Consider the following 50,606-nt stretch of genomic DNA (forward strand, 5'->3'; position numbering starts at 1 on the left):
ATGCAAACATTGGCATAATATGATAGACTTTTCTGGATCTGTCTCTTCCCACCTCTGCCACCCCTATCTTTCAGTCCTTAGCTTGGGGCCTTTGTTCAGTCATGTCCAGTCACTTAACTACCTGGAATTCTCAGAACCAGCCATAAACTTTTCTCATCACTCTGGATTTTACACTTTCTGTTCCCTTTACTTGGGGCTGATACCTTTTTCCATTCTCTACCCCCTCCACCACACACACACACACACACACACACACACACACACACACACACACACACACACACACACACACACACACACACACACACACACACACACACACACACACACACACACACACACCCCCCCCCACACCCCCCCCCCCCTTTTCCTCCTTGCCTGGCTGATTCTGTCTTGTCCTTTGGGCCTCCCTTCATCTGGGAAACATTCCCTGATGTCTTCCCTGTAGTGCGTTTCTGACTTCCTGTGTTCTTATAATATTCTGTGCTTTTCTCTACCATCGCTGTTATTGCCCTGTATTATAATAGCACAGAAAGTATCCAGTAACAATTTATGGAATAATCTAACAAGTGTAAAATCTGAAAATCTATTTGAATTCACAGGTGAATGAATCATCTCACAGTAATCTTCTACTGTGCTCTTGTAGGTGAAGATGCTGGAAGCAGATCTGGTTTCAAAAATGCTACGAGCTGTTCTGCAGTCTCATAAGAACGGAATAGCATTGCCTCGGCTCCAAGGAGAGTACAAATCCTTGACTGGAGACTGGATCCCCTTCAAGCAGTTAGGCTACCCTACATTAGAGGCCTATCTGAGAAGTGTGCCAGCAGTTGTCAGGATAGAGACCAGTAGATCTGGTGAGGTAAGGGGGTAATCGTACGTGTCAGAAAAGTTGAACCAATTCATAATTGCCTGTCTGGCCCGTTCAGTCTCATAACTGTGATAAAAGTAAAAATGAAAAGTGCTAGCCAAGCCCTGGCTGGGTGGCTGGAATGTCGTATCATACACCAAAAGGCTGCAGGTTCGATCCCCAGTTGTAGAGCTTTCAGAAGGCAACCAATCGATGTTTCTCTCTCACATTGATGTTTTTCTTTCTCCCTCCCTCCTCACTCCCTTCCTCTCTCTAAAAACCAATTAAAAAAATATCTTTGGATAAGGATTAAAAACTCCTGCTAACTAAGTGGTTTGGGATTGGTAGTGATAGAACAACATCCAAACACAGCCTAGATTCTGATTATTGTAAAAATTCCTTCTATTGTAAAAATAAGATTTTAGCCATATTAAATAATAAATTTTAAAATTAAACATCCAACAAAATTAAACGTCCAACAAAATTAAACATCCAAACCAGTCTCAACATCCAAACAAAATAACTGTACTGGAGACCTTAACTGCCTAAATGTCACACCCACCCATTATAAACCTGCTACAGCTGTTTCCCCAGGTCACGACCTCCTGACTACCAAACTAACAGACACTTTTAAATTCTTATTATCTGACCTCATGTCTATTCCTACTATCTGAACCCTAGTTCAATCCCTAATTATTCATTTAGCATTTGATTATTGCAGGGCCCTCCCTGTCGTACTCCCTGACGTTAGGCCTTTCTCTCTATAGCCTGGTCTTGCCTTCACACCAATATGATCGTATTATTCCGTAAGTTCAAATCCTTTAGTTTCTCTAGAATAATATTATATATTCATATTTATGTTCTCTGGAAGAATATTTTGTGTATAACATGGACAATTTGTTGGTAGCAAGTAAATTTTATATTGCACATACCCTGTGACCCAAGTTTCACTTCTTGGTATCTGCCCAATGTACAGTATGAAAGATAATGGACAAACCATCACCCAAAAGGCAAGCAAAAACACCCACCCCCCCGAACAGTACATATTTCTGGGTACATTTCTATATATGCAAATACACAGAACAGATATGAAGTATTTCTCACCCAAACTTGCCATAGTTATTCCTCTGTTTGCAGTATGTATGGGAGGCAGTGTGTGGAGGAGGGAAAAGGGGCCCAGGATCGGGAGAGTGGTCAAAGGGGAGGTTCACCTAATCTGTAAGAATTTCTATAAGGAGCAGGTATAAATTAATTAAATATTATATTAATAATAAAAATTTCTTCAGCGTCCCTGATTGTCCCAGAGAGATCTAAGCTGTCCACTTGGTACCGTGTAATACATCCATCGTACTACTTGACACAGTGTTTTCTGTTTAGTCTCTTGGTCTCTCTCTTTCCTTCATAAGTTTCTTGAGGATAAGAGAGTGTTTTTCATCCTCAGTAGTTGGTGCTTAATAAATGTGCTGAATGTATGAATGATAAAATGTTGGAATGAATTAGTAAATTAGTTATGCTACATATAGTTACTGAGCTACAATTTACTCTTTATTTCCCCATTTTCAACATTTTTAATGTTTCCAGGTTTTGACTGTTAGAATAGCCCCTGTTGCACATATTTGGATATGTAACTTTTTCTTCTTTTTAATTATAGTATTGTAACATATTAACAGGAATAGAAATACTGGGCCAAAGAGTAGGAACATGTTTTGACTTGTTTTTGCTTTCCTGTTATTGATTTCAACTTAGAATCAAAGACTTACATACTAGATGGGGCTTTAGAGATGATCTAGTCCTAATGGTCTGCATACTTTTGTCAAATATATTTTTCAAATATCCTGTATGTCACATCAATTTTTTTTAAAGATAAAAAGCTCACCTGCTGTGTTTTAAGCAGGAGTAGAGGGTCCCCGCCCTCTGCCCTGCCTAACCTTCACACTCTTACCACTGTGAGGCCCCTGAGGCACCTCCATGGAATCCTATGGCTCCATTGAACACTTTGAAGACCCCAGATCGAAGCCCTGTAAAACCCTATTTTACAGCTGCAAATACTGACATTAGGGAGGTAAACTGATTAGCCCTAAATCACCCAGCTAATCTGTGCAGTGGCAAGACTAGGATTTAGTGGTCTTTGAAAGGTAATGCAGCATAGCAGTTACGAGTACCTACATTGGATTCAGAGATAGCCTAGCTGTGTAACTTGGGAGGGTTGCTAACTTTACTGAGCTTCTGTTTTCCCATTATATAAAATGAAATAAAAATATCTCAGATTATATGAGACAATATATACAGGCTGGGGCAAAAGTAGGTTTACAGTTCATACGGAAAGTAATACAATAATAAATATAAGAATAAACTGTTTTACATACTCACAACTGTAAACCTACTTTTGCCGCAACGTGTATGTGTAGATCACAGATTTCTTTTGGTTCACTTGTTAATCCCATAGTACCTAGCACATTGTAGATTCTTCATAAATACTTGTTTAAGGAATAAATGAAATTTCAATTTAAGCAGATGATTATTCAGTGTGCTAGATTATACTTGATTTCTCTGTAGAGAATATAATTCTCCTCTAACATCAAAGAGACATGAATTTTGCATACAGCTTGATTTAGGACATGTAAACTCATTAAGATCCACTTTTAAAAATTGGCCTCTAGGCACCAGTGTGTCTGAGAGATGTCTCTCTTCTCACTCTACCTCTCATGAATAGACTACCTGTTACGCTGTGGCCTGCACAGAAACTGCAAGAATTGCTCAGCTTGTGGCTCGTCAGAGGAGCTCTAAAAGGAAAACCGGGCGGCAAGTTAATTGTCAGATGAGAGTAAAGAAAACCATGCCATTTTTTCTAGAAGGTAAGGTCTTTTCACATGCTAAAAATTTTAAGCCTATTAATGAATACACTGACACCTGGGGTTATGGAAATATTACTTGTATTCATGATAAACACATATTTGTTAACATTCTATATGTCAAGGATGAAATCCTGAAGCTGTTATTTCCATTTGAAATTAAGTGAATATGATGAGCGTGACATACTAAATGAAGTAATTACTCAGTATGAGATAGCTCAGAGTAGATTTTAATTAAGCTTATGGCAAAATGTGGTCTTACTCTTTCAGATCATTTGAGGGACAGCCTCATCAGAGTGTTGGATGAACCAAGAATCTATGATTTAATGTCTTATTATCAAATCATGCCTTTTAGTATAAATCCTCTATTAAAAAACATGAATTATATAGTAGACAGAGTGTTATATAAGCAACTCAGCCTGTGTTTACTGAACACTCATCTCAATGAGCTTTTAATCAATGCTAAAATTAAATTCTCAAGAAATAGTTCAGTGGTAATAGAAAAGAGTAGATGAAAGAAGGTGAAGAGATTAAACAACAACAACAACAAAAACCTATATACCTATATAACATATAGACACTGACAACAGTGTGGTGATAGCCAGAGGGAAAGGGGGTGGGAGGTAGGTGGAGGTGGGCAAAGGGGATTGAAAGAGACTTTGCTTGGGGCAGTAGGCACAAGACGCTGTATGCAGATGATGTTTTGTTGAGTTCTACACTTGAAACTTATATGGTTTTGTGAACCAATGTCACCCCAATAAATTCAATTTTTAAAAAAGACTGGATGCCTGAATGCCAGAGTGAGCATTTTATGTGAGTGAGAATGGCAATGGAGGGCTTTATATTGAGACTTGAACTCAGACCTCAAATGATGGGAAGAGTTTGAATTGATGGAGAAGAGGTGGAGGACTGAGATATGGGGGAGTGTACTGCCTTTGTAAGAATATGAGGTGGCTACCACTGAAGTGTTCGTTGGTAGGTAGAGGGAAAGTAACTGGCTAGTCTAGTAGGTAAAACCACATTTTGAAGAACCTCCTCTGCTAACTACCAGCCTACTCTTCCCCTCCTGACCAATCCTCAAGTGGCAACTTGTTCAAGTTCTCACTTACTGCTCTGAGAATAGAGACCCACAGAAAACACCTGGACAGGGGCATGACATAATGAAGCTAGGGTTTTGGGATGCCAGTTGATTCCATTCTGTGTATCTAACTTCATAGGAAAACCAAAAGCAACTCTCAGACAACCAGGATTTTCTTCAGATTTTTCTATCAGCAAAAAACCTAATGCAACACTGTCAAGAGACAGAGGAAGCTCTCTTGGAGTTAAGTCTGAGACTGAATTGCCGCCTTACACACTACACACACATGCTGGAAGTGAAGTATTCAGAGGTGTTCCCATGCAGAGGCATGTGACCATGCCTTCCAACAACAGGTATTTGCGCTTTGTCTGCCTAAAAGAAGTTTAGTGAGCCTAGGATAAGAAATGTTAAACATGCATGTTCACAGTAAGAAGGAAATACTTTGTCTAATGTAAGTTCATATATAGTAGAGAAATTCATCCTTACTAGTAAGTCCACTTTTCTGGCTGCATGAATGTATTTCTCTGAATCTCTCCATTTTATATTTTCTCCACATTTTTTGGTACTCTTTCCTTGTGAAATTCATTTTAAAAGCTCTCACAAATTGTTCTAAGATTTTATTTCAGTATAACTTACAACTTTTTGAGAACCTTTCTTGTAATACATTTTGTTAAGTTTTAAATAAAATCTGATTGATTTGCACACTCCACTGTGCTCCAGAAATTGATCCATAATTATACAGTCACATAATATATCCATGCATCAGAATTCTGGACTGGCAATAATAACATGACCTTAAAGCCTGAGTTTGGATGCTGTTTTTCACAAGCCAGGAGAAGTAAGTGAAATTATTTCACCTTTTGGAGCTATGGTGTCCTCATTTGTACAGTGAAAATGTTAACTAGACGATCTCAAATTTCCTTTCTGTCTCTGAATTTTAAGGTTTTATAAGGTCACTCAGGTCAGCAGACTATGACCCATAGGCCAAATCCAGCCATTGCCTGTTTTCTGTAAATAAAGTTCTACAGAAACACAGCTACATCCCATTGTTTATGTATTGTCTGGGGTTGCTTTTGCACAATTGCAGAGTTGGGTAATACCGCAGAGACAGTGGCCTGGAAAGCCTAAAATATATACCATAGGACCTTTTACAGAATAAGTTTGCCAACTCCTGATACAGATGAATCAGTATTACCTTCTTCCATCTATTTGTGCCTTTATAAAACAAATTTTATTGTATCAAATTCCTTTAATTCAGTGTTCAAAAATTCTGTTTTGTGTAAAAGATAGTTTCCCCCTACACAGGCACTCTCCCACCCCAATACTAGAATATTTAGAAAGAATTTTTTTAAGTTAAGTAAAAGGCTTTTAATTTAAGTAACCCTTAAATATTTGCCATGGTAGTATATATTTATGGTTAATGGTTAATATAATATTGATAAGGTCTAGAAAATACTTGGATCTTGACCCAAAGCTTTAGTTGGGTTCAGTATGTGACTGAGGTATGATTGTCTCCTCTGGTTGCATGCCTAATTTCAAAGTCCCATTTTTTAATTGAATCTATAAAATGAGAGCAAAATCAGGCATCCTGGATTGTGGGGTCATGGGAGCATTCTCCACCCCATGATCTGGTGTCTCCTCCTGTCCCTCACCTAGTGGCACTGGGTGGCCCAGGTAAGTGTCTTCCATCCCTGCAGGTAGCACCAGCAGTGATTGAGTGGGGACCCCCACCAGCAGCCTAAATAGTGGACCCAAGTTGATGCTCTCTGACCTGCAGCCTATTGTGTTTCTACCCCTCCCACCTAGCAGCACCAGGCCCAAGGAAGTGCATTTTGCTCCCAGGAGCAGCACCTGTAGAGATCAAGCAGGAGCCCCTGCAGCAACAGGTGAATGTACCAGACCAGAATAGTACCATAAGGGCTCTGAAAACTAAATTATCAGTGGAACCACAGCCTGCAAAAGTGGACTCAGAGCTATGTGCTAAACCTAAACAGGCTAACTACCTGCTAAAATAGGATATTTAAATAGGATCCACAGTTTCCTAACATGTGTCCTGATGTCCAGGATACAAAATAAAAGCTTTAAAAAATCACTTGTTTTACTAAGAACAAGGCAAATTACAACTTGAATGAGAACAGATAATCAACATACACCCACACAGAGATGAATCAGATGTTAGAATTGTATGACAGGGATTTTAAGACAGCTGTCTTAAAAATGTTTCCATGAGCAATTGCAAGTATTTTTGGGGAAAAAAGAAAAAATTGAAAAATTCACCCAAGAAATAGAACATAGAAAAAAGAACCAAATGGAAACTATAGTTTTGAAAAATGCAGCATCAAAATAAAAAATGCACCAGATGAGCTCAGAATGAATATGACAGAGGAAAGAATTTGTAAACTTGAAGATAGAACAATAGAAATTTCCCAGTCTAACACCAGAGTAAACAGACTTCAAAAAATCAAACCAAAACCAAAAACAGCCAACAAAGTCTGAGAGCCATATGCGGGGGAGGTGGGTGGGGACGACTAGCAGAGCCTATGTCTAGGGAAAATGAGAAAGATCTAATGTTTGTATTATCAGTCTCACAGAAGGAAAAGAGAATGGAGCTTGAATGAGTATTTGAATGCGTAATGGCTGAAAATGTCTCAAGTTAGGCTGAGGACATAAACCTACAGATTTAAGAAGCTTAGAGAATTACAAATAGGACAGATTTAAAGAAACCCACACCAAGACACCTCATAATTAAACTTCTGAAACTGAAGCAAAGAAAAAGTCTTGAAAACAGCTAGAGAGAAATGATGCATCACCTCTAGGGGAATACCAGTTTTAATGACAGTGGGTTTCTTATCCACAGCCATGGAGGAGAAAATGGCATATTTCTATAGTGCTGAAAGAAAAAAAAACTGTCAACCACAAATTCTATATCATTCTATTCATTCCTACAACATTCACTCTTCCTTGCATGTACCAAGCACTGCCCTAGGCAGTAGGAACACAGGTAATTAAGACACTTGGAGTCTAGTGAGGGAGACAGACATGAACACAAATTATTTCTGTCTGTGTGTGTGGTTTATTTCTTTGTCCTCATATTTGGAGAAATCTTGCTGCATATATCCAGTATAATTCATATAAAAATTACTTTGGTGAGCGAATGAGGTGGGGAATCTTTAAGTACTTATTTGAGCAATCCCCTTTCTGGTTCGAAATGCCACTTTTATCATGTGCTAAGATATAATGTAAATTGAGTGTTTCTAAGCTCTCTACAGTTTTACTTCTCCAACTATTTTAAATGTTGTAACTTTATAATACATTTCAATATCTGGTGCTGCAAGTCTTTCATTTTTTAGTTATATTCCAAAATAGTCTTTATGTTCAACTGTTTATTCTTTGCATGTTTTTTTTTTTAATTGCTTGTTCCTTGAAGGTGATTAATTGGAACTCTGAGTTGCAAGTTCTTTTATAGTCCTAGTTTAAATTTAGCTTTTAATACATTTTCTCTGGGTGAATATAAAACTTGAAAGCTGAAATCAGGTATATTTTCATTTCAGCTCATTTTGGAATATTTTAATGACTTGCTTTACTCTTCAATGCCAGAGACTTTAATGAAAAGTATAGTGTTTAAAACTTGGTATTAACTTTGCTATTTTAATTTTAATTTGCTTTTTTTAATACCTTAGGTTTAACCCAAAATCATCCCTTCCACCACCTTTGCAGATGCATCTCTCAAGAACCTGTACTAAGGAAATGAGTGGTATGTTTTCTAAATATTAGCTTTATGATACATTTTGGCTTCTGGAGCCTCAGAGTCCCAAGAAAACGATCTGGTGGTGGCTTTTGACATTTGTTCTCACCTTCTCCTGCTTGGAATGTATCTTTCCTCCCCTCTTTCCTAATTTCTTTAAGTTATGAATTTAAGTGCTCTAAAGAGAAAATAATACCTCCAAGGATATCATTTTTGTTCTGACTTGAGACCTTCCTCACACCAGACCTATTCTGTTTCAATTCCAAGTGTCACCTGCAGAGATAGTTGTGTCTCTTGTCACCTTCTCTTGTCACCTTCTCACTCATTAAGGGTAAGATTTAATAAACATAAATATGGGACCTAAACTCATAAAATCATTTCAGCTACTCTGCCATTCAAAAGCTGGGACCCTAAACTGTGTGCAGTGACTACTAAGCATTTAAATGAATATAAATGATTCTCTGGGTTATAAACTCCAGAGGGGGCTGTTAAGAAAACAGTTGAAGACAAAATGGAAAGTCAAAGAATCTGAAGATTAGAAATGTACCCACTTGTCATCTTGTCTCCTCCAACCCAGATGTAAATCCCCTGCTTATAGCCCCACCTGAGAGACACACAGTTTTCAGAATTAGCACTTAATGTTGCATGAAATTTAAATGTGATTTTAAAGGATTTGCTGCTTTAAGTGTAATTCTTACTGAGTTGAAATCATTTTTCCCATAAGAACACATCTCCAGTATTTCTTAAAGAAATTAATTGAACAATATGATTTTTGTTTATGTCAATTACTTTTACATATGCATTTTCTGAAACATGACTACTGTATTCAGTAAAGTGGTATACCCTTTCAGAGGTAAATCCTTTTAAATTAGAATAAACTTTCCCTGCAGAACCAAGGACTTATTCAGTAGGATTGCAATTTACCTAGCAGCTGGTATGCATCTTTTATTTTAACAGGCCTTTTGGACTTTATAACCTGAGGAATCATTTATATTTGTATTTAGATGCTTAGTGGTCATTGCCCACAGTTTAGGGTCCCAGCTTTTAAATGGTGGAGTATCTGAAACTATTTTATGAGTTTAAGTTTCATATTTATGTGTATTAAATCTTACCCTCTAATGAGTGAGAGGGTATCACGGGACACAGGTATCTTGTGTGCACACTTATACACAACCCCTCATGCCTGCTGACAGCCTAGGCTACTTCCTTGATTTGTCTAACAAAAGGTACAGAAGCTAAGTGACTCCGGAGGCCTCACAGAGCAGGTGCATTTGCAAAGACTCCCAACTGTGCATATCTGCTGCTGACACTCTCTAAGCAGAGTCTGGCCAGTTCTGAGAAACTCATCTTTTTTTATGGTATTTTTATGTTATTATCTGGGAAGAACTTAAATAAATTATCTCTGCCTTTAATAGGAAACTTAGATGGGCATCCTGGGCCCTTCTGTTCTCTGAGTCAAACTAAGACTCAGCGAGGCTAGGTCTTGCTCCCTGTGGTGGGTGAAGCAGTCAGCAACCAGCTATCCTCGAGGAACAGCTCACCCTTTTGCTTTCTGGCCTCCTCAGAGGCTAGTGTCCCCAAACCAGCCAGTGTATCTATACCAGGCAGTTTAAAATAAAATTAAAAATTGTTGAATCCCAGCAGAAATCCTATATGATTAAAATATGAACATACTTTGCTTATAGTTGGTAATTTAAAAAATACTCTGATCTGTATTCCAGTAAAATTTAAATATGATTTGTAATGAATTTCACATTCTTAACAGAACTATCAGCTATCGAGAACACTCCAATTTCTTTATTGTCTTAGGATGTTAACTCAGGCACTCTAAATTTTAAATAAAAAATAAATGAGTAAGAGAGCTAGTGAACACTTTATAAATGTTCACTTATGAAAGATAAATGATATAAACTGGGGAAATAACAAATCGTTAAGCTATCTGTGGGCTTCAAACCTTTTATTTACATTTATAAACTGAGGCTAGGATGATTATTGTAAGTGGATCATTTTTTTGAACTTCTGTGTATTGCCAAATTATTTTTCTCATTAATAAAGGGGAAAATTGATCACATCTTAAACCTGGACAATTTATTATTTTTTATAAAATGTTCTTTGATCTTACTGTTAAGGCGTGTAACATGCCTTGTGGAATATAGCTTTAAATTCAGCTTTGCATATAAACCATTATTGGCTAAAATTTAACCTTCCTTAGTTGTAGTTAGAAAATAATTGGTTACATAATGTTTCATTATTCTTTATGAAGCAAGATTATTTTGATGTTTAAATTAAATGAAGTACCCTTGCAAAATAAAGGGTCTAGGATCCCTCTGTGGATGGCTGTGGACCCTGCTGGTTATTTCATGGTTAAAACTCAGAATGAAGTTGCCCTGGTCCTGCTTTGTCTCATACAGCTCCCTTCTAATCCCTTCGCCCCCACAAACCTGAAGTAAAACAGAGCCTAAAGACAGTTATGAGGTAATGGGAATAATCTAAATTAAGCATTTTGGTTAATTCTATATTTTTTTGATTTAAAGATAATTTAAATCAGACTGTTGGAAAACCAAATGCCACGCCTCCTGCCTCTTACCCTTGTAAAATGGACGAGGTGCAAAACCGCATAAAGGACATGCTGGCCAAGCACAGCAATGGCATTTGGATGTCTAAGCTTCCGCATTTTTACAGAGACTTATATAAAGAAGAGCTTAACCAAGGAGTTTTACAACAATGTGAGCACTGGCCTCACATCTGCACGGTATGTTTCTCCTTTCTCCTCTCCCGATGCCTCCTCCATTTCCCGATTTGGGTTATTAGTCGTATCACCTTTTATCCAGGGAGCGTGAAGCACTTTACATAATACTGCTTCATTCATTTTGATCTCCAAGATTAACGCATATTTGTTCTTATTTATAGGAGAAGTATGTCAGGGGTTAAGGACTGTGTGTGTTATGATTGCTGTTTTTATATTTTGTCTTAAATTATTTTTTTACCTATTTAATGTGTGATAAAAGGTATACCATTTTGTATTGAGCTGCTACCAATAGATACTTATAGCTTTGCCATTTTAATAATGAACTTACTGGTAATAAAACTCTTTATTAGCCTCACATTTTATATGCCTGTTCTTGCCCATTTTTAAAGACATTCAGCTGAACAATTCTAGTTATTTTGTTATATGATATATTACTAATATAACCAATATAACTATATTAGTATATATAATGACATCAAGATATATTATATAACTGTACTAATATAGCTAATATATAACTAAATGTATAATATATTTAATCTTTTTAGTTATTTTTATTATTTATAAAATACTTTATTTTTATTTTAAAATTAATATATAGGGTTCAGATTTAAAATTTTTACAACTTGGAGGAAAAAAATTGAGAAGTGAGTTAGCATCAATTTCCATACACATTCCTACTGAGAATCTATTATTATAAAGTGATGGATCAGAATAGTTTACTAGAAATCTTAGTTCAGCCAGAGATAGAGATGACTAGATTCTTAAACCAAAGTAACTTTTAGATGATTCTTAATGCTTTATACAGAATAGGGTCAACAACATAACTATTTTACATAAGTATTTTAAGCTTCTAGAATTAAATATGCATGATGATTAGTATTTGATGGAAGGCTTTCATTTAAGTTAATATATATTTTGGCCCCAAACCCTGTTGGGCAAACTGTAGGCCACTCCCTCTTTCTAAGCACCTGGACTAAAGACAGCATATATTTTTGTAACCACTTTTTCCTCCAGGCCACTGGCACCCATTCTAGTCCCAAATGCTTTCCAGGCAAGATTCATTCTCTCATCCATCCATCCTGTTTGTTCATACACCACTTACTGTGCACCTGCAGGTACCAGCCAGTGCCTTAGGTGCTACGGAACTATAGGGCAGTGCGATGTGTTAGGCTCTATAGTGTGAAAGGTCAAACTCTGGAAATACGGCTGTCTCCCTACTTCTAAAGACGGGCATGCTTAATGATCACAAGTTACCCCTGACTTATGTGGAATGTGGAGTTTATGATGGGAATTCCCAAGTTTGCTATTCACTTCATTTCATTTTTACTTTATTTCATTTTTACTCTCTTCCTGGGAAGGATTTTCTCACTGGATGCAGGTTTAGCAATGTTGATGTACCCCCTCAGACTTCCCTAATCTTGATGAGGACTTTCAAGATTTTACCAGTGATGCTCAATTTGAAGGTTCAGGGCCAAAAGCTCCTCTTTGGAATGTATGTGGTTTCATTTTTAAAATGCATAGACAATCATGTTCTTATAGCATGTCTTCAACAAACTTAGAGCCTTTTTTTTTATCATCAAGATATTCATATAACTCATTACTAAGCTTTCATAAAGAAAGCATCTTCAGAATAAAAATTTTTTAAATTAACTTCTTAGGTTCTTCTTAATGTATTATGTTTCTGGTTACCCTGTTTTATACTCTGTGATAATTACTTTTGGTGTGGCTTAATTTATGGCTTTTGAGGGAAATTTTTCATCCTTGCTACTCTACATGTCTGCAAAGCCCCAGAATTTCTCTTGCTAGGATTGGAAGTGAAAGAGTATCTCTTTGATGTTAAAACTTTGCTCAAAATGAATGGTTTCCTACTAAATTTCAGGTGCTGAAAGAACCGACTTTTTTTTTGGTTGCTTTTTTCAGCACTAAAGTCATCTTTGTTGCATGATAATTTTCTGTGCAGCAGTGAGGGTGGAATATAAAGTAGAAATATAATACACCTTTTAGTATGTATTCTGTGTCTCTCAACTTTGAGTAGGACTGTTGAGATGCAGTCACTGTCAATCATTAGGTATGAGCATTTCCATCTAGGATGCAGAAAACTGTCCATCTTACTGATATTTTTCAGAGCTTTTTAAAAAATCTCTGAATATTTGTTTAATAGCCTACTGGTAAACACTTTTAAACAGTTACACCATGGTTATTTTCCTTTGTTCTGACTTCTTGCTTTTCACCTTGCTGAAAAGGAGAAACACTGATAGGATGCCCAAACTGATCTACTATACCCAGGGTCAGGACAGCCTCAAACACATACAGAAAATTTAGGGCAAGAAAAGAGCAACTTGGTAATGTGTATCTCTCTAAATAGCTTGCTGTGTAACTGAAGAAGAAGTCCAAGTGTAGTGTATTTCTTTCTTTAAAAAAAACAAAACTATTCCCCCCCCATCATATAAAACATCCTATATTAAAGAGGTTGAAAAATAGAGTTATAAAAAAATAAGACACCCATTGTGCTACCACCCAGAGATAACTACTTGCAGGGACTTCCATTTGAATATCAGAACAGGCAGCATCAGCTTCAGGGACTAAATGGCAGCTCTGAAATCTTAACTTCACGGAGGTTCTAATCAGCTACATGCTGTGAGACTCTTCACAAGGATGCCAGATGCTGTTTGGATGCAAGCAGCAGGTTGCTTTGAATCTGTTGTTCTTACCTTTCAGAGCTCTCTGGCAACAAAATGTGGGCTGAGAGTTTTGAAAGCTAAAGAGAATATAAAGTCATATTAACAATGATGCACCAGTTTCATGGTGTCCTTAGGCAGCTTGTGAGGGAAATGCAGAGTGTGCAGAATCTGTCTTGGAAGTGCAAAGAGCCCGAGATGGTAAGCCTACAGGCCATGGATACTGGAATCTGAGTTCCCGTTGCATTCTAGAAGGACAGCAACACTTCTTGGTGTTGGATTTCTAAGGAAGTGAAAATAAACAGCAGTGATGTATCCTCAGGCTTAATGGTGTGGAAACAATCCATGTAGCAATGCCAGCAGAAATAGCAGTGGAAGTAAACTGACGACTTGAAAGTATAGCCACAATACCTAATTGGAGTCTAATTTATCTTTTTATTTATTTCACCATAAAAAAATATGCAACGAACACATTGAAACAGTTTTTAAATGTAATTTCAGTGACCATCTGAATAGGAGAAAGAAGGGCATGGTGGCAAAATCAGAATAGTGGAGTTGAGGAGTAATGTGATGCTGCTCTTCTGGAACTTGAAATAGAGCAAATTCCCAGAGGGCCCCATAGTGCAGAAGGAGTTTTAGCCTTGGTTAGATTTTTGCCTTGCCCTTTCTTAGCTGTATTACTTTCAGCACATAAATCATCCTGCTCTAAAATGGGGCTATTTCTAACCATCTCCTAGGGTTGTTAGAACTAAATGAGATCAACTAAAAGCAGCTGCCAATGCAGTATCAGAAACATAAGTTATTTAGGAAAAGGCAGCTGTTATTTTTGAGGGACAGCCCAGCTTGAATTGAAGCAGGTTAAAACCCACTGGTAAACCAGAGACATGCCCAGCAAGTCTGAGAGGAGCCTATCTCAGCGAAAACAGGAAAAGCTGGAGGGAAGAGAACAAAAGTTTAAAAGGGGAAAAAAGCAGCAGTGAGTGACTGAAGTCACAGGAATCAAAACTCCAAGATGACATGAGCTTCTGCCATCTTAGAGGAAGAGATCACCCCCGCCCACTGCCCTGCAAAGGTAACGAGAGTGTAATGCCTAGAGTACCTGCTCAGCCAAGATCATCCCAAAGCTCTGCACACATCTAACCAGGAGAAGACGCCACTGTTTTCCTGGAGGGACCTGTGAGCAAGGGCCTAACCTTGGGCCTTGCTATAAGAAACTGTCTTGAAGTTTAACCTAATCCGAATAGCTGCAGTCAGCATCAGTGAGAAGTCCTTCCTAGGCAAAGGGTTGGGAGTGAAAAAGAGTATGAGCCTTGAAATATGTGGAGCATATAAAACAACTCATCTGTGTGGTGGAGAAAGAGTTTCTCTGGGGAGGTGATTTGTACACAGGAGTTGCCCTCTACAAGGAACCTTTACCTTTACCTTTACCTTTGATTAAATCTCTGTGGACTATGCCACAAGCAGTCATACTTAAATAGGAACAGCTAAAAATGTCTAACCCTTTGTGAGTATCTAGGGCTTAGTGTCACTAGCATCAGTAAACTCCTGCAGAGAGAGAGGCTACACTGTCTTGGGTCGTGACCATATAAAATGAAATTTAAAACTTAATTTAGAGCTTCAACACAAAGCACTCCTACCCAACGGAAATGAAACTGTGCCTTGATAGACCCATACAACTGTTTTGGAAAACTTTCTGATTTGATTGGACAATACCAATTCTGTCTTAGAATTGCAAAGGAAATTCTAATTCCATAAGAGACAGGAAGTTTACCTGAGCTGTGGGGCAGAGTTAGCAGGTGAGCCTTCATGGACTCATAGGAGTTTGACTTCAAGAACTTTAAGTTGGCAACACAGGTAAATTAGAAAGGAAGACGTTTAGACCTCAGAATTAGGGAGAAGAAAGTTGCTAGGTATATAGGATGAAGACCTATTTGTGTGAGCATACAGGGTTCCAAAGAAGTTGATGTCCTTAAGTCTCACATCTATCAAATCTAATCTGTCTACTCTAGACTTTCAGAAACCCAGAGAGGTCTGAGAAGTATCTCATTGAAGCTGTGATTCCAAATGAGGCAGGAATCAAGCTTAATATAATGAAGTTGTGGGGACAGGAAGTGTAAGGCATATTACGTACCAGAATCTTCTGACCACCAAAGGATTTGGCTTGAACTCCATGGTGTAGGGAGTTAATCTTTTATGTTACCTACCTGTGTCTCCTGCTGGGAGGTGGAGGTGAGGGTGAGGGTCCACAGACAAATAAATTGACCCATTGAAATTGAGAAGAGATTGCTAGGTGAAGACTGAAGAAGGGTTTTAAGATGGGCCCAGAAGGCTCAGCTGGCTTTGAATATGGAGTACTGCCTTGTCTAAATCTAAAATTAATTGGAATTTTATATGACAAGTGGATAACTCACCTAGAATTATTTTATTTTTTCATTTGCTCCAAAAGTATGTTTCTTAAACCTTCTCTGGATACCCAATCAGTATTCTTGTATTTATTAGGTGTCTTAAAGCACAGTGAAGATTGGCATTTGAAGATTTCAGATTAAAAGCATGAGTCTCTAGAGAGGTGGACTAACCATTGAGAGCAAAACATGTTTTAAATATTTGTGTCCCTAAGGCTTAAAACTAGAGACATAAATTGTGACTGTCATTTAACCCAACACCCAGAGTGTCACAGGGCATTGGCAGGAGTCCACCAATGACAATGGGGAGTGCTACAGATGCTAAACACGGCCTACCTTACCTGCGCTGTAGGTAGTTACCTCTGCTCTTATTGATGCCTTAGGGTTTTCAGGCAAGGACTTTTTCTTTAGTCCTCAAGATTTAAGCAACACACATTGGCAGAAGAATATGAGGAGGAAAACCTAAAGTTTTGTACTTATATTAATATTCATCCTCATGTATTATCTAGAATATATATTCAGACTAAAAGGAATCTATCTTAATATTAAATTAGCTGTTTTTTGACTTATTAAATCTCTTCTCCGGTAACAAGACAATACCTTCTTTACAAATACATATTTATGTTCTCTCTTCCTCAACATTTTATTTAAAAATGAAGTAAATATTCTTTACTATCAAGCTACTCACCCCACATAGTTTCATATTTTGTTTTTCTTGGGAAAGAGAGGACTTCTTGCAAGCCTGTATTATTACCTGTGTGTCTGGAATACTCTCCTGAGGGCTTCACTTGCAGGTAAGGAATAGCAGAACAGGATCTGACAAAATAGGAACATTTCAGAAGGCTGTAAATACTGACTTCAGTCTAATTGGAGCTCGAGAAACTTTTTTATAAAGGGCCAGGTAGTACATTTTTAAGGCCAAGAGCTATGTGACTGTCACCCATAGTCTGGGACAACTACTAGGCTGTGTTCTTGCAGTGTGGAAGCAAGCAATAAGTGGGTGAACATGGCTGTGTTCCAGAAAGACTGTGTACACTGAATTTCATATAATTTTCACATCACTAAATAATAATTCTGATTTTTTTCAACCATTTAAGGTATAAAACTTATTCTTAACTCATGGATTTTGCAAAAACAAGTGATAAGCTGTGCTGTGCTGGGGCCTGTAGTCTTTGACTTCTGGTCTAGTAGTAGAGAGACAGAACTTGGGGGAAAAGGGGCCTGTCGTTAGTTTCTCTTCTCTTTTCATAGAGATGCCATCAGGCCATGCCTCTCAGGACTGTTATGCAGATAGAATTAGAGATTGGATGACATAAAAATGCCAGGCATTTTTAACTCTTGTTTATTGGAGAGGCAACACTTTCAGCTAACCTTTGACTGCAGTGCTTGTAAAAATGGTACCTTACCTCTGGACCGTCTTTTTCTAAATGATAGAAAGCTGAGGGTTTCCTCAGGCTATTGCAGGAAGAAGAGAGACAGCACTCCAGTTTCATCTACATGTTTCCTAGCTTTCTCCCAGTGGTTTATTTCTGACGGTTCTGACACCTCTTCACAGTTTCATTCCACTTCTATTCAGTCAGTGTTGTAAACTTGCTTTGGATCTGGCAGAGAGAAATGAATGAGATATGCAGTCTATAGGGCAGAACCACTCATGATTTCCTAGGGTGGTTGGAGGCCAGATGCCTCACAAGGGAAATTTTATTATTTTATTTCTGAAATGTGGCTCGTGGTGTTATTTGCAGGTGAAGGCAGTGCATTGAAATCTTAGTAGAGGAAAATGTGTTCCCTTGATTAATTTTAGAATAGTGCTGCTCTTGAATTTGAAACGCATTACTGTTTTCAGATTGTTTATAGTCATTCAGTTACCTGCCATTTGCTTTCTTTAAAAATTTCAGGTGGAAAAACCTTACAGTGGTGGTCAAGACTTGCTTCTTTATCCAGCTAAGAGAAAGCAGCTTTTGAGAAGTGAACTGGACCCTGAAAAAGTGCCTCCATCTCCACTACCTGCTCCAAAACAAACACCAGCACTAAAAGCAGTCATGCCAGGAGACTTTAAAGAGAAAGTCGCGGAGCTGCTGGTGAAATACTCAAATGGTCTTTGGGCCAGTGCACTTCCCAAAGCATTTGAGGACACATACAAAATGAAATTCCCCGAGGATGCCTTAAAAAATCTTGCCTCGCTTTCTGATGTATGCACCATAGACTACATTTCTGGAAATCGTAAGAAGGCCATTCTCTATGCTAAACTTCCACTGCCCACTGACAAAACCCTGAAGGATGCAGGGCATGCACACGGCGATTATGCTGTCAAGTCCACTATTGAACAAGAATATTTGCAGATAGAAAAGAACGTTGTCAAAAGTGCCGATACCATTGTGGAGAATATTACAGTTCCTCCATTAGTCATTCCAACAGAGGCATCCCCATCGGTGTTGGTGGTTGAACTGAGCAACACAAATGAAGTGGTTATCAGGCAAGTTTTATTTTCTAATTTTTTAGGATCCTAGTGTACTGTTGTTACTTTCATATTCTTCACAAGGATTCTGGAGGTTGAGGAATAATCATATATTCTAAGTTCTATAGAGTTATAATGACATATAATAATATATTCTTTTTTTCTATATATCTTGCGCATTTCTCTCAACTACCAGAACTTTTTTTGTTTGTATCTCTTAGGAGACTTAATTTTTATTTCTTTTACATTATGGTTATATAAATACATTTGTCTCACCCACTGCATGGTGATCATCTTGAAATCAAAGTTCTTAAAAAATTAATCTTTACATATATTCTTACTTGTTAAATGTTCAAAATATACAACTATTCTTGTGAGAAAAGATTACTAATAGTTTTAAAAATTGAAATGATAATGTGGTCTGAACTTGAAAAAAAATCTACATCAAAAGCATAATGGTAACTATGTCAAAAGCAATATCTAGTCCATAGAAAAGGCAAGTCGCCCACTAGGAAGGTAATGCTATTTAATCTGGGGCTCTGGGGCATTTCCTAAAAGTCAAAATAGCTAAGCACCACCTTCCTAGTATAATATATCAGGTTAGACCTTGGCCCCAAAGATGCTCTGATTCTTGAGCCTTTTGATATCATTGCCTGGGAGGAGGAGTCATTACCTGAGTGGCTAATGGTAACTGGAATTACAAAAAGCAGTCCAGCTCCAGGCACTTCACATGGAGTTGTGGAGAAAATATAGAATATATAGAAAATATTGAAAGACTGATTTGCAGTTTCTGACTCGAGATAAAGAATGGGAACTGGTGTAGCAGGATCTCTGGAGCTATCAGCTTTAGGGTGTGGTTGTGGCTGGACAAAATGGAAGAAGGCTGAGGCAGAACAGAATCTAGGCTTCAACAAAATTGTCCTTGTGGTTTGGGCTGTTACTCCTCCAGAGAATCATAGCTTAGCTGGGAATGCGCAGACAAAGGCCACAAAAAATAAAGTCCTTCCATGAAAGAATAGATTAAAAATATTAAAGCTCTTCTAGTTGAATAAACTAAGTCTGAATGGATAATGAAATGAGAACTACCTTGGGATGCTCCAACTAGAAGAATGCACAGAAACTTTAGAGAGGTCGTGTTTTATGCAGGGATAGTAAATGGATAAAGCTTTTATTCTAAGATGTGGTATGTCCTGAAGATATAAATAGGTAGCTAAGGGTTAGGGGTCCACTGTGGTTCACTAATAAATTGAGTAAAGGAAGGATGTTGAGGAACACATGACTGACTGTTACCATTCAACATTACAAACAAAACCGAAATCTGCCTGTTTGGCAGGGTCTTTTGGTATCTGTTGCCAGTAGTCATTGGTGCCATTGTCAGAAGCCAAGCACCCAGCACTAGGCTGGATCAATCATGTGATTTCTGATGTTCTTACCAAAGGGCTGGCAGGGATCTGGGTCAGTTCTAGGACTTCAGTAGGGAGGTTCCAATCTATTCCAGGATTACTTGGCCCAGGGTCCTCAGGTTAGTTAGATCCCCTTTTCTAGTGTAAACTCGAATTCTGGAGTTAGCATTGTACATTTCAGCAGATGGGTGATGTCTGCCATGAGGTTGACCCTGGATCATTGGCATTCCCCACTGTCCCGTAGACAGGTGGATCCCAGCTGGGCTGAGACCTGTTCTACACCCACATCTTCACTCAGGCAAGGCAGTAAGCTCTGGAAACTGGGCCTGTGACTCGTGAAGGGTCCAGAGTGGTGCTGTAGCAGAACCTCAGGTCAAGAATGGAATGTTGTCTCTGGTCTCAAAAATTAATTTTGTACTTATGTCATACCTAAGTTGTCCTACATACATTCTTTGCCCGCATGCTGAGGTAATTTGGGAAGTATATATGACCTCATTCTTGCCACTGACCACTGTCGTACCAACTGTAACATCATCCCTCTACTCCACCCAAGCCGTGTAGCTGTCCTCCTCTTGCAGATCACTACAGAATCAGCCTGCAAATCGCTTCTCACCACCTTCCTCCTCCTCCAAGGCAGGTGCCTATGTGAGGTGGATGACTAAGCCCACAGGCTCCATTCCAGTCCTCTCTCTGCCAGTGAGCTCCCAGGGCTGGGGCAGCGCTGCAGGGAGGACTCTTGGGACTCCAGTCCCAGGAAATGGGCACTTGGGCAGAATTACAGGTCTTCTGGGGGACTTCAGAGCCAAGAGTGCAGCTGCCTTCCAGGCAGTCCCTTCACATTCTTAAAGCTCAGTAAGTGCAAATAATAGGGTGTGACAGAGCTCTATAGCTGTCTCTGGAGTGAATAGTATGCATGTAATCATTGGTTTTAAAACGGCCATTGCCAAAAAGAGGCATTCCTTCTATTTTATGTAGGACTTTTTAAAGTTTTTTTCTCTAGTAATGAATAGGACGACTGTGGTATCTTCTGCTCTGCTGACAATTACCAAGAATACATGAAAAGCCTCCTAAAGGAGCAGTGTCTTGATGCTCAGTAGGACCACTTGGGCTCTAGGTAAGAGCTAGAACAATACAAAGAACAACATACTCATGGCATATCCCCATCTGCCTGGCTAGGTGATAGCATAGCCTTCTAGCTAAAAAGCCATTGTTACAGGAGCCAGACTTGTTTCACCAAGTTTTACATCCTGGAAGGAGGCCTTTGATGGAATTGTCTCTAAAGACTGAAGGGCAAAAATACAACAGTCTGTTTGTGGCAGAAAGGAAATAGTAAGTTTTAATAACATGAACTAGGATAAGGTGACTGCAGTTGTCTGCAGCAGAAAATTGTAGGAGATAGGAACATATCCTGAACAGGTAATTCTCAGAAAGCATACAATCAATGTAAGATGCATTTTGCTACAACATGTTATCTTCCCTAAGGGTATCAGAATGCAACATCTTGTAATGTGTTCAGTAAGTTGGGGAGGGGTTGTCACATGGTTGTGTTTAGTGTGTTTAAGACTTTGTTTTTCTCTGGTAAAATTGCACTGGTTTTCAGAGCTTGGGCCTTGTTTAGACCTAGCCTTAGTTAAGGCAAAACTTCGAAGTGGTTATCGTCAGTAACCTGCAAAGATCTCCAGCAGCCTTAGTCAAAATCTCTGTCCGCTCTTGTTGTCCGGCCTCCGCTAGAGTCTCCATCTTCTGGGTCTTCCTCTCTCCCCTTCCCTGGAGTCTTTTCTCAGCCTCAGCCTCCTGAAGACACCCCAACTACTGGATTGTTGTCAGGCTTTTTTGCTCTATTGTGTGGGTTTATTGGACCTTGTTCTTTTTTGCATGAGCACCACAGTATTATACTTTTCTTTATTGAGATTTAAATGTTTGCTAAATACGTGTTCTTCTTCCTGTTGATGTCAGCAAATCTGAGACTGGAACCAAAGGTGGCAGTAGAAAAACAGTGATATTAATGAATTCTTACAGATTGCAGTCTCCTGTGCTGCCTCACTTGTGTTCTCTTCCTTTAATCTAGGTATGTGGGTAAAGACTACTCTGCTGCTCAGGAACTAATGGAAGATGAAATGAAGGAGTATTACAGTAAGAACCCAAAGATCACACCAGTCCAGACTGTGCACGTTGGGCAGTTGCTGGCTGTCCATGCTGAGGAGGACGCTTGGTTACGGGCCCAGATCACCTCGACAGAAGGGAACAGAATGAAGGCAAGCACTGTTTACTTTGTCATAGCATTGTGAAGATAAGCACATAAGTTTTCAAATGAAAATGCTGCTTCTAATAGTGTATCCTAAGGACATAATAAATAAACTATTTCATTTTCTCCAGAAGTTGAAAAGATAACCTATAAAAGATTATCTGTGCCAGCTTTTAAGTCAGTGGTAGTTATATTGCCTCAAAGTTTTAGTGGGGGGGAAAAAAACAAAAATAAAAAATTCTCTTCCATGCAAGTGTCCATAACCCATGATGTAATCAGGAGGGGCCCTTATTCCCAATCCCCAGGAAAAATAATAAATACTGCTCAGGACTCTGTGGGCATCTGGTCAAGGTCAGTACTTTGGAGTAAGGGAGACAACACAGATCAGAGGAGATGACACTCCTCCTCTCCCCTCTCCTGCAGTCAGCTGAGGACCCCGAACAGGACTTGGACATGCTCTGAGTCCTGCCCTCTTGGCCATCTTGGAAAGGTCAGAGAACTCTCTGACCAGTTTTTCCCCTCAGCAGGGCTCCAAGACTTTCAGACTTGGCCATATCCCTAGTGGTCAGCCTTTTCCCATTGCCTTTCTTTACTGCAGTGCAGAGACTGAGAACTAGAACTTTTTTGCCCTAAAAGCAGTTTTGTCTAGATTTTGCAAGCACAAAAATACACTTCTATTTCTGTGGCCTCTGTCCTATAATATAAATCCTGTTCTTAAAACAAATGTAATATTGTATGTCAACTGCAATGGAAAAATAAGTTAAAAATAAATAAAAATAAATAAAAGCTGTTCCTTGTGCTGGTGTCAGCCCTGGCAAATAATCCCCTTCGTGTCGCTAAGTGCAGATAACCACTGAACCCAGGCTTCAGTCCATCAGGTACTCTCCCCTGAAACCCCTGCCTTCAAACACAGGGTCAGGAGGTCAGAAGGGGAGTATGGCTGTTTCCTACCCGGTTTGTTCAGTAGGAAATGCCGTGACTACCCAGCTATCACTTGCCGGATTCACAGAGAAATTTAGGAAGTTCCTTAACCAAATCTACTGAGATAAAACTTTTAAGAAATTTGATGACCTGGCTTTTAAAATCTGAAATTTGGCTAGCAATTTCCAGTGCCTTGAAAGTTAAATCGTTACCATATGGCCCTTAAATATTTACACAAGAGGTCCACAGAAAGGCTTGTACACATTTGTAGCAGCTTTATTATTGATAGTCTTAAACTGGAAACAACCCAAATGTTCACTAAAAAAAAAAAAAAAATACACACACACACACACACACACACATACACACACACATATTGCAGTTTATCCATAAGAGGAGCAAAGAAGACTGTAAGATGACCAGAGAGGAAGGAAAACCTAGAGGGGCAGTGTCAGGGAAGCCAGAACAAGAATATCTTACAAAAGAGGGAGCCAGCAGCTGTTTCATTGCTTCTGAGAGCTGTGGGCTGGACTTAGGGATGAAAAGGGTGGCTTGGTATATTATACAGTAGTAAGGTCTGAAGACAGCAGTAGTTGTAGCAATTCTGGTCTGATCTTGTCTTCCACATCCCCATGTACCCGACAGAGGTGATTTTTTCCCCTTTATTTGGAGAAACCTCAGCTACTTAACAAGTCTTGTTTCTCTTGAACAGTACTATGCCCGACAGCAAGTACTAATTCCTCCTTGCTTTCCACAGACCTTCGTGAGTACGAGAAACAGGAACATACAGTCACCCCCTGAGGCTGGCGCTAGTTTGGCCTGACCCAGACCCTCGTCCCAGGGATGTCTGTTATTATGTAGGTGGTGCTGTGAGATCTTTGGCCACTTGATGGTGCCAGAGAACCAGGAATGGACTGGGTGAGGCCTGATGACAGAATTCTGAGCCTGCTTGTGCTGATCCCAGAGCATTAGAGAGACATTACTGACCGCCTCTCACAGAGCAAAGGACACAGGGCAGAGTATGGAGAGTTGAGCTGGGCAATCCATGGGCAAATGTTTCATAAACATCAGCTGCCATACAAATATACGATATCATGATTTTTTAAAAAAAGAAAACAAGCCCTAAACATGACAGAAATCCTTTGATTTTAGAGCAGTTTTATTCTTCAGTCTGTTGGTGCTAGGAGTATATTCTAAATTTCCCAGGAATCATGATTTCACATACTTTTTCAGGTCTTGTTATCTCCAATTTGGGTGTGGGAAGAGCAGAATCCAAGTTGGATGTGGCAGTAGCTGTTAAAGGAAACACAGCTGCCTGAATCCTGAAGCCTGTGGGAGAAAGGACAGGTGCTAATTTGAGTTTGGAGAACTGGACCAGTGATACACTTAAAAGGCTGGCTCCCTGAAGTGGGGACCCTGCCGAGATGTAGGCTGAAGGGAGCATTGAGTCAAGATACGGACTCTGAGAGATGGTCCTTTCCAATATGCGATGTACAGGCCCCACGGATCTAAGTATAAGGTGGTCAGGGAAAGGCCATAGTGGTCTCTTTTATTTTCTTTAGATTCTCTGCTGGGAATAAGTTTTGTTTTGGGTGTTTAGTACCATAATCTAGGTACTAAGAAGCTGTGAACTTTAGTTCGCTGCAGAAAGTAAAACTCTCTTTGCCCTAGATTTTGTTTTATTTTGTTTTTGTAATAACAATTATCTGCTTTAACTAGAGAAACATAATAGGTTTTCAACACCTTCCCTCAGATTCTTAGTTTATCATTCTAAAACCACAGCTTAATGTTTCTAGAACTTTTATTTTTCTCAAAAAAAAACAAAAAACAGCTTTGCTTATAAAGTCCTTTTCAACTGAAGTATTAATACCCGAAAAATACTATCCAGACTCTTAATGTTCTGTACTAATGGTGAGGAGTGTCGTGCAGGTTTTTGCAAACACAGAACCCTGTTCAGCAGATTTGGGGCCTTTTACTGAGCTGGATGAAGGTCTAACCCAGCTTAATACCCTGAAAACAAGACAAACAAGGGTCTGTTTTTACAATATAGAATTCAGTGCTATCCAGCCATGACATTGTCGTCATCTCTCTCCCTGGCAGCTTAATAGCCGAGAGCAGCCATCATGAATGCTGCTTTGGGGATTTCGAATCTGATAAATACCACCAGAGTGACTCCCTCTCTATAAACAAATACTGCTGCCTGAGGGTACAAGTCCTTAGCGGAAGTGTGTAAATCAAGAAGGAATAAGCATTATGATATTAATGAAAGGGTAGGGGAGTCCCTGCTGGCAGACCAGATGGGTACGCTGCTGAGAAGCTGGCAACAGCAGGGCATCAGAGCTCATCAGGCTTCCCTTTTCCCCTGCTGGAAAGGCACAGTAGAGGAGTGCGGCCTGGAAATCAGGAGCCCTGGCTTCCCTGGTCCCAGCCCCAGCCTTTCTCTTCTGGGCTAAGACAGGGCACCTCTCCTGGCATTTCCCTGGCAGTGTGGTTCTACTTAACTGGTCATTATGGAATCAAGTGGAACTGATTAAGTGCATCAAGTGATTTTTTAAGAAGTGAGGATAAAGAATTTTATTTGAACCTAAACATTGTTTTTGTTATTATTAGGTATGCTATGTTGACTATGGATTTAGTGAAAATGTTGAAAAGAGCAAAGCATACAAATTGAACCCGAAGTTCTGTTCCCTCTCATTCCAAGCTACAAAGTGTAAGCTAGCAGGTAAGAAGAACTTTTTTGAAAGCTCTTTACATTTTTATACACTGTTACCATTGTACTTTGGTTAAACCCTAAAGGGCACTAAGTACCTCAAGGTGTTATAATGTGTTATTTTTGAAAGGTAAAAATAAATTCATGTCTAATATTGACTTTATAAGATGTGATCATTATAAAAATGTAATAGTTTTTAGTATATTTTTGTTATATAGAACATATATATTTTATTTTATTATAAAAATGTCTTTTGGCCATCTTAAAAGGGTTTTGTTGTTGTCGTTGTTCTAAACCTCCCTAATAACAATTGCTAGAGGCTCTGTATGTTGGTATTTGATCAATGTAAATCATGTCGTTCAACCTGTTTTGAAGTGACTCCCAGCTTCATTCCCAGTGAGATGGACTCTGTGGGTACCGCTTACTGCCAAGTAACACACCTTCGAGTGCGCAGGCACGAGTTCAGCTCTAGGTCATGTGCAGTCTCTGGCATAGTCAGTGTATCGCTGTTCTTTCCTTTCCTCCTCAAGCAAGCATAGAGGAGTGTGTGAGAATGACATTGTGGGGCTAACCTGAAAGTATGGGGGATACAGTAGGTATGTTAACGATGAAGAAAGGCATTGAAATATGTATGCATCATGCCAAGAGAGCCTGAGCTAAATTCAGAAAATGATCAGAATTCTCTCATGAGCCTGGCCGAGCGTGGCTCAGCAGTTGAGCATCAGCCTAGGATCCGGGGGGTCATGGTTTCATTCCTGGTCAGGGCTCGTGCCGGGGTTGCGGGCTCAATCCCCAGTTGGGGGCGTGCAGGAGGCAGCCGATCAATGACTCTCATCATCGATGTTTCTCTCTCTCTCTCCCTTCCTCTCTCTGAAATCAATGGAGATACAGTTTAAAAAAAAACTCTTTCATGAAAATTAGCGCTGTGAAGAAACCCCTCCTTCCCAACAAGGATAAATCTTTATGTCAGAGGAACTGGATTTGGCTCTATCTGTGGGATAACTCTCAAGTTATTTGAAAAGCCTGTTACAAACCTGTGGGAGTTAGTTTTGAAAACAACATATTAAGAGCATAGGACAGGATTTAGGATGCTGAAATGAAAGGTTTGATAAGAGCGATAAAGCTATGTGTCTAGAACAGAGCAAGAATGAGAGAAATGTTCCTCAGAGGGAGCCTGTGAGCTTTTGCTTATGGACTTAAAGGGGATAAATACAGAGATAGACGTTATATGCTGGGAAGGAGGGATTTCTTCACAGGGCTAATTTTCATGAAAGAATTTTTTTTTTAATATATCTTTTTTGATTTCAGAGAGAGGAAGGGGGAGAGAGAGAGAGAAACATCAGTGATGAGAGGGCCATCGTTGGGGAATTGAGCTAGTTTTAAGTAGTTTAATAGATTAACTTAAAGTTGTCACATATATGATACATGGAATTACAATTTTCAAAGAATTTAAAGACTAATTAGACTAAAATTCGCCTGTATCTATAATATGGTAAACACTATTGAATCTTTCTATGATAAATCAGAAAGTTCTTTGGTATCTTTAGAGTCATTGTGGTGTACTTAAAAAATGGAAGTGGAAGTAAGGAAAGAAAAGAAAGAAGGAATCAAGAAAGGAACGAAGGAAGGGTGGTTTTCTAAATTTCCCATAAATACATGTTCATTTTATAAGAAAGAAATAATTGTGTATTTTTTAATTAGAAAATGAAAAAAGTCAAGGGTATATTTTTAGAAAATATTACAAGTACATGACTGGTAGACATAATTGATTGATAGTTTCTTTTATGTATTAGACTTCTGTTTTAAATGTGTTTGTATATAAGGTAACGGCTATTTCTCCTAAGGTAGAAATTCTGATTGATGATCAATTTTTCTTTGTTTTAAATTGTGTGCCTAGCCCGGCCGGGCGTGGCTCAGAGGTTGAGCATCGACCTAGGATCCAGGCGATCAGGGTTCTATTCCCGGTCAGGGCACATGCCTGGGTTGTGGGCTCGATCAATGACTTTCTCATCATTGATGTTTCTGTCTCTCTCTCTTCCTCTCTCTGAAATCAATAAAGATATAAAAAATATATTTTTAAATTGTGTGCCTTAGTGTGATCATTCAAAACGGCATTCATGTTATAATATATATCTTAAAACCTTAGGGTGGTTATGTAAAGGAGATTGTAAAACAAAGCTTCCCTATAAAATTTAAGAATTTCATAGTAGATTGGTAATTGTAATAAGTATCTAAAACAAACACAATCAGTCTGTCCGTCTTAAAATGAATCTGCTAATGAAGTAGAAATTAAAATATTCAACATTTTTCAGGGTTGGAAGCTCTCAGTGATGATCCTGGCTTAGTGAAGGTGGTTGAATCTTTAACTTGTGGGAAGATCTTTGCAGTGGAAATTCTTGAAAAAGCTGATATTCCACTTGTTGTTCTGTATGATACCTCGGGAGAAGATGACATCAATATCAATGCTACCTGCTTAAAGGCCATGTGTGACAAGTCACTCGAGGTTCACGTTCAGGTACCACTGGGACCACTACTGTCATGTGTTACACACATCATAGGAAAGAAAGTTATCAGAAAAGAACGTTTTAAAATTTAGGCTAACACTAGATACAGACAGAAAAGGGGAAAGGGGGGCTGTAGGGGGAAAAATGCCAAAACCTAAATAGTAATTATTAGGAATTAGATTTTTGTTTTATTTTCCAGTTTCTAAAATAAGCATGTGTTAATTTCATATGAAATTATTTTGCAAAGATAATAGGGGAGGATATTACAAAAGGGAAAATTAGATCAGTGAAGATGTTTATTATTAGCTTTAATATTTTAACAATGTGAACATAGATATCCGCAAGAAGAAACCTTTAAATAAATTACAGAACAGCCACTCTAAAGAATAGGATGAGTTGTCACAAATGATCATTTTAAAGGCTTTATGGCGACATTGGAAAAATATTTGTTTTAATAAGTAGAACAATAGTGAATTATTTTTTATATTATGATTTGACTAAAGATGGCTAAAATTAAACCTTTACTATGATTTAAAATTTTTAAAATAACTAAAATTCATGTGACCTGTGGAAACAGATTAGAAGCTAGGTTGATAATGGGATTAATTCGGTAAGAGTTTTTTATTTTCATTCTGTATTGTTGCAAAAATATGTTTTATGTAAAATACTTTTTCTAAATTAATGGGGAGAAAGTAAACAAAAATTAAGGATAGTCTCAGCTTTTCAGACAATGGAAAGTGTTAAGTTAATGTATGCAAAAACTCTACTTTGTGCCTGATACAAATGATATTAGATAGTTCTTTTAGAAAGAGAGGTGTCTAAATTAGTTTTTTATATTTAAATTATGAATTTCATTCTATCCTATCTATCCTCCAACTTAGAAGATTTTAATATGCAAAGACTTTTAACAAGATACTTAGGTAGATACTCCTGAGGCAGGGAAGAGCTGTGCTCTGTTCTCAAGCCTCCTTGGCACGTCTTTTGTTCCTTCCAGGTTGACGCTATGTACACAAATGTCAGAGTGACTAATATTTGCTCTGATGGCACACTCTACTGCCAGGTGCCTTGTAAGGGGCTGAACAAGCTCAATGACCTTCTGCACAAGATAGAGGACTACTTCCATTGTAAGGTACGGCAGAGCATCATCTATCTCTAAAATTAGTTCCGAATTTGCGAATAACAGTGGCCACTACATTTGTATAAGGATGAGTAACTTTTGAATAGTTTGAGGTAGAATTTTTAGAATAGTGGGTAAGAGCCACAGATGGCATAATTTAAAACAAAACAAAACCCTCCCCCCATGGTTTCTGCATTGTAAAATGAGTTTAATAATAGTGTGCATGCATGGGATTGTCATGAGAACAAGTTGCAAGCATGTTTAGTTAGCACAGTGCCTGGCATATAGCAACTGCTTGACAGCTGGTAGATTTGTTACTTCCAAGGTGCAGGTGATGATCCTACAGTGCAGCTGCCTGTCTGCCAGAGCCAGCTGGCTCCTCTGCCTTGGGCAAAGAAAAAACCATGGAGTTTAGGAGAATAAAACCTCTAAGGCAACACTCCCCAAGCTCTTTATGGTCTCTGAGAACCTACTGCCTCAGTAAACGTGGTTCTGCAGCTTAAATTTATTAATAAGCTTTTTACCCTTTAAATCTAGTATTCCTTCAGAAGTATCAGGATATGTAGAGGTTTTGATTTAAGGTTCTAAGGTGATTTACTTACCTCCATTAGGACATTATAGTCATAATCCAGAATATGCTGTGATTTTCAAGTAACTAAACCCTATTGCCACTTCAACCTTGATCCCCTTACCCCTGGAAGTGACCCCTTACCCCCTTGCCTCTAACCTACAAAGCACACTGAGGCCTCGTAGCACTTATGTAATACTGTAGTTTAGCTATTTGGGTATTTGGTTGTCTTACTAGACGATAGGCTTCTTGAGGGCAGGGACCGAGGTTTACTGGTAAGCACCTAATTCATTTAGGCACTATAGTACCTAATCTAGTGTCCTACATAGAATAGGTATTCCATAATTTTTACTGAATCAGGTTAAGCCTGTGTTCAGACTACATCCTGGAACTAAGGCATTAGATCTATAGTTTTACCCCTTCCTGGGTTACAGATGTTTTAGATGTGCCTCAAGGTCATTACTTAGGTTTGATTTGCTAGTCTGTCTTGGAGAAATCTGAGATACCCAGAGAGGCTGACTCCAGCGCTCATTTGCATGCTTGTGCTTATAACCCACGGTGGTGAAAAACACTCTCATAATCCATGGTGCCCATGTAACCCCAGCGGAGGCATGACGGGTGGGGAAGAGCGAGACACCACTGCAGGCCCCAGCCTCAAGGACGGAGCAGAGGAGGAGGAAGAGGCCTGCGGCCAAGGCGTGTTGGCCTTCACGAGCAGTGATGCCCATCTTGGTGTTGATAACATATCTTTTGCTTTGGAATTAAAATCCTGTCTTTGAATCTAACTGTTAAAAGATGAAAAAAAAAGGCCTTATTGACAGTTCGCCCAGCCTCCTCGCTTCCATCCAAGCTGCTCCCCTCTCTCTCAGATCCATCCTCCCTCCTCGTGTTTAACTGAAGGCGCCAGAGCCTGGATGCATACACTCACCTCCCCGCTAACCTTTTAGACATTTTAACAGGCTGATTCATGAGCCATGTGCAAGGAGGAGCGTAGATCACTGCCATCGGCAAGTGTAGAGAAGCAAGGCAGAGTTCTGTAATCCCCTGGGCATGTGCCGCGTCCTCTGATCGCATGTGGGCGAAGCAGTCAGCCCGTGCCACACGTTTTCTTAATGGTGCAGCAAATGCTCTTTGCTGCGAGTAATAAGGTGTCATGCTTCTGTTTTGCAGCACGTGACCTCAGAGTACTTCATTTCCTTACCCTTCTGTGGGAAAATCTGCCTCTTCAATTGCAAAGGCAAATGGCTACGAGTAGAGGTAAAATCAGTTGCTTGACCTTTTTAAACTTATTTTGAAATATTTTCGACATACAAACAAGTTTTTTAAAAATATGGAAAAAACAGTTTGAGAAATAAAACATGACCATCATGGCCGATGCTCCCTGTCTGCATCCCCCTGAATTTGGTGTTTCTCATTCCTACTCATTTCCTTATACTTCTACTATATTTGTATCTATACACACATGTTTACTATCTATGTATTTTCACATTTAGGTTGTAGAAGTACAGGAATGAATATGTATATAAATATTTATAGTAAAAAATAAATGAATAAGGCATAACTAAGTGAAAAATGTTTTTAAAAAAGAGTCAGTGGGAGCAAATAGGGGGCTATCTGTAATACTGTCAACGGTAAAGATAAATTTTTTTTAAAAAATTTTTAAGGATTAAAGATTTTGAAAATGCACTATGGTAAAAAATACATTGTGTGTGTGTGGAGATGATAGATGATGATAGATGATGATAGATAGATAGATAGATAGATAGATAGATAGATAGATAGATAGATGATAGATAGATAGATAGATAGATAGATAGATAGATAGATAGATAGATAGATAGATGATGGATGATGGATGATAGATAGATAGATGTATTCTCTTCTGAGACATGCATTTCATTCTTTATGTTTGTGAGATTGGTCCCTGTTAACGTGTTCAGCTCTGGGTGATTTGTTTTCTCTGCTGTATGATGCAGCAGTGTATGAATATGCCAACATTATCGTACCTTTCTCCTGATGATGGATATTTAGATTGTTTCTAATTTTTTGTTATGAACAGCATTACCACGAACCTTCCTGTGCATATCCCCCAGGGCACATATGTAGGAATGGAATTTGTGGGTACAGGAAATGTGAATCTTCAGCTTCACTAGATTATTTGCCGAATTGCTCTCCTCAGTCCCCCTTCCATTGAAGCTGTGGCCCTTTGAGAGTTCCAGCTTCTTGGGGGAGCCTCAAATCCTTCCTCCCTCCTGCCCAGGGTGGCTTTGGCTTCAATACTCACGTACTCCTCTATTTCTAGTCCCTAATGATTGTCTTGTTTCCTTGCAACCTCAGTTATGAATTTGAAAGGTTTGTTATATTTTATCATATATTTCTATATGTTTTTCAAACATGGATTTTTTGTTTTTGTGGATACTGTTTCCTTTTTTCTTTTCTTATTTTTTTGATACCTAGTTTTCACAATTGCTAAAATAGAAAATTTGGGCTTGATTTTATTTTCTCTGTTTTTTCTTTGTTATAGAGGTTCTTAATGTAGGTGTGAGGACCTCTGCTTCCAGGGGTTCTTGCAGATTGTGTATGTATAGTGTGTGTATTATGTATTTTGGGGGAAGTATCCATGATTTTCATAAGATTCTCAAAGAAACTAACCCTAAAAAGGAACAAACCATTGCTTTATTGGTTTTGAATACTGTATAGCAAAATTTTGATAATTATACTGATTTTTTTCCTTTATTTAAATAAAACTTGGTCATGTCTACTTTAACAAAAGCAGCAACTTTGAGGTAGTTATCGTCAGTGTGAATGTGTGTCAGAAAGCTGAGACCTGGGGCTATATGAACAAGAGTTTTGTGCTGAGCTGTAAACTTCAAGGACATGACTCATTAAAGAGAACATGGCATTATTTGAATATTAAAGCTCTGTGATGTTTAGTGTATAATTTATAAATGCACAAATACTTAATTTCTTTAAACTTTTATTTTGAAATAATTCTAGACTTTTAGAGAATTGCAAAAATAGTTCAGAGTTCCTGTGTGCCCCTTACCCACCATCTCCAAATGTTACCATCTTGCATATAACTATTATCAAAACCAGGAAATTAACATTGATACAATATTATTAACTACTCTTTAGAACTCACTGACATGTCCCAGATTTTCCCTCAAATGTCCTTTTTCTGGTCCAGGATCCCAAGTTGTATTTAGTTGTCATGTCTTTTCAGTTTTCTCCAACCTGGCAGTTGTTCTTTCTTTGTCTTTCTTTGTTGTTCGTGTACTTTTAAAGAGTAGCAGTGTTTTGCAGAGTATCTTTCAACTTGAGTTTCTTCATGTGTGGAATAAGGCTATGTCTTTTTGGCAAAAATAACTTTTCAGCATATGTTCAAATCTTTAGAACAATATCTAGTATTTTTATTACTATCAAATTGTGTATTGTCTACCTCTGAGATAACAGAAATGTTCATTCTTTTAATGATGTATATAGAAAGTTAAGGAAAATTGATAAATGAAAACCAGGTTCTGTGTTTAAATGATATATTTGCTTTTGACATGTCTGAGCTTTATTTATGTGTTTTGAACTTACTCCATACATCCAGCCTGCTCTAATCCCTGGCCATCACTCTCCCAGCCATCACTCTTCCTCCAAACACATCCCGAGTGGTCTTGCATTCACTTTCTACAGTATAATATGCTCCAATTTTTATAAATCAATCTTTTTTGTAAAAGCATGGATAAAAGACTAGAAGGATAATTATAATCTATAGGTTACAAGTGATTTTTTTATATCATTCTTTTAAGTATCTACGTTTTCTGCAATGGAGGCATTTTACTAAAATAAGAAGATAGAAGTTAGTTTTAAAGAAAATTACCAATTCTAGGCATTTCCTCCTGAAAGCTTGCTCTAACATCTACTTCCTGGCTGGGTCAGGTACCCATTCTCCTTGCTCTCATAGTACCCCGTGCATAACTTTGTTATTGCCCTTACTGCATTATTTTATGAGTGTATGTTTGTGGCATCTCTCATGAGACCAGGAACTCTTTAAGATGAGGAAGTATATCTCTGTGGCCCACTTATGCCTGGATATAATAAGTATTCAATATATACCATTCATACTAATATGTATGTTCAGTGTATATGTTTGAATAAATAAATACATTTAAAAATGCTGCCTCATAGTACTGTTTGTGTTTATCATGTCTTAAGAGATTTAAAAATGTATGCTGTTATATTAAGAAAGTATTCTCTGGGGCAGTAGAACAACAGGCTTTACTTTTGGTCAATCTCACTTTCATGCCAAGAGTGGTTCAGTTATTTGTGAGTGATCATAGTGAAGGCACTGCCATTCCTGTGGTGGCAGTTAGTGCAGTTGTAGGCATGAAGTTCCTGCCCAGATAACTATCCCCATGGGGCTGGATTTGGCCAGTGTAACTATATTCAATGATGCCAGATATTACAGTGGCTCATTAAGGGAAATGATGGTCATTTAAAGATGCACCCAGTATCTTACACTGTGATGTTGCCATTTGATCACAAATAGGTAATTATTGCCTTGACTCAATGTGTAATTTTACCATTTTTGAATTATTAATTTGAACTTATTTTACCTTTCTTTGAATTTCTGAGTTTCACATGTTTAGTTAGGACAAATGATAATAATTATGATTGGGTTTTCTGACAAAGCTATAAAATACCATTTATGATTTAAAAATATATAGCATTTACCTGCTACAAGTAAAATTCTGTCTCTGAATTCTCTCTATTCTTTACCTCCTCATTTCTAAGACACATAGTTTTCTTTTTTTCTCACATTTTAATATTGTGGAGAGCAGACTGCATCCTGTAATCAGCGATATATAACAATGTATCAAATTGTTTCATAGTCAGTAGTGTCCTAGAATTGAACACATAGTAAATATTACCATATTTATTAATTTTACTAATTATTACTAGTTTAGTGATTACTACTGATTAAATAAATTAACAACTAGATGTTGAAATCAATTCTACTCTAAAAGAATACTTAAAAGTACATTTTTAAACAGGAGAAAGTTTAATAACAGAAGTCTTTGTTGCTTCTATATACAATTTAGAGTTGAACAAAGTGTAATGGCACAGAACAGTTTAGGCCTTTTGGATGTGCTAATTAATTAGCCAACATTTGTCTCATTGCAGATCATGAATGTTCATAGCAGCCGGACACTTGATGTTCAGTTCCTGGACTCTGGCACTGTGACATCCGTAAAAGTATCTGAGCTCAGGGAAATTCCCTCTCGATTTCTACGAGAAATGGTTTCGATACCATCTCAGGTACTGTGTGTTAGAAACCTGGGAGGTTTGCTGGAAGAGACTTGAATGTATTTGTAACCATGTTGTGAGATGCTCTCTCAGTTTTTATCTTGATCATGATCAAAGCCTGAGTTTGTAACAGAATTGGAAATAATCCAGATGGGATTGTTCACTGATTTTCAGATGTAAAATTCAGCTGACTTAGACAAGAATACCAGTCAGACTTATAGAACATCATTTGATAAAAGTTTGTTTCAAGTATGAGGGGTTATTAGGTTATGTTGTCCAGTTAGAGGCTCCATTTTAACAATTTAGTCAATGCTGACTTATGCACAGCTTCAGGGTACTGTATTTAAATAATTACTTCCAGAGTTCTTATTTTGATTAAGTAACCATCCTCTATGGAAACCTGCTTATAATAATCATTTTCTTATATGATGTTTCCCCCATAGATTTTAGTAAAAAGATTAACCTCAGCCTATTCCTCCTCTATTGATAAAACTTTATGATAGGAATTTTGAATTATTTTGAACTAATTAAAATTGTTAACTATTTCCTACCTTTAGGAGAAGTAAAGGATTTTGTATAGAAATTAATCATTTTTTGAAAATAAAATTGTTTGACATTGTGTAATTTTGAAAGGCTGCTTGACTTATATGTGCCAGAAGATGTCTTATGCCATCAAAACTCAGCGAATAACAAGCGCTTGGCCATGATCAGCATGGCTTTTATAATTTCTCTCACTCCAGTCACCACTGCCTTTTCTAGAATGACTGTTACAGAGAAGCTGTTTAACTTGCGATCAAGCCAGATTTCAAAATCACTTTTATTGTTGCTCAGCCATAATATTGAAACTTGTTAGGCTTTTAAGTGCTCCTTTCCCTTGATAGCACCTCTGGCCTCTGTACCCCTTGTTAGAACATCCACCAGGACCAGCCTTACCTAGGAGAGTCCCCTGGACTGGAGGGGAAAAGGGTGGGGGCACCATCTCACTGCTTCTGACTATCTGAAAGCCATACAATATACCTTCTCTGCTACAGCATTAAAAGCCATGACATTTTTTTTTATTAATCTTATCTAGATTTCTCTGTTTAATAGCTGTGAAGCTGGGAGAACTTTAAAAGCCAGTGAGGCCAAGCCTCTGGCTAACAGCATCTCCCCAAAAGGTCTAAGAGCAGCAAAACTATGGCTGTGGGCCAAAGCTGGCCCATGAATATTGGGTTCAGGCTCTTGGCTCTTAGAGTTTTAAAATGTGAGTTGGTTGCCAGGATTTAAAAATCCGATAATTTCACACAAAAATCCTCACTTTTAGCTTCCCTTGACAAACTAGAAAATCGGACAATATTGAGTGTTCCCCTTTATGGGACAGCACTCTGTGGGAGCTTGGGAAACAGCAATCTCCCCTGAGAGCCATGCTGTCCAGTGCACTGGCCCCATCTGGCTGCTTCCCTCCCTCATTACCATTACCTGCCTGGCCCCCGCAGGTATTGGAGTGTGTGACCTCACCCAAGGGGCACAGTGAGAGATCGGAGCCCCCGAAGGAGGAGGGTACAACAGGGAGGATGGGGCTCAGAGAGGAAAGAAGGAATCCAGGAATCCTGGAAGTAGGCTTCGTTCCCTTCACAGAATTGCCTCCATCAATTCAAAGGCTCCCATGAGACTGAAGGGGTCCTTGAGGTCACCTTTTACTTCCACTATAGCCATTCTACAAAAGCTTGTGCAGTGGTGGGAGGCAAAAGGCATTGGGGAAATGAGGCTTTTAGCTATCTATGGGTTCAGTTTTTCTTAATTCTCATTACAATCTTCCAAAGGTAAGCACAAATGCCTGGCATCCACGAGGTACTCGGGAAATGCTGAAGGAAGCGCATAAGCCTCCAAAACGGTTTTTGGAACACTAGTCAGTTTTCATCCAAACGACACTTATTTTTTTAGTTGGGTTTAGAGGAAAGACTTAGATATAAGTCCCAGTCCTCTCTTCTCAGTTTTGTGGTCTGATAGTCTCTCCAAGTCTGTTTCACCATCTGTATAATGGGGTCGCAACAAGGAGTGTTGTCGGGTGAGAAGTACGTGAAATGCCCGGTATAATAAGCCCTGGCTCATGACAGGAGTAAAGATAATAGTGGTAATATCCACAGAGCCAGGAACAAAGCAAATGCTCCAACCTGAGCGCTGTGACTGTCGTTATGAGTTATCGCTGTCACTCGCTTTCTATCATGGCACCGTATGACTTGTAGGAAAAGAATACTGACGTTACTCACAAGAACCTATTTGAAGGCAGTGTGTTCACCTTTCCCTCGTGCTTGCTTTTCAGGCCATCAGGTGCTGTTTAGCAGATATTCCACAATCTATTGGCATGTGGACTCCAGATGCTGTGCTTTGGTTAAGAGATTCTGTTTTGAATTGCTCGGACTGTAGCATTAAGGTTAGTTTTCTTCTTGATCTTACTACGTTTAGAAAGGGAGCTGTCAGCCAGAAGAGTTCATTTGTTTTTTTGTGAAAGAATTTTATCTTACTGTAAACTGATGCTTTCACACCTGACACATTTTTATAGTCAAGATTGGTTACATGTGTAGTGAGAAGATATTTCATGGTTTAATTTTTATTTCAGAATTTGTTCGTTGTCTCCAGTACTATTTTTAAACCCTTTATATAATTTTTCCATTATTATTATTAAGGTAGAAGACATGGGTGACTGCCCCTGTTTTCACCATGATAAGGAATTAAGTCCCCAACAGAGGGATCACCATATATCTCTTGATAAAGGTTTCTAAAAATCATTTAAGTCCTTTATGTTTTTTCTAAAGTGTAATAGATTATAAACAAATTATTTGCTTATAAGATTGGTTTTTGCCTCTTTTCCTAAAGCTTAAACAGCTTGATTTATTTCACTAGCACTTTTGCATCTTCATATCAAAAACATTGCTCATATTTCCAAGAGTAGAAATGTAAAATGATATTTCTTCTTTAACTGATGCAAATAGTGTTATCATTTTTATGAAAATTGTGCAATGAAATGTCCTTGATTTTCTGCTCTTCATACTCCTCTTGGGTTTATAATGTACAGTTACACAATTATGTATCTTATATTCTTTAATTGATGCATGATAACAAATATTGTTTTCTCAGCTACTCAATAAAAATATTTTTAATGGTTGATTTTTGAAATGGTACTTCTGTATCATAAATATCAAAACGAATTAGCAGTCAGTACATCATTAACACTCCAAATGGTGAATTTAAATAGATTCATCTTGCTAGGAAAAAAATTTTTAAGTAAATTACTGAGAAAAGATTGCCTTGCAGGTGTCTCCCTGGCTTCAGGCCTGTGTCTGTGCCTTTCATTTCTAGCCTGATGTGATAAAAGAGGTGGCTAGAAGTATCTCATGTTTGTCATTTCTGAGATAAACCAGAGAAGCTGATGAGAAGAATTAACAGTCACCCAGCCGTCCAGCCCATGATCAATGTGTGGTGTTCCCGTACAAACACTCCCCCCTCTGAAGAAAGCAGCAGCTAGGCAGCCAAAGGTTTCCTGGGCAAAAGGTGCAAAACTGCCATCTTGGCCTGGAGCTTGCTTTCTCTTTCATTCCAAGGTCCCTCTTCTCTCATGTAACTGGGGAAGGGGTGAGGGGTGAGGGCAGATATTAGGACCAAATAAGGAATTTGGACCAGAGGTCTCGAGGATATAGTGAATGTCTAAGCTTTTCCTCCCTCCCGGTCTGAGAGTGCACCAGCCTCCAGCAGAATGCTTAGAGGATGTTCTGCCCTTGTCAGGATTATTGGGTATTGTTGAAGTGGGGTGGTGAGCACAAGGGGATTCCTCATACTATTCTTTCTATTTTGAGTGTTTTAAAATGCCATTAATAAAAAAAAATTTTTTTAATTATCTATAGAATCACTTCCTCTCAGTGATGAGCTCTAGCAAGTTATGAGATATTCTCGGAGATTTTAGAAGTTAGTAAATTGCTCACTTCCATAAGCTTGTTGCTGGTCTCTAGGCTACTTAAGAGCTTACTCATTTCATTGCTACAGCTGTGACAGACAGTTCATCTGACCTTAAATAAAATGACTTTGAGTAAGTTGGTATTTTGTTTTTTGGTGTTTTGGAGTTTTTTTTGCAAAATTCCATGTTTTAATACTTAATATTATAATCGCTTCTTGGAATTCAGTGTAAACATGGATTTCTTGAATTGTTTTTTCATGTTTTCCAAAGGTTACAAAAGTGGATGAAACCAGAGGAATCGCACACATTTATTTATTTACTCCTAAGAACTTCCCCGATCCTCATCGCAGCATTAACCGTCAGATTACCAATGCAGACTTGTGGAAGCACCAGAAGGACGTGTTTCTGAGTGCCCACGCCAGTGGAGCTAGCTCTTCCACCAGCAAAGGCGGCCACACACTCCCTGCGGGCAGCACGGGGGAGAACATTAGAAAGAGCCTCACGGATGTCAGCAAAAAGTCCATGGTGGATCACACCTGCTCTTTCTCCACAGAGGAACTGCCACCTCCTGTGCCCTTGTCAAAGCCAGGGGAGCACATGGATGTATACGTGCCTGTGGCCTGTCACCCAGGCTACTTTGTCATCCAACGGTGGCAAGAGATACATAAGCTGGAAGTTCTGATGGAAGAGATGATTCTGTATTATAGCGTGTCTGAGGAGCGCCACGTGGCAGTAGAAAAAGACCAAGTGTACGCCGCAAAAGTGGAAAATAAGTAGGTTCCTGGACAGAGTTTTATTCTGCTCCTAAGAGAAATGTGTAAAGCGATGAATGCCAAGAGTCCTTAATCCCTGCAGGGGGACTTTGAACAACACGAATGGGGATTTTGAATGTGAAATGAGACTAATGAATTATGCAGTTCTCGAATATTAGAATGATACCATTTATCTAAAAATCTAGTATTATATCCCTGTTAAAACCTAATCGTATCTGAAGTGGAAGTTTAAATGTTTTTTCTACTTTCCTATTAGAAAAAATACTTTCTTATTCGGAAAACAACATTTTTATTTAATAACCTTTTAATTTTAAAAATAAGATGTTTATTGTAGAAAAATTAAAAAATACAAAAAAGTATACAAAATGAAAATTAGTCAACCAGACATTACCCGTGTTCAACTACGTATGTATTTCGTTTTTTATATATATATTTCTACAGCTGGATTATTATTATTATGATGTATAACTTTGCACTTGCTTTTTTACCTGATAAACCCTGTCAAGTTTTTCATGTGATAAAATCTTCATAGACATTTTTAATGGATAAATAATAGTCCATCATACAGAGAAATCATAACCTGCTTACATGTTGGGTTTTTTCTCCCAAATTTTTCACTATTATAAATAACCTTGAACATAATCTTTGTTTGCATCTCTATTTATTCATGGGATAGATTCCTAGGAGAGAAAATAATTGTTTGAATAAAGATTCTTGATATACATTGTCAGATAGAGAGCATGTGTTGCCTTTTATGAGGAGCAATAGTGCCTATTTCACTACTCTTTGGCCCTTGGACAATGAGAATCATAATTCCTTACATTTGCTTAGCACTTCCGTCTCTTTCCTCATATTTTCACATTTGGGTCCACCTCCTCCTTTCCTGTAGCCCTTTCCTGAAGTACATACTAGGCACTTTGTATATATTATTTCTGCAAGTAAATTAGAATTAAATATTACCCATGAGATAACAGGCCCAGGGTAATGCAACTGGAAAATGGCCCAGCTCAGGTGGGACTCCAGCTCAGGAGTTTGGCCCCCAAAGCTCTTAGGCACTATTGTGGTACCTTTTTTTGTCCCTGTTGTCTCTGCGACTCATGGATTTTTGCTTGCTGCACTTTGGCCCGTTTGAAGGTTTCTGGAGTTTCCCACAGAAGCCCCCAGTCACATCAGTGTTAAAGCTGGCCTCTGGAGCTTTCACTGGAGCTCCCCCTGCAGCAGCTGTGCAGGTTTCCTGTACCCATTCTCCACTAGGTGTACACTGGCTGGGCTGAGGAGTTGGTCCAGTCTGGCCAGCCCCAGCCCAGCAGCGTGTCGCCATTAAGGGCCTGCTATTCCACAGGGCTTGTGCCTGATAAACCTGTGTCAGAGGGTGTCCAGGTCTGTCACCTGAGGCAGAGCCCAGCTCACACCACACAGGAGCAGAGACTGCCTCCACAGACACTTTCCTTTTAGAGTTATGAACATTCATCTTTGCCTGAGTGTAATATAATCGAGACTATAGGACTTTAAAATGGTCCTTCATTCCTAGACTTCAAGGTCTAGGTTTTTTCTCATTTTAATGATGTAGGCCCAAAGGGGAAAAGTATATTTGTGTAAATTTCTGGCACCTTGAACACAGGCTCTTCGCCCATACCCTCCTACCCTTTCTAGGTTCTTTAAGTCATGGGTTAGATTTTGTTTTGTTTTGTTTTTTAATGTCTTTACTTGGCATATTTAAAATTGTCAACTTTACATTAATTTTTAAATATATCTTTATTGATTTCAGAGAGAGGAAGGGAGAGGGAGAGAGAGAGAGAAACATCAATGATGAGAGAGTCATTGATCGGCTGCCTCCTGCACGCCCCTGACGGGGGATGGAGCCCGCAACCGGGGCATGTGCTCTGACCCGGAATTGAACCCCGATCGCCGGGATCCTAGGTCAGCCCTCATCCACTGAGCCACACCTGGCCGGGCTACATTAATATTTGTAATCCCTTCCCAACCTCCCTTCACAGCCTTTCTCTTCCATTCCTCCCGGCTTCCCACCTCCCAGCTATACTGCAGTGTTTGCTCCATCCAAACCACCACGCCCTGTAGTCTTCTGTACTCTGTACTTTCTCATGCGGGTCTTTAGCCTGGCCTGGTCCTTCTTGCCTCTCCCTTCCCATCTTACACACATGTACCTTGTCCCAATAGTGTGGCCATCCCGTCACCCTGACAAGGAAGGGATCCACTAGCGGCGTCCTGATCAGCCTCCATGCCACCTGTTTCATTCTGCTTTGTGATGGGCCATAGGTTGTGTCTCGTTCTCCTTTCGCTCCCTGAGGCCTGAAAAGGTGTTGGAGTGAGCGGATTCCAGCAAGGGAGCCGGTGACAAAGCCGAGAATAGTAACCCTGGGGAAAAGAAGCAGCAATCTCTTAAAAAACTTCTATGATAGTATAGTTTTATATTTTGATAAACATAGTTTGTATTAATTTTTCTTTTTATCGTAAAATATTATCCTTAAAGCAGGTGTTGACTTGGTGTGTTTCTTCTCCCTTTTCGATCCTTCGCACATCTAGGTGGCACAGGGTGCTTTTAAAGGGAATTCTCACCAATGGACTGGTATCCGTGTATGAGCTGGACTATGGCAAGCATGAATTAGTCAACATAAGAAAAGTCCAGCCCCTAGTGGACATATTCCGAAAGCTGCCATTCCAAGCAGTCACAGCTCAACTAGCAGGTAATTTCTCCAACACTGTTTATATTGTCATTTTGTCCTGGGTACTTAGGGAGTACAGGATCATGATCTATTGAGGGAATTTTTTGTTGGGTTTTTGGGGGGTTTTTTTGTTTTTTTAGCATAAGCAACTTCCCAACCATAATGGAAATATGGTCGTGCCCTCCAATTATATCTGCTGTTTCTGTTTTTCCACATTCTGTTGACTTAATGTGCTAGTTTAATAGTATTTCTAGAAAAATGCATATTGTCTCAATTTTGTTTTAAAACCTGATTTAGAATTCTCTAACTTGAGCTTTCAAGTTTAAAAGTCATGGAGATTTAGAAATTCATGGGACTTAAATTTCATCTGATCCAGCCAGTTTATTTTATAAGTAAACCAAAGCTGGGAAACAAACTGATTTGCCCAAGATCAGACCACTTGATAGAGGAAGAGCTGAAAACAGTAACTGAGTCTCCAGAGGTTCAATCCAGTGCTTTTGCCACAATGTTGTATATAATAATTTTTAAAAATTAGCATATTAATGCCTTTTTTACTATATCTGGTTCATCAGGAAAAAATCTATAAATAAGAGAAATGTCATTGATATTGATATTTTATTCCCTCTGTCTCCATTATCAGTTTAAATCTGCATATACTTTATGTAGGGAAATGGGCAGTAGTTATAACTTCATTTTATAACACAGCATTAAGTCTCAAATAAACCTTTATCTGTAGGAAAAGGTTTGCAGAAGTAACCCCGGTTAGAATAGAAAAACTGTAAGCTGGACTGCTTCAGGATTGTTCAGCAACTGTCTTTCAGTTAGGCAAGTCTAACCTGGGATGTTTAAACTACTTTGGAATTGACTAAATAGTTTTCCATTATAGTGGGTCAGAGACAGGCTCATTTGACCCCTCACTGTCTGCTTTCTCCTAGGAGTGAAGTGCAACCAGTGGTCTGAGGAGGCATCCATGGTGTTTCGAAATCATGTGGAGAAGAAACCTCTGGTGGCATTGGTGCAGACAGTTATAGAAAATGCCAACCCTTGGGACCAGAAAGTAGTGGTCTATTTAGTGGACACATCCCTGCCAGACACAGATATCTGGATTCACGATTATATGTCAGAATATCTGGTAGAGCTTTCAAAGGTTAATTAATCACTGCTCTGAGACCTCGACAACTAATTCAGATTTTCTAGCAATAACAAAATGTAGTAGGCTTTAAAAAAATCTCTCTCTGCTACATGGCTCTGACTGCTGTGGGATTGAAAAGAATATGTTATGTTTGATGAAAACTATTTAATAAGTTGTGTTTAACAGAGTTGACTTTTCAAAGAAAATTACACTTGAATTATTACTATAATATTAGATTAAAATGTTTATCAATATAAAAATTGACTACCTCCTAATTTCTAGGTTTTGTGATCTTAAGAGGAAGCATTCCCTTTCAATTCATTTCTTCCTTGCGGTGCTGGGTTCTTCTCCAGTTAGAATGAGAATTTCGTGACTTAACTCTACCCTGGTATGCAGTGCTGTGTCCCAAAGTCACCAGACCCTGTGCAGACTATCCTGAGTCCTTAGCACATCAGCATTGCTAGTGGTGCTGCGGGAGGGGCAGCCAGGCAAACCAACATGCCCCTCCCCCCAAATCTTGAGTGGTGTCTCATTGCCCAGGGAGTCCAGACTGAAGACCCGCGCCTTCTACAATCTCCCTACCCAACCACCAATCACTGTGCCAGCCACGCTGGACCTTTATCTGGTCCCCGAACCCTATGCATGTTCATCCAGGGTTACTGGCATTCTCAAGCAAGCACGCTTCCCTCTAAACTGTCCATTGATGTGCTGGTAAATGTTTGACAACCATTTTGGGGGGGGAGACTTGATCTGCAGAGTCTGATGATTCCCATGTTGTCAATACTCCCTCCATTGTTCAGTTCCAGCTAACAGTGTGACACTGCTGAGTGTGGAGCTGGGAAGAGATGCACCCAAGCAGCTCTTGCCAGCCCATACAGCAGACTCCAGCACACCATTGTCTGTGTCCTTTGCAGCAGACAAAATGATATCTTGCCTGTATCAGGCACATATAATGGTATATGCTTGCTAACGAATGGGCAGGATAGGTGACAGAGGGACAGGTTAGAGGCCTTAGCAGTGGCCTAAAGATAAGGAGGGGAGGCCCTGGACTAAAATTGGGCAATGGGACTAAAGAAAAAATATTAAAGGCTTTTTGAAGCTTTTGGTTAGAATTATTAGAACTGACATTTTGGATATAGAAGATAAAGAAAAAGAGGTGTCAAAGAGTGATACCAAGTCCTAAGATCTGAGAGGCTAGGATGGTGACCCTTACTCAGTGTGACTGGGAAGCTTAAAATTTTGATTTTGAACATGCTGAGTTTAAGCTAATAGACCTCTGTGTGAAGATATGCACAAACTATTGCAAATATGGAGTGGATTTCAGGGAAAAGGCCAGGCCGATGATAAAACACTTGAAGTCATTTGCTTAGTTTTGTGCGAGAAGATCTAGGAAAAGAAAGAACAGAGGGAAGTTAAAGACCAGATGTTTTTAGTTTTTCATGTAAAACATTAACATAATTATATCTTTATTGATTTCAGAGAGAGGAACGGAGAGGGAGAGAGAGAGATAGAAACATCAATGACGAGAGAGTCATTGGTCGGCTGCCTCTTGCATGCCCCTGACGGGATCGAGCCCGCAACCCAGGCATGTGCCCTGACCGGGGATCAAACCCCAATCTCCTGGATCCCAGGTCGATGCTCAACCTCTGAGCCACGCCCAGCCAGGCTCCTTTCTAGCTTTTTAAAATTTATATTTAATATTTATAGTGAAAGTGATTCAAAATGCAGGAATGCTTATTTATGCCAGTGATTTAAATAATTATTTATGATAAAGTAAAAAAGTCTGACATAAATGTTTAAGTGAAATAAAGTAGTCCAAATGTTATTTTATAGTGGTTTCTTTCCCTAAAAATAAACAGCAAAAATTCTTTAGTTGTCTACAGATAAGGAAGAGGTAGTTTCTACTTCGCTGACTTTAGAAGTGTTTTCATTACTTTCTAAACTAAAGCAATTAATTGTGTTGTTGATGTAACTGAAAATATTAATCTGGTACTAGGACAATTTGACAAATGAAACCTGACCTCTACCTCACACCATATTCCAAAGTCAGTTCCAGGTGGATGTGAAGCCTAAGCATGAAAGGCTAACGAGGAAAGATAGCATAGGAAAATTCCTTTATAATCCAGGAGTAAGAAAGATGTCTTAAACAGGACACACAAAGTGCTAACAATCAAAGAAAAGTTGATCGACTAAACTGTATGAAAATGAAGAACACCTGTTCAGCATTACTATGAAGGTGGAAAGGCAAAGCAGAGTGGAGGAATATATACACTGTACAGGGTGGGGCCAAAGTGGGTTTACAGTTGTGAGTACAAGAAACAGATTTTACTCTTGTATTATTATCTATTAATTATTGTATTATTTTCCATACAAACAACTGTAAACCCACTTTGGCCCCACCCTGTATATATGTAGTGGGAAAATATATTGAATATTTTCAATAAGCAAAAGACTATCCAGAAACAAAATGGGCAATACTTTTGAACAAGCACTTCACAAAAGAGAAAATCCAACTGGCCGGTAAACATGAAAAGGTGCTCAACCCAGTAGGACACAGGGAAATGCAAATTCAAACCTCAGTTATATGCCACAACTTATGTTCCAGAAATGGGGAAAATGTTTCCATTTTTGTTGATGTGTGTACTTTTGCAGAAGGATACCGGTAAAGAAAGTTTGCAGCAGCGCTATTTGTAATAGCTAAAACCTGCAAACAACCTACATGCCCATTAATCGTAAGATGGATACTTTAAAACTGTGGTATAGTGGGGTATACATTCCTCTACAGCAGGGGTGGGGAGCGTCGGGCTCATGGGCCATAATCATTTGGTCTGACCTCTGCCAAGGCAACCGCAGGCGGCACTCAAAATTCAATAAATCTAGGAGCTTTTTCATAGCTAATTTTTAAGTTGATAATTTTGTATGGTCCTCGAATGATGTTATGAATATCCAAATGGCCCTTGGCAGCAAAAAGGTTCCCCACCCCGGCTCTACAGCAGTGAGACTACAGCTACATGAAACACAGATTAATTTCACAACGGGGAACTGAGCAAATGAAGACAAACATGGAAGGAAGAGGCAGGCAAGGAGGTGATTACTGTAAGTCAAGAAAGTAATCATCTTTAGGGGAGAGTTGTGACCAGAAGGGCACCAGTTGGCTCCTGGGCTTGCTGGCAGTGTTGTTTCTTGACAGTGGTGGTTGCCACAGGTCCCCTCAGAGGGAGAAATTCTTGAACCCTCACACCTGTGTTGTAGGCACTTTTCTGAAACTTTAGAGTCCACAACAAAAGGGCTTTAAAAAAATCTGGAATGTTAAATCATTGTTTTATTTTAAAGTATACGACACCTACCCCTTAAAAAGCATTCTCTTACAGCGTTAGGGGTTTGTAATGTAGAAATACATCTTAGTGAAAAACGAGATTTAAAATCATGAATATCCCTCATTAGTAACGGAGCTGATTTCTGGCCCTTGGCAGGGGCCAGAAACTCCCATAATTATCCAAAGAGACCTTACCTTCTGTCCGTACACAGTTTTTTATGAGCCATCTTAAAACTTAAAACGTTAATGTTTGTTTGGGTTTAAGTGGTCTGTTCTGGAAAACAGCCTAAGAAAGTGGGGCTCCATTTGTTGTGGTTCTCTTACGGCCTTGTTCTGACACGGCCTCAGTGCGGGGACCAGGCCCGGCTCTGCTGGAGCCGGTGCTCGCGGGTGATGGGTCTGAGAGCCTCGGCTCCCACGGGCCTCGCTGGCCGCGGGTCAGCGGGGGGTCGCCGCTGCGGCCCAAGGGGGTGACGGCGCAGCAGCCGCCGGCCGCCTGCGCGCCGCCCAGAACCTCCTCCCTCGGCCCCTCAGGACCGAGAACCCGCCCACCTTCCCCCAGATACCTCGACCATCATTTTAACTCCTCCAGGTACAAGTGGGGAACCCGGGACTCAGGGGCGACCCGCACCCACTCGCCCGTGGAGACAAGCTTCGGCGCGCCCGGGCCCCCGCCCACCGCGCGTGTCGCTGCCCGCCCGGGACCGCGCGCTGAGCCCCGGCGCCCCCGAGCGGAGGGAGAGATAACGAGGGCCGGGGCGGCGGGCGGGGCGGGGCGCGGGGACAGCGCGGAGCCGGGCCCGCCCCCGGCTTCCACCCCCGGAGCGCAGAGCGCCCGCCCGCCGCCCGCGGCCGCACCGGAGCTCACCCAGTCCCGCGCTCGGCCCGCCGCCCGCGCCCGCGCTCGTCCCGCCGCCCGCGCCCGCGCGCTGCCCCGCGGCTCTGCAGCTCGGTAAGCCCCCCACCCGCCCAGGGGTCCCCTCGCGCTCGCGGGGCTCCCTGCCCCTGCGCCGGGGCCCCAGCCATATCTGGGCAAAATATTCAGCTGTCGCCGCCGCCGCCAAGAGGGACTGTGCGCGGCTCCCTCTATAAATAGCGGCCGCCTCGGGTCGCCTCCGGGGCCGGGAGCCCGGGGCTGGGGTCCGAGCTCCACGCTCCGGTCCGCTCGGCGCGGCGCGTGGCCTCGGCCAGGGCGCCCTCCTCCCGGCACCTGGCGCCGCATCTGTAACCCGCGGAGAGGAGCCCCCGGGGTGCGGGCCTCCTGCTGCGCCCCCGCGCCGCGGCCCCGCGCCCAGGGCGCACCGCCGGCTCCCGAGAGTTTGGGGCGGGAGTGGGGGCGCGCGTGCTCGGGCAGCGTGGAGCCGGGGTGCGAGCTGCACCTGTTTGAGGCAGGAAAAGTTTCCCAGACTGCGGGAGATGATGTTTAAAGCTCCGCGGTACACGCTGTCGGCCCCGAGGTGGAGCGGGGAGGAACCTGGAGGCAGGAGCCCCCTGGTTGTTGCCAACTCACAGGGGCTCCTTGGCAAGCCCTTTCCGTCCTCTGGTCTCAGTTTCCCCATCTGTAGGGACGGCGTTTGGTTCCTGGGAAGAAGCCAGGAGCCAGGGCCGTGAGAGCAGCAGGACCTGCTCTTGACCCCCTGCCCTCCCCCCACCTGTCCACCTGCTCCGGGCCTGGGACGCTGCGGACACGGCGGCTCATGTCCGGAAGGGTTTCGGAACAAGAGCCTTTGCTGGTCCCCCTGATTCGGGTCGGATTCTGGAACCTACTAGGACCCTGGGAATAGCCTGGGCCTTACACCGCCGGGAAGCGCGCCCCTGGGTGATAATTATGGGTGTCTACCACCTTCGCAAACCAGCCTGTTACTCAAACAGCTTTAGACCCAAAGAACTGGACCGCGGCCTGAGGCTCGTGTCCAGCTGCTCCCTGGCCTGTTTCCCGTAATTATGGTGCAGCCTCCAAGGGGTACATCCCCAGCCCCCCACCCCTTCTGCTATTATTGACCCCTGCACTTGACCTCGACCTTTGCCCTCTCAGACTTTTGGAGATGACCTAGCCCGTGCTTTTCTGCACCCGAATCACAGAACCAGGCCCTAGCCCAAGTTCTGGGCCCTCAAGTTCTGGGAACCCCCCCCCAAATCTGCATCTAGATTTCTCCCAGTGGTAACAGCCACTCTGTTCTCTGTGAAGGGCCGGGAAGCCCCCTGCTCACGGTGACACGCAGCTGGACCTGCCAGGAGGTCCGCAGTCTCTACCAGCCTTTCTCATTTCTTTCCTGACCCCTTCTGCGCTGAGGCAGGTGTTGGGGATCAGTGAGCACCCACCAATACCCCCTCTTCTTTGACGTGCTGCTGTCCAGGACTTTCCCTTGCTCAGACAATAGTACTCTCATCCTGAAGTTTTATTTTTGTTTCTACTTCCTTTGTTACATATTTTCTATAAGGTCATCTCAGAGCCTCACAGAATTAAGGGGAAATGGAGGCAGATAGTAAGGTTCTCATCGATTCCAGCCAAACAGCAAACAGGCAGAGTGAAAGCAAGAAACGCTCCTGACTTCGGTGTATTGATTCTCTTCAATGAGCCAGTTTTTCAAACACATGTTTTGGCCTGTCTTGGCCCTTGAGTTTCTCCCAGACTAAGTGGAAAGCCAGTGTCCTCTAAAAATAGCCTCCGCCCACCTTATCAGGGTCTCACACCTTCTCCCTCCTCCAGAGCAGCGCTGCTTCCTGCTGCTCGGCAAAAACACAAAAACGGGGAGCAGGCAATGGCAGCTCTGAGTAACAAAAAGTGGGCTTGCCTGGGGGTTAGGACACCGGGCCTCAGCCCAGCTCTGCTGCCCACTTAGAGTGACCATGAGCAATGAGGGGGTGGCCAAGATGGTCTCTAGTGGGCCTGGAATCAAAAGGGCCTGTAGTTTCCTGGAAGACTTTCTAACATGAGAAAAGTGAAGTGCCAGGGATGAAATCTGGGGGAACCCACTCTTTGAAGAGAGGGAAAGAGTGGAAGAAAGTGGCTTCCCAAGAGCCAAGGTAGGGGAGAGGTTGGTAGTGCCAGTTGCTGCACAAAGATAGAGGGAATGAGCACTGGGAAGAGGCCACCAGGACTGGCAGGGGGTCATGGGTGACTTTGGCCAGGGCATTGCAGAGGGTTAAAAAATGGCATCTGCTACTGCCTTACAAGGGGCTAGTGATCCTGCCTGT

At 40.3% G+C, this 50,606-nt stretch overlaps 1 protein-coding gene across 1 annotated transcript; it reads left to right on the forward strand.

Annotated features, from left to right (window-relative positions):
- The first annotated feature begins 652 nt into the window (after positions 1-652).
- TDRD7 (tudor domain containing 7) lies at positions 653-44,352 on the forward strand. Its single transcript, XM_087822774.1, has 16 exons — positions 653-859; positions 3,561-3,702; positions 4,917-5,130; positions 8,458-8,531; positions 11,057-11,274; positions 18,250-18,827; positions 22,281-22,476; positions 25,989-26,100; positions 28,401-28,603; positions 29,587-29,721; positions 31,448-31,534; positions 35,450-35,584; positions 37,875-37,985; positions 39,774-40,276; positions 42,821-42,981; positions 43,896-44,352. The coding sequence occupies exons 1-16, from the start codon at positions 653-655 to the stop codon at positions 44,114-44,116; spliced, it is 3,297 nt and encodes a 1,098-aa protein (XP_087678900.1). The 3' UTR covers positions 44,117-44,352.
- The last annotated feature ends 6,254 nt before the right edge of the window (positions 44,353-50,606 follow it).

Source organism: Miniopterus natalensis, chromosome 12 (assembly GCF_054644295.1).
Source record: "Miniopterus natalensis isolate mMinNat1 chromosome 12, mMinNat1.hap1, whole genome shotgun sequence".
Taxonomy (NCBI): domain Eukaryota; kingdom Metazoa; phylum Chordata; class Mammalia; order Chiroptera; family Miniopteridae; genus Miniopterus; species Miniopterus natalensis.

Bases quoted from the DNA above. Each gene is read 5' to 3' on its own strand.
- TDRD7 (XM_087822774.1), top strand. From the start codon at position 653: ATGCTGGAAGCAGATCTGGTTTCAAAAATGCTACGAGCTGTTCTGCAG. The intron at 3,703-4,916 runs GTAAGGTCTTTT...CTAACTTCATAG, and splicing joins CATGCCATTTTTTCTAGAAG to GAAAACCAAAAGCAACTCTC. The intron at 26,101-28,400 runs GTAAGAAGAACT...AACATTTTTCAG, and splicing joins TACAAAGTGTAAGCTAGCAG to GGTTGGAAGCTCTCAGTGAT.